Below are 50,850 nucleotides of genomic sequence, written 5' to 3' on the forward strand. Positions count from 1 at the left end.
GGGCCTTGCTACACATATCTATCTGTCTGTCTATCTATCTATCTATCTATCTATCTATCTATCTATCTATCTATCTATCTATCATCTACAAGGAATACAATATAATTGCAATGACTAAGCTTGTCCCTGAAAGGAAAATTTTAAAATCCACCTTTGTCTCTCCTTTGCAGAGGTAGGGTCTATAGATGGGAAACATATTTAGATTTTCTGGTTATTTTTACAAAACTGATTTCTTTCATTCTTTTTTTATTCTTTGTTACAAGGGATGGCTCATCAGTCAGGGGAGAGAGAAGGGATATATCCTGAAGGGAAGGTGATAATAAAACAAAAGATAGATAGATATGAAAAATGGGGAGAAGGGAGGAGAAGGAGATGGGTAATTCCTAGCAGGCTGGCAGTCACCTCGATGTGTTTTATTGGGTGGGTAGAACAGTGCCAGGAGAATTATCATGGGACAGTAAGTGGGGACCCAGGCAGGCTGGCAGCTGGTGGGAAGCATGGGAAAGGGAAGTTTGGTCCTAGTCCACAAGCAGAGCAAGAGGTCAGGGAGTGGATGCTGATCGCAGACAAAGCAGATACTTGGGACGAGACACAACCACTATTACTAGGATAGGGATAGGAGGGCAGGGTTGGCAGTTGGTCAAGAGAACTGCAGGCTAATTCTGAGATTTCTCTAATTCTTCCTGGTGCAGTCTGGGGATAGGATGGGGTCAGGCTAAAGGTTTTGTAGCTGTGGGGACCAGTGGATTGCCAGAAAAGGAGTCAGCCCAGCCAAGAAGGCAGTAGACCAAATTACTAGGGGAGGAGAGGGAAGGGGGAGAGGCATTTCTCTTTATGGAAACACTCTTACACGTGCACCTTCTTTGATAGAAAGAGTCTCTGTCTATACAAGCTAACCTCTTTTAATGGCGAGCGCTAGTCTTTGCGGTGCGCTCAGAGGTGTACTGGAGCCAGCTCTCACCTTCGAGAGCCTATTGTTCATTTTCCAGGGTGAGCATTTGTACCTCAGAAATAGGCAATCAATACAAACTAGGGCTTGATTTATTGTTTTGTTGATTTCTAGCTTTAAGAAAGTGTTAACAATAGTAATTAAACTCCAAAGTATGTGCGCATACATTTCCCCTGAGGAAAATCCGATTGTTAAACATGGTGCATCACACCTCTGGGTCCACCTTTCCCTTTACAGATAGTTTACCTGTGTACGGGTGCGCTTCCCTTTAAAGAAGTTCTTTCCTGTAGGGGGCTCCGCGTTCTTCTGACTACTGCACTTTGCCCTTAGCTCTCCCACCTGAGGAGCCAGTCAGTCTGTCCCCGCCACCCCCACCCCCAGCCCCTCTCTCCAGCCCGAGCGCTGCTGCCGCCACCGCCCCCTTCTCCGGCTGGGAAGCGAAGCCTCCTCATTAACACCAGCCGCTCTCTTGAGCGAGTATTTCACACTTCTCGGCTCTCGCCCCGTCTGCTGCTGCCGTCAGCGATTGATTCCCTCCCCACCCCCACCCCAACCCCCCCACCCCGTCTTCGCAGGGTGACAGATGGGAAGAAGAAATAGAGAGGAAAAAAGGAGAGAGGTTGGCTGTCTGAGCTGATTGATGGAGCCCGAGTCAAAACTACACGTCCCAGGAAAACAGGAGGAAAACAGGGAACAGGGACAGGATCAGGGCTGGACTATTGATTTCAGGGCCTGAACCTCATCTGGGTCAACCCACCACCACTACGACCCTCCACTGTGGGCGCAAAGGGAGCGACAATGTGCTGCGATAGGAGTAGCCAGTATCCTCCCTCAGCTGCTTACTGTCTCGCACCCCAATTTATCCGGCGTCTTTGTAAAATGGGTCTAACCCTAACCCTGCACAACCTCTCTCGATGGGCAGTTGAAGATTCAGTGGGGTCCACTGAAGCACAGCTCAGATGCCTCCATCTTCTGCAAAACACAAGGCCTCTCCTGATCCCCCATCAGCCTTTCTACTCCTCTTCTGTTCGTTTTATTTTTTTTTTCTTTTTGACTGGACCTGTTATTTTATTCCAGTGAAGAAATTCTCTCTTCTGTTGCAGACCAACATCTGCTCTGCAACTGACAATGTCAGGAAACTGCCAGAGCTTAAATGATTTACCCTTAGTTAAGCAGCCAGTATCTGTCAGAGTCAGGAACTGAAACCAGGTCTTCTTGATTCAGAAGCCATCGCTCTGTCTTCACATGAAACCGAGCCGCCTCTCAATGTTGCGTGTCTTTGTATGGACTTTAATATGGATTTTACGATTAAATTATCTTTTACATATCATATTCATGAGCCACTGCAGTTAGCTTGCTGAGAGTCACCAAAACAAGTCTGTTGAAAAAGAGTTTAATCCCCCCCACCCAAGACTCTCAAAAAAAATAGAGGCTGAAGACCAATTATAAAACAAAACCAACACTACCAACAACAAAGATCAAAATGACTGGGCCAGGAACCCAGGAACCCTTTGAAACCCAAATGGCCAAGTTAGTTGTTGTGGCCCCAGGGCCATAATTTGGAAGAAAGCTGTAAGTCTAACTGGCAAAATAGACACATCACACATGACCTTGACCCTTGACTGTGAACTTGAAGTTGGAATGGACATTTTTCTTCGGAAACTGAGAAGAGCTTTGCTTTTGGAGTAAAGGATAAGTAACTTTCCTTAATTAAAAATGTAAAGTATATAAGAAGGGATGTGTGCATCTATGGCCAACTCCAAAATAACTTCAGTGTTAACAAGTTTATTAAAATGACAGCTGTGGCATTTCTTTGTGTCCTACCTCTCTCTGGGTTCATTCTTTCAGCTCTTCCCCTCACTTGCTTGTCAGGTGTCATAGCTCTCCTCAGTAGGTTTTAGGTGCTGGGTTTTTTTTTTAATTGAGGCAATTGGGAAAAAGTGACGCCCAGGGTCACACAGATAGTAAGTATTAAGTGTCTGAAGTCGCATTTGACTCCAAAGCCTGAGCTCTATCCACTGTGCCATGTAGGTGCCCCAGGGCTGGGGTTTTTAAGACTGTCACTCACAAGGACTCATCCTTTGTGCCGCCCAATATCGGTCAATCAAGTCACCGACATTAGCTTTTACAAAGGGATAATTACTGAGAAGATAGAGAAAAAAAATGTTCTGGCGGGGGGACGGAGGGCCCCGGCTTGCTTTCCTTTTGAATACACAAGGTTCCTGAGGAGAATGGGTTTAAGCCAAAAGGACAAAGGTGGACAGGTCACCTTTATAGGTCAATGTAAAGAACACAGGGAGCAAAGGGGTACTTTAAAACTCTCGGGGAATACTACACTTTCATAAACATTGTAGTCTCCTTAGTTGAATGGTAGGTACAATGCAAACCTTGGGGTGACCAGCAGTGTGGCACGGGTGAGTCAGAGAACCCCTAATTCTGAAGTTAATACCTGGTTGACCATGGCCAAGTCATTTACTTCCCTACAGCTCAGTTTCCTCATGTACAAAATGAGAAAATTAGACTAGCTGGTCTCTGGTCTCTAGAATCTATTATCCTAAGTCTACTAGGATAATATGTCAATTCTAGCCTCTATTATCCAAGGAGGATTCAAATCTTGACTTGGACACTTCATGGAATTACCCTTATGGCCATTGTGACACAGGCAAAATCAATAAGCTTCAGCCTGTCTGTGAAATAGGGACAAATAATAACAGCCCCTACTAAAGTGTGGTTTATAAATGTTGAAGCCTTATGTAAATGTGAGAATTTGTAAGCAACCTCTACCCCGGTAGGACACTTCCATCTCCCTTCAAAGCTCTTCTTAGAGTATCATGTACTACGTAAGGTCTTTTCTGATGCCTTTCTTCATTTAATTAAAATTTTTATCCTGTATGTAGCTTGTTTGCATCTATTGGTTTGCTTGTTGTCTCTCTTTCCCCATTAGACTGTAAGTTCGTTGAGGGCAGGGACTGTCTTTTGCCTCTTTTTGTATCCCCAGCACTTAGCACAATGCCTAGCACATAGTAATAAATGTTTATTAACTGAATGCCTCAGCTACTAGCAACGTCTTCCCCCCCCCGAAATTATTTTGTACTTACTTGTATGTGTGCATACCTCTCCTCCCCTCACCCAAGGAATAAAATGTAAACTCTTTGAAGGCAGGGATTGTTTTGTCTTAGTATTCCCAGAGACACAGCTTGAGGGAGTGGATAGGGAACAGACTCCATAGCCAGGGAGACCTGAGTTCAAAAAATATCTCTGATCCATGCTAGCTGTGGGAAATCCTTCAACTTCTTAGTACTCTGGATAATAACATTTATATAGGACTTATTATGTGCCAGGCACTGTGCTAAGTGCTTTGCAATTATCTCATTTGATTCCTACAACCCTGGGAAGTAGGTGCTATTGTTATCCACATTTCACAGATATAAGTTAGGTGACTTGCCCAGGGTCACACATCTAGTCTGTGTCTGAGATTGGGTTTGAACTCAGATCTTCCTGATTCCAGTCCTGGTGTTCCATCCACTGAGCCACCTAAGGCTATAAATTGCAACTCTCTCTATATACTGTCTATATCGTATACTGCATTGGTAGAGAGAATTTCGCCAACTAGGAATTCCCTAAACTAATGAAATCATTGGTCCAATCTCTATCACCTATTCCTTCCTATCTACATTGCCTGGTACATAAATAGGCATTCTATAAATGCTTATTGATTGATTGACCCTCACCATCCCCCATTGCCCATACACACACATATTTTGGGTCACAGAATTTAGTGCTTGACGGGGGCTTTCAAGATACCTTGTCCAACCCCCTTATTTTATAGAAAAAGAAAAGTGACCTGCCCCAGGTTGCAGAACCAAATAGTAAAGGACCAGGTCAGATCTTCTGACACACTGCTCTGAGCTGCCTGCACCTTCTGAGCAGAAGGCTCTATTTCTGCACAAGACCCAGCTCATTCCTGCCTCATCTAAAGCCCTGCCTATGGCCCAAGTGTCGGTGGGCCCCAGGAGCCTACATGCCTCTCTGGGTCAATGAATAGTTTCATTCAGGCCTCCTCTTCGTCCGGGCCCCCTGACTTTGCAGGGTTTGGCCACTGGTTCTCAGGAGTCTCCAGCTTGCCTCTCCTCCTCCTCCTCCCCCTCTGGGGACTCTGCTCAGGGCAGCCAGCACTTTGCAGAAAGATCAATCCTCTGGCAGTCCAGGCACAACCCTGCCCACCCAATCCACAAAAGCTGGCCAGGTGCTTGAACTGTGCTTATCCAGTCTGTGTGGTTCCCAAGGTATGCAGATTGTAGGCTGGCTCCAGAGATGCTTAAATGCAAGGCCAGGGACTTCAGGGGTAAGGAAGGGTGGGTCACAGAATCAGAAATACACAGAGGCTCAGAGAATTATCAGACAGCCAGGAGAGGAGGACAGACTGCTTTTCAGCTGTGACAGCCCCTTCTGGCATACACTGGCCCAGATGTCTGATAAGAATTTGGGAGCATGAAGGCAGAGGATGGGAGCAGAGATGTTAGATAGAAGCTTGTGCCCAACAGTGTCTTTCATGTCACAAATTCCGACACACAGACAGAGACATCTTAGTTATGTAGGGAGTGTGCTATATGTCAAGGCAGGAGAGACATGGTTTTGAATGTTGTCTTTTGATAGTGGGCCCATGATTCTCTGGTACAGTACATATAGTATTTGGCCTGGAGTCAGGAGACTTGAGTTTAAATACAGCCTCAGACAGTTACTGTGACCTTGAGCAGGTCACTCAAACTCTTCTTATCTGTTTCCTTAAGTGTAAAATGGGGATAATAGAACCTACCTCCCAGGATTGTGAGCATCAAATGAGGTAAATATAAATCACTTAGCTTGATGCCTGGACATATCAGGTGCTTAATAAATGCTTGTTTCTTTCTTTCCTTCCTGCTGTGTAAAATTGTAGTCACTACACTTTACTGAAAGGATAACATGAACTACATATGCAAAGTGCTACATAAATACCAGCTAGTATTAATGTCAACTTATTAATTGCCTAATGTGCCTATTACACTTTTATTTGCAGACGACACCAGGCTGGCGGTATCACGCCCTCAGAATATTTCAAAATCTCCTCTAAGAGCTCAACAACTACTCAAGAGAGAGCAACCTAACAATCCACATGGGGAACACCAAATGGATAAAAACGGTGATAGCTGATCGCGCCATCCACTGAGTTGGGCCACCAATACTCTATTACAGTACCAACTTAGAAAAAGTGAGGCCCAGAATGGAAAAGGAGCAGTATTTGGAAAACTGCATAGTACCCCTTCAATGATCCTTAATTCCTCTTTAAAACGAACAGCCCACCCCACCCCTTAAAAAAAAATCAACATTCTCCTGGGGAGGCCACATGGCTGGGAAACAGAATGTAATCCCTGGACAATCAAAAGGGAAACAGGAAGATGTAAGGTGGATTTAAGTAGGATGCAGAATATTAGGAAGAATGTGATTTGGGCGTAGAATACAGTGTAAAAGGCTATCAACTAGGAAATGAATGATCAGAAAAAATGGTGGACTGGTCACTTATCAAAAGCAAGGGAAAATGGATGGACAGTCTGGGGCTACATGCGTGCTACAAACATACACTGACCAGTCAAGAATGAAATGTCCACCATGGGCTAGACATCCCGGGAGCTTTGCCTTTGGTCAGGATTTGATGAAATGAACAAACTAAGCATTTATGAAACAGTAGGGCCAAAGCATTATGCTAAGTGCCAGGGACAAAATTCGAAAAGAAAGTTCCCTCTCTCAAGTACATATTGTTGCCTGGCCCCTTCCTAACCCCTTCTCTCTAAGCAAGCACTCAACCAGGTCCTGAAGAAGAGGTGATTCTAAAATTGAATCCTTCCCATTTGTGGAAGAGGTAGGGTGGGGAATTTACCTGGATATTCACCATGCCTAATTAATTTGTCTTTACTGAAGATCCTCTGACCTCACCAGTCCCTCCCCAACAACCCCCGGACCAGACCCTACCCTACCTCCTCCACTATTTTATTGTCCTTTTGGCAAAAGATATTAACAGCTTCTAAAAGAACTCCAACTCTTGACGATCATATGAAAGAGAACTCCACACCACTAAGAGAAATGCAAATCAAAATGTTCCTGAGGTTGTGGCTCCTACTCAGAAAACTGGCAGAGATGACAAAAGATGGGAAGCCGATATTGGAGGGGTTACAGAACAACAGGCACGCTAATGTTTTTTGGTTGAGCTCCAAATCAGTCCAACCATTATAGAGAACAATTTGCAACTATGCTAAGAAAATAACTACAATGTTCAGACCTCTTAATCTAAAAATCCCACTGCCTGGCATAGCATTTCAAGATCAAAGATAGAATAAATCTAATACACACCAAAATATTTATAGCAGCACTGTTTACAGTAGCAAAGAACTGGAAACAAAGTAGACAGCCATCGATTAGGGAATGGCAAAATAAATTATGGAGTGTTTGTGTAACGTTCGACTGCACCACTAGAAATATGAAAAATAGAGAAGCAAGGGAAGACATGTGCTATTGCCTGCCTCTTGCTCACCCTAGATTCCAGAACATAAGGGTATTGGAGTGGATTTAACTAAGGTCCTTTCTAACAAATTCTTAGGTGGGCACTTTATCTCTGGGACTCGGCTTTAATATTTGTAACTGTGGGTATTCAATGAGATGGTCTCTGAGGTCTCTTTTAGCAATAAATCCAAGGTAGGTTGATTTTTGCTATCCCACTTAGGATTACCTGTTTGGGTTTTCATATTGTAAGTGATAGGATCCCCAGACACTATTAAGAGAAGAGCAAGGATTAGGATCAGGTGCTAATGCCTTCTTCTGCAAGAAATGCCCTCCTGAACAGCTCATCCCAACCTTATTGTTTTTCCCTGAAAGTTATAAAACTTGGTAGCCATTTTCCCTTGGCCTGTGGGGGATGTTCCGGATTCCCAGGATATACTTCACCACCACCACATAAAAGTAGGATCTACCCAGAGATAGGCTGTCTTCTCCTCGACCAAAAGCTCTGAAATGCTGCCTAAACCAGGGCTCCCAAAGATGTCCAGAACAGCAATTGGGGTATCAGGCCAAGAAAAAAGCAGAATAGAGAAGAAGAGAATGACCTTCAGCACTACATTGGGGCAAGTCAAGGTCCAAACTACTGAGGTAGAGGCTGGGTCCAGCCTGCTGGGGGTGCTGTGTGCACATGTGCTCTTTCTGAGACTGGATAAATCCTGGAGAAGACAGGTATACAAAACACCTTTCCCACAGCCACTCTTAGGAGAAAGCCTACTAGGCAAAGGAATCAGCACTACTTTATTCATGAACGGACGGATGTCAGCTCAGGAGAAGGTATGAAATAGATTCTGGCTCAGGTGGACATGCTCTGGGGTCCAGCCCTACAATGAGGAGGGATGCCCTGGGAAGTAAACCAGGATGAGGAGGTGGAAAGTCTAGGCTTGAATTTTCAGAAGATAAATATGTAGGGGAGTGTTGGGCAGGCGGAGTTCCACATATTTAGGTGTCTGGGTAGTGAAAGGAGATGACAGTCCAAGGCATGGCCCAGGTTGGCTCCAGATACCCAGGGAAGTCGGAGGGGCCCAAGGTCCAGATGCAGGTCTCCAAACAGAGACTGAATGAGCACTACATGAACACATGGGGTAGGGGGATCCAGTTTGTGAGTGGGCAAAGACTAGGTGTCCAGGCGGCACAACGGGCTGTCATACACCATCTGCAGGTTCACTTTGTGTCCCACCAATTCTCGGATATTACTGATGCCATATTTGATCATAGTGGGTCTAGAGGAGAAAAGAGTTAGGGATTAAAGGTGAACCTACTGTGATCCTGGGTTACATACACTCACATATATACATACGTCCCTCAGTCCCTCATAATCACACTGAGTCTCACATCGGTCACACCAGTCCCACAACTATAAATCTTCAGTTACACAATCATAGCTCACACTTAGAGAATCTATAGTCTTTAAATCACATACTTACCTCTCCAGGGAGAGGCCCCAGGCAATGACAGACACGCCCTCAGGCAGCCCCATGGGCAGCAGCATCTCTGGCCGGAAGACCCCTGAGTTCCCCACCTCCACCCACTTCTTCAAACCTGGAGGAAAGAGGAGACAGAAGGTAAGGTTCCAGTGCCAACAGCCTCTCTTCTTCCCACTCCAAGGAATCCACGACACCTAGACAATTCCAGGGCACGTAACAGCTCACCTCACCCATGGGCCTTGAGGTCTACAAGACACCTTCCAGGACAGACAGACTCCCTAGGTCTGGATCAGCTTTATAGGTGGACAGAGCACCTATGTCCCCTTCTCCCCCCAGCTTCCCCAGCACATGTGTGGGGAGAGCTCTGTGCCAGCTCCTGCCCATCTGTCTGTCTGAGCTCCCATCCTCCATGTCTGTCCATCTATTTTCTTGTCTCTGGCTGATCTTGTTCTTCCCCTCATGGCTACTAGATATACAATCCCACTCCCCCTCCAAATCTGCTTACCTTGATGGTAGCTGAAGATCTCCATGCTGGGCTCAGTGTAGGGGTTGTAGGCTGGCTTGAAGCGCACGTTTGTAATGCCTGGGGAGCAGAAGGAAGGGAAAGGATGTGCTAACTAGCCTCTCCCCAAAAGACTGGCCTTTGTGGAAGAGGACTCTCTGTGGCTGCCCATGCCACCTCCCCTCCCACCCTGCTAGAAATGCCCCTTACCAAGTTTGGTAAAGAACTCTTTGAGGATGCCCATAAGGTGGCCCAGGGTGAGGCCATAGTCAGCTACTACACCCTCAATCTGGTGGAACTCAGCCAGATGGGTGGCATCCAACGTCTCATTACGGAAAACCCGGTCAATGGAGAAGTACTTGGCTGGGGAGAAGGGCTTCTGGAGAGATGGGAGGAAGATTCAACTCAATTAGAATGATGAATGAATGGGGGCAGCACTTAAGAAACCAGCTAGCTAGCCAGGGAACGGAACTGGTCAAGACACAGGGAGAGATGGACAGACAGAAAAAACAGAGTCAGAGAGACCACCCACAGGAAAGGACTATACTGGGCATATAAACTAGATGCATTTATAACTCTGGCAAGGATTATTTCACACATTCTGTTCCTGCGGCGCTTACATTCAAATGGTCAATTTGGCTCCTGAAGGAAACACTACCCAGGCATTCCCTCTGGATTCCTCATCTTGACCGGCCAGGCCTGGACAGTCCACAAGCATGGCAGGAACCATGCCAATAAAATGATGAACTGGGTATTGCCAGTTTCTCCAAAACAGGCCATTGAAATAATCCTGCCACTGGTCACTGACTTAGTGGCTTTTGTGGCAGCTGGCCTTGAGAACTACCTGAGATGAAGTCAACTCTCTACAGACAGGAGAGCTGGCATCTTAGACAGATGTCCAAGAAACCACCAGCCTGGATGATGACAGCATCCACCTTGGACCATCATCCAAGAAGTATATCTTTACCGTATCGACAACTTTCCAGTGCCGTTGAGCAATATCTGCTCTGTGAGCATGTGTGAGTGCACATACCTGCATCTGTGCATATGCCCACATGTAGATATAGACACAAAAGTAGGCTCAATTTTGAATTTTTTGAGTCTGTAATAAATGCGACTAGGACTCAAAATCAAGTTTGCTTGTTGCTTTCTATACCAGAAACCTAAGAATCAATGAATTGAGACAAGGATAGCTAAAGAGAAGTGAGCTAACATGGGGAATGGAATACCCCTGCATACCTGCTGGGCAAGGCGATAGAGCGCCCGGGCGCTGGCAGCTGTAGTGTGTGTCCGTAGAAGGTTTTTCCGGGCCTCCTCCAGCTTCCAGTCATATTTGTAGCTGAAGGAAAATGAAAATGAGAGGTGCACCTATTCTCCTGCCTCTCCCCACCTCCACCTCTTCAATTCCCACACCATTTGGGCTCTCACCCCTGAGAGCCGTAGCCACCCTGAGAGTGAGTCAGCTTCACACGCTGCAGATAATCCATGGGAAAATCCAGGGCCTCTGCTGGGTCTAGGGGAGGGAGGGAGAGGATGAAGTAACAAAGAGGCCGCAGGAAGAGGAGATGATAATAAAGACAACAGCCTCCACACAAGGTTCCCAAAGCACTTTATCCATAAGATCTGAATATTATCTCTATTTTATAGATAAGAGAACCAAGGCTCAGAAAGCTTAGTGACTTGGCAGCCAGACAGCGAGTGGCAGAGACAAGGCTGCAGCCTGGGTTTTCTTGACTCCAACCCTAGCTCTGTGCCACGCTGCTTCTCAGAAGGGAAGCTAGAAGATCCAGAGAGGTACCTGCTGCAGAGAATTCCATAAATGGGCCTGAAAGAGGACAACCCAAGGCTGGAAACAAGACAGAGAGAGGGTCTAGAAAGTGCTACCAAGAGGGTCAAGCACTGACCCTTGAGGAAGAAGGTGTCGTGCTGGTCTCGGGCTGGGTGCTGCTGGGGCTGGAAAAGGGCGTCAAAGTTCCAGAAGGAGCTCTCGATGAAGTTGTCAGTTGGCATTTCTGTGAAGCTAGAGGGAGGTCCAAGAGTTATCCATGGTCCCTGTTAGCTTCAGCTAACCCACCAGACAGACCTGAGATCCCCTCCTTCCCCTGCTCACCCCATCTCCAGGAAGATCTGCCGGAACTGTGTGCGAACTTTCATCAGCGGGTGCAGGTGGCCCCCTTCTGGTATGACACCTTTTGCTGAAAAGTTGTATGCTTTGAATTTCACATCCCGCCAGGAGCCACTGAAAGCAAAAGAACAGTTGACTATGGGCCACTGATTTCCACCAGCTAGCATGGCCGCTCCCTAGCCCAATGCACACACCTGGAGATCATCTCAGGGCTGAGTTCAGCCTCCTGCTTGGAGATGCTGGTGCTAAAGGCGCTCCCCTTGCTCACCCAGTAGGTCTTCAGGGTCCTGAAGCCAGAGAGGGGAGGGTTTGGTGGGATGACCTGGTTAACGCACACAGCTGCCCCCTGGTGGGGAAACAATGCCAACTCCATGCAAGTATGGGAAGGCATGGGAAGAAAGCTAGGCAAGGGGGACAGTCTCAGACAGGAAGACAGCTGCTGGGATGGGGGAAGTTCCTGAAGGACAGCTGAGGGAGGACTCACACTTCGGACAGCAGCTTTCTCTTCTTCAGTTCGTTCCTCTCCTTTTCACTCAGACGCTCGGCTTCCCCATCCTGCACCAGCTGCAGTTTTGCCTGCACCAAGTCCTCCACACTGTCCACCTATGCCGGTGTATTATAGTGTGTTTGGGGGCGTATCCACCTACTAGACGGCAAACTCTATAAGAACAGGGACCGGATCTTATCTAAGCTTGGTATCACCTCAGATGCCCAGCACAGGGCTCAGTACACAGTAGGCACTTAACGTTTGTTAAATGGTTAGATAAATGAGGCAGCAAGGGCTCCAAGATTAGGTAGGGGGTAGGAAAAACTAGGGCAGGAGGAGCCACAGCACGATAGGAAGAAGCCCTGAGCTCCAGAAAGGCAGATTTCAAAGAGAATCCAGTTCTTATCTTACCCAAACCACAAGGGGCCAGACTTAGAGAGGGTTCTTCCTCTGCCTTATCCCCAACCCCACCAAGAAAGGAAGGCGCCACATTTCCTTCATCGTCCCAGTTATTTCTTTTTTCACCTCCTCCCTATATAAAGAGACAAGCCTCTGCTCCCCACAGGAAGTCACATAACCCGCCTCACTCCTCACAGCCATTAGGGCTCCAGCCCCACTTACAGCACGGAACACCCGGGGCCCACCAGGCACATTTTTGTCTACACGGATCCACTTGTTGGACATGGCCTTGCTGAAGCCCACCTTCCCACTGGGCAGTTTCTAGGAGAAGACAGACAGAGGATGATATTCCATAAGCTTTTATTAAGGGACTACAATGAGTTTTACTATGCACTTTTGCTAGCACTATGCTAGGTGCTGAGGAGTACAAGGATGAAAAGGATCCCTGTCTCCACTAAACTTACATTGGGATATAGCATGTAAACAGATAGCTAAATATGAGGTAGTCTAAGAGGAGAGAAAGCAATAACTAACGGGAATAAGAGAGGCTGAAGGAGGCGGAATCTGAGCTAAGGCACGAAAATGATATGGGAAAAGAGATCTGTGGGATCACAGGGGCTCACGTACTGGCCTAGAGGTGCCTTGAATGTAAGGCACTCTCCCCCCAGAGTGGAGAAGTCAGCCTTCGCCCTCCAACACACAACTGGCAGCCACATCTTGCCGCTCCTCCCTCTAAGAAATTTCTTGAATTCAAAGAACCATAGATCTAGAGCTGGGGGTGGGGAGCGGAGATGGGGGAAGGGTGGAGGGGGGTGGGGGCTGAGGGGTGTACTGTAGCGATAACCAAGCCCAACCCCTTCATTTTACAGATGAGGAAACTGAGGACCAAAAAGGCAAGGTAAGCAAAGGTCACACAGCTCTGAAGTGTCTCTAACAGAATTCAAACTCAGGCCTAAGTCCAGCACTCTAACCAGTCCACTTCTCCCCACTCATAATGGCAGATGCCCAGCTCAGACCCTTGCCACCTTGGCTAGCACTCAAGTCTCCTCCTTTCTCCCTTTTTTCTTCACTCAATCCCCAAAATCATCTTCCAAAATAATCACGTCATTTTTCTGCTCCAAAGCTATTAGTGAGTCCCTAACACCACCAGGATAAAACACTAACCTCATACAAGCCTAACATTTAAGGGTCCTCAAGATCTGGCTACAACTTACCCTTCCAGTACTACAGAATCAATTTGTTTCAAGCACTATGACTCCCTATTTCCGAACTTACTATCACATCTCTTCCCTCATTACATTGTTACGAAGAGTTCAATTCCTCCTCACATTTTCCTAGAACACTATGTTTGGATCCATTAGATTGTGAGCTCCTTGAGGTCAGGGGCTGCCTTTTGTCTCTCTTTGCATGCCCAACACCTAGTTCAGTGCCTAGCACATAATAAGTATTTAATGAATGTTTACCGATCGATTGATTTCTCCTTTGCTCCCATCACTTTGTACCCCATATTATTTGTGTGCACAAGTCCACCTCCCATCCTTCACTCCGTTACAACAACTTTTTAGGGGCAGGAACTCTATCTTTTAATCTTTATAACTGTCCTTAACCTATTATCATTTCTAGACTAGACAATGAATGAATATCTATTGAACCAAAGCAACACCCAGAACTAGCCTCCCCTAGGCTCTCTGAGTCAGTTAGTACCATGAGTTCACTCTGCACCAGACCCTCAGGAGGCAGGCTGTGAAAGACTCTGGCCTCATGGCTGCCATCCTGGGCTGTTTCCTGGCCCTCAGGTGTAAGCTCCCATCGTTGGGTAGAACGGAGTTCAGCTTCAATGACCTAGGCCCAGAAAAGAATACAGTTGTCAGGTCCAAGTCTTCCTCCTTAGGTCCATTTCCCCAATCTTTTCATTCTGCATCTTCTAATCCAGGTCACCTCCTCCCACCCAATTTCTAAGACATCATTACTAACTCTCCCCATCTCCTTCTCTCCCATGCCTCGATGACCCTTGATCCTGCCCCCATCCCTAGTCTTCCATTTCTGAGAGATGATTTCCCCCTCACACAGACACACCTCCATCCAGCTTCATCCCTCGCCCTCCATGCCCAGATGCGGCCTCTCCTCCTGCCCCATCCCTGGCCCTCCATGCCCAGATGCGGTCTCTCCTCCTGCCCCATCCCTGGTCGTCCGTGCCCAGATGTGGCCTCTCCTCCTGCCCCATCCCTGGCCCTCCACCCCCGGGACGCGGTCCTCCATCTCCAGGATGCGGCTGCTCCTCCTGCCTGGTCCCAGTCCCCACCTGGGCGCTCTCCAGCTCCACATGTGGCCGCCCCGTTCATCCCGCCGGCCCCTGCCCGGTTGCATCAGCCGGCCCTAGTCCGCAGCCCGTGCATCGCCTTACCTCCCCCAGCGCCTGCAGGCTTTTGACGGCGCCCACTACGACCTGGTGCTCCAGGCCCAGCGCGCTTGCCAGCTCCAGGCTGTCCAGGCCTCCATCGCCGCCCTCCAGCCGCTGCAAAAGCAACTGAGCAACCGGCCCGTCAGCCATGTCTGCGCCGTGAGGTAAAGAAGAGATACACCGGAACCGGAAGCGCCACAGACCGGAAGAGCGGGACCCGCCACCTTGGGTGTGGCGTGACAGGAGTACTAGCCTCGGGCTGCCATTTTGAGTGAGTCAGATGCGCCAACACTGGGCTAGGACGAAGAAGGGGAAAAGAGAAAGGCAGCGTCAGAGGGGCAGTTGAGGCAAAGTGGAAGACAGGCGGAGAGGGGAAGGGCAGCCTCTCCTCGTTGGGTCTCTTCGTGCTGTGTCCCCTAGCACCGACCTCACGGGTCCAGGCCCCCCCGCCCCCCCCCGTCTTCACCCCCACCCGCGGCCAGCCAAAGCCCACGTTGACCTTTGACCTGGGAGCTCCATATGGTAGCTCACGAAGTCCAAGGAGCCAGACCCCAGAGCCAGAGTACGCAGGTACAGAGCTTCAGGGCTAATGCCTGGAGGGAACCCAGCCTGTGCAAGCCGCCCGGGACCCTGGTGCCACAAGGAAACAAGCCAGAATACTGGAGCAGAGAGACCACCAGCCCCAGCCCCAGCTCCACACTGGTTCCTGCCTGGCCTAGGGTGGGGCTGGAGGCCAGAGATGTGGCTGCCTATCTTGGCTCCCTCCCTGTGACCTCTGAATACCTTGGGACCCGCAGGTTCTTCCCCCATCGTTAGTAAAATAATTCCTTTCCTACCCTTGTCACAGAGTCCTTTGTGCTTTGTAAACTGTGAAGCACTACAAAAATGAGGGTTGTTGTTTTCATTAAAGTTCTCTGGGTTCTGATGCTCTGAGGGTTTTTTAGTCATTACAGACAGTTCTTGCTTTATGTATATTAACATGGGAAATTCGACTTCAGTAAAGAATTTTAAAAGAAATTTGAATGAGGATCTGATTGAGCTGCTAGCTGCACAGATTGCAGAAGAAGAAAGGGAAGTTTTGGAACTTGAGGTTGAGCCAAAAAGGTGTGAGATGGAATAGTTAGCAGAAGCCTCTCATCATTTGAGTGTTTTTTTTTTCTTGTATTGAAAAGATGGATCCAACTATTTCGAGATTTTTAACAATTCAAAGACTAGTTGAGGATATTACTACTTGCTATGATCAGATATATGAGGGAGTAAAAAGGGAGCACTGCCCAAACATTTCTCCATAGTTTCATAAAAATAGTTGCTCAGATAACCACCAGTGATAAAGGCTAAGTGCAGTGGATGGGAAAGGAGCCATATATTGCACACCTATGTTAACTTGACTGTATAGTACTGTGCATACTTTATCATTAACGTTAACTTTCATTTTATGATTCTGTTTATTATCATGGTGCAGTATTTGATATATCTGCATTTCAGTATATTTTATGACATGTAAAGGTATTATTTTTGTGTATACTTTTGTTATATAGACTAACTGAAATGGGTAGGGGCAAATTGGTATTATGTAAAAATCGATATACATAGAAGTCTTCCAAAGAGTCCACTTACCTAAAGCAAGAACTGTCTGTTCTGGCTACCTGCTGTGTGCCTGGCCCTGTCTTTGGTGCCTGGTGGGTCGAGGAGAGGAGAGAATTATGGCTGTTAAGGCATTTTGTAATTTCCAAAGTACTTTTCCACAAAGATCATAGAGCTAGAGCTGAAAGTGACCTCAGAGGCCATGAAGTCCAACCTTGTTGTATAGGTGAGAAACTAAGGTTGTTGTAATTTCACTTAAAAACCACAGCAGTGATGTTGGGTTAGCAGGGTTCAAGGATTATTTATGGTCAGTGCCTTGCACGTTGTAAGCATTTGTATAATGTTTGTTGAATTGTGGAATTGAATTTGACAGGTGGAGAAATAGGCCCAGAGAGAAAGGAGTCAATTAACAAGGTCACACAGCAGAGCTAGGACTAGAACTGAGGTTTGCTCATGCTCAAACTGGGCTTTCTATTATTCCCCCCCCCCATTTATCCCCCATATTGCTGGGGAGACAGGATCTATGCCCATAAAAGGTTAACAAGTCTATCTAGTCCTTATTATCTTAATATTTACAATAATGACAACTTACATTTCCATAATACTTTAAGGTCTACAAAGCACTTTCCTTCGAACCACCCTGGGATGTAGTTAGTGCAGTTATTAATCATCTGGATGAGGAATGCTCAATTATGACCAATGAGGAAATAGAGACCCAGACTAAAGGTGACTGACCAAAAATAGCAAATGGTAGTACCAGTATTTGAGCTCTGCTCTTCTGACAACACTGCTTGGGTAGACACAGCTTGAGTCTCTGAGAAGGTCTAAGGAAGAATTCTCCTTGCTTTGAACCTCCACCAGAGTGGGGAACATTTGGCCTGGAGGCCAATGTGGCCTTTGACATAGAACAGATCCTTTTATTAAGGGGATTTGTTCTGTGAAGTTTGGATTCAGTCAAAGGGCCACACTTGAGGTCCTAGAGGGCCACATGTGGCCTCGAGGCCACAGGTTCCCCACCCCTGCTCTAGACTCAGCCTCTCACACCTGTTTTGCAGAACCAGCTGGTTGTGTTGGAATACAGTTGGAATGAAGAAGCCCTTAGGCCCTGAGGCCATCCCTCCCCCAACCTAATGACCTTTTTTTTGGCTTTTATCTGAGAGATCCTGCCACTCACTAGTCTAAACTACTCTTTTCTCTTTTCCTTGTCTTTAAGAATTCCCTTCTGTTCTCTGGACCTAAATCCTGGTCTGGAGCTGACTCTTGGACCTACCTGATCACCTGCTCTCTTGTCTCATGGCCACTGTTCCTCTTGCACTAATGAGGTTTTTTTTTTCTCCTGAGTTCCCTCTCCTGTAATTTACTGTAAGTTATTGTAATTTGTTCTGGCACAGCCTTTTAATGCTGAGTGTGAATTTCTCCACCCCACCCCCAGCTTCCAACCCCAGGCTGAATTCTCAAGAGATACCAGGGGTGCACTAGAACCTGGCATTTGAATTCAGAAGACCTAGCTACTAGACACAAATCCTGGACCTATTACCTGTGTAACCTAGGACAGTTCATTTGCCCTTGTCAGCCTTAATTTCCTTATTTATAAAATGGTAAAGTGGACTAAGGGGCCTTCCAGTATTAAATCCTAATAAGACTGGACCACCATACTGAACCCTTTAATCCAGGAAGGCACACTCTGTCACTGTCTTATTGTCTGGGCTGAGCCCAGTCTTAGGTTCTGACAAGCTTCCAAGAAACCATATGTCTTAGAGGAACAGGTATGTTTGGCACTGCACTGGGCCTCTTTTCTTCTTATTTACCAGGTGTAGGGATTGTTTCATTCTGTCTGTTTCCCCAGTGCCTACCAAACAGCAGACAATTAATAAATGTTGATTGGTTGATTCCAGAGGGCTCAGCCCAGAACTTGAAGAAAGGAATTACAGATGTTGCCAGAAGGGGTCCTTCATGGCCGTTGAGTCTCTTTCGTTCTTCCCTTCCCAAACCTTATCTTGCCAACACACTATGTCTCTTTTTCCTTCTCTGGCTCCCCAGCCCCCAACTCAACCAGGCCAAGCCGTTTGGGTTACAAAACCTCAGCAGTTTGTGGAAGACCACAGTGCCCATTTGCCCCTATCCCCTCAAGTACAAAGGCCTCTTGCCTAATGGTAGAGGAGCCACACAGAGTGTGAGGATTAAAAAGGTACCCTTGGTCAGTCCCACTGGCAGGCTTCTGGTCTCTGAAGAAGCCAAGATGTAAAAGTATTGCATTAAAACTTGGGATGGGGAGGAGGGGGCTTCAACTTGCGATTAGGTGATCCTTAGTCAAAAATAATGTCCAGAGTATTCTTGTTCAAATATGGATTAGATTAGGTCACCTCTGAACTCTAATCCTACTCTAGGAGTCAGGGAGAGCAGCTAATCCAAACCTTCATTTTACATATGAGGAAATTAAACTTCAAAGAGGGTAGGGAGTTGCCCAAGGTCACAAGGCTCTAAGTACACCTGGGACAGAACTAGCATGGTCATAGAAAGAGTCAGGGATTTTTCAGTCCAGACAATCTGTGTTTGAATTTCACTTTTGTTATTTTCTGTATGGTGGTTTTGAAACAAGTGTTTTGCTTTCTGTAGCTGTTTCCTTATATGAAAAATTAGGTTCCCTTCACTTGAACCGAGGTCATCTGACTCTAAATTCAAAATTCTATGCACCCAACTAAGTTTTGCCCTGTCCTGCCAGTCACATATGACGATCACTCCCCACATTCTTCCCAAGAATCCCCCAGAATTAACCTTCTGAGACCCTGGTATAAGTCCTGGTTAAGCCTGAGTCTGAAAGCTAAATGACAAGACTGTGGGGCTTAGCCCCAGACCTCTGAGCAGCACCCATTTAGTCACTTATGGTGGTACTGCTCCTTTGTCCACCCAGGGTCTGACCTGGCACCATTCATGCCTGTGAGTGGATGAAGCCTTTGGAGCTGAAGCAGGGCTGGGGAAAGTGGCTGTGGCTGAGCACGGGAACCTCCCGTTCCTGGGGTTTCCAGGTTGGGAGGCCGAGATGAGGAGATAAGACCCCAGGGGTCGTGTGGATGGTCAATACTGCTGGCCAGAAGGCCTGAAGATTGAGGTTGGGACCCCATGGGGGTGGGTCTGGTACAAGGAGGGCCCCTTTCCTGAGCTGAAGGATTCCAAGAAGCTCTGGAGAAGGGCCTGGGGGTTGGCAAGGGGGTCAAGAGTTTACCACTTCTCCCGCCCAGCTCACCTCGACTTTTAAGAAACCGGTGAATAAGTAGGGTAAACTGGAATCGGGAGATTCGGGGAGAAGGGGGGAGGGGCTGGCCAGCTTGTCACGTGACTCGAACCGGGTCCTGGCTTCCCTCCCCCTTCAAGAGGAGCTGTAGGCGTCCCCCCCACAACGCGTGGTCATTCCTCATTGGCTCGTGGCTGTGGCCAATAGAAAGCGGCCATCTGGGAACCCAGCGTTCCGAGGCGCAGCCTAAAGTGCTGCGCCGGCTCGGGGCCAATCGGGAGGGGCCTTGCGCGTCCCGGAGCCAATGGGCGGGCTTAGGGGGCGGACCCAGGGCCGAGCGGCGTTGGTTTGAGGGGGGGCCGGGTATAAAGGCGGTCGGTGGTCGGCCGCGGCTGTCCCTACTGCAGAGCCGGAGTGCTCCTGTCGCCTGCATATCCTGTGTCCGGACCCGGTCCCAGCCGCCCCTACCTGACTTTTCCTGTCATGCTGCCGCTCCTGCTGCTGGGCCTGCTAGGCCTGGCCGAGGCCGCCGAGCCCGTGGTCTATTTCAAGGAGCAGTTCCTCGACGGAGGTAAACTAGGGGCGACCGGGCCCGCGGCCCCGCCCCCGTTCGGGGCGTCCCGGGCCCTCCCGAGTGCCTCGCCGGCATTGCCGGGCCCTGCCCGCCCCAGCGGGGCTTGCTGGCTAGGGTACCTCCTGCCGGGGTGGGAGGACGTTAGAGGGCCCGCGCGCACTCGCGCTGCCGCTGTCACGGGGGGAGGGGACGGGGTCGCGCCCCGGCCGCTCTTGTCATCCCAGGAGCGTGGGAGGCTCTGCGGCCGGCGGAGTCCCGCTCCCCTTGGGACGGCGCCGCATCCCCGCGCCGCATCCCCACCCCGCCCGGTGTGGTGGCTACTGCCCTCCCCGGGGGCCCATCTTCCTCCATAAGCCCCGAGGGTGGCCTACATTGGGTCCCTCGGGCCATCCCTCCTGCAGCCACCTGCCGCCGGCCACGGCCTTTATTTCCCTCGACACCTTCTCCAGCCTGTGCTGAGCCTGATGCTTGGGGGTGGGGGGGAAATGAGTGGCAGGGAGGGTCCAAGGACAGAGCCCCTGGGCCCAGCCTGAAGCTCGGAGCATTAGACTTGGAACCCCTCTTTACTTCTGATCCTGTCTGTGCCCATGGAAACCTGGGGTGGGGGTCAGGGTTGGTTCCTGGAGAGTTAAAACATGCCCTTATGAACATGCATAAATTGAGGCACCAGGCAAGTCACTTCATCTCCGAGGCTCTGCTTTTTTATTCACTGTAAAATGAAGAGGCTGGTGGCATTTCAGCCCTAAATCCTGCCTCAGTGCCTTGTTGACCTTGTGTAAGCCCTTCCTTTTTAGGGCTTAATTTCCCTTTTCACAAGATGAAGGAGTTTAGACTACATGGCCTTTAAAAGGTCTATCCAATTCTGACATTTTGGGGGCCTGAGATTGTATGTCATCTAGCTGGAGATGGTTGTTGGAGGTCTCTAGAATGAGCAGAGTCCCTTGGGAATGCTCAGCTCTCTGAAGCTTCTTTGGAAGGCTAGGTCATGATGGGCAGGGGTAGAAAGATGGTCACAGATTCTTCCCACAACATGAGGACACTAACTTCCTTTTCTCCTCAGATGGTTGGGAGGATCGTTGGGTGGAATCCAAGCACAAGAATGACTACGGCAAGTTTAGGCTCTCTTCTGGGAAGTTCTACGGTGATGAAGAGAAGGACAAAGGTAAGGGGGCTGCCTCTGGTGGACCAACTCCAATTTTGTGTAATATTGGAGAAGTGTCCTTTTCTTAATTTAGGCCTCAATTTCCTCATCTATAAAGTGAGAGGATTAGTATAAAGGGTTAGGTTTAGCTTTCTTAAGGTCCCTACGAACTCTGAAAGTTCCTCTGATTTCATTGAGGCTGAGCCCATGCAAGGGGATGGGAGTCAGGATTGGACCTGGGACAGAAAACTAAGACCCTCACTTACCCTGGGGTAACTTTCTCACCATGCCTGTAGGGCTACAGACAAGTCAGGATGCCCGATTCTATGCCCTGTCCTCACGCATGGAGCCCTTCAGCAACAAGGGTCAGACGCTGGTGGTTCAGTTCACTGTGAAGCACGAGCAGAACATTGACTGTGGCGGTGGTTACGTGAAGCTGTTCCCTGCTGGCCTAGACCAGGCCAGCATGCATGGAGACTCAGAGTACAACATCATGTTTGGTAAGTGTCCGTAGGATTGTTTCCCCCTCCTGCTATGATTCTGGGCATAGAGGTGCCTAAGATGAGAGGCTGAGGTTGGCTGTCTCATCAGTGGGAAGGAAAGGGACTTGACCCCAGGGTCTCTCTCTCTCTCTCACTTGCCCTTCATAGTGACTGGGAAACTGGGAGAGAGGAGCCCTGGGTTCTTTGATCACTTCCGCCATTCTCCCTTCTTCAGGCCCTGACATCTGTGGCCCAGGGACCAAGAAGGTTCATGTTATCTTTAACTACAAAGGCAAAAACATGCTGATCAATAAGGACATTCGTTGCAAGGTGAGCAACCTAACAGATGGTGAGGCAGAGGGAAGGGCCCAAGTCCTGTGAGACTGTTCCTTCATAACTACTGTCCTCCCACTGCTTATAGGATGATGAGTTCACTCACCTGTACACCCTGATTGTTCGGCCAGACAACACATATGAAGTAAAGATAGACAATGTTCAAGTAGAATCAGGCTCAATGGAAGATGACTGGGATTTCCTGCCTCCCAAGAAGATCAAGGATCCTGAGGCCAAGAAGCCTGAGGACTGGGACGAGCGAGCCAAGATTGACGACCCCACAGACACAAAGCCAGATGTAGGTTGCTTGTCGTTGGGAACTCTTCCTGGCTAATCTCTGTCCAGTAACCATCCATCCCTTCCCATTCCCTTTTCCTTCTACCCCCCAACTGGGAGAAAAAGGGTTTCCAGAGGCCTCATGACTGACATTTACTTATTGATCCCAAGGACTGGGAGAAACCTGAACACATTCCTGACCCTGATGCTCAGAAGCCTGAGGATTGGGATGAAGAGATGGATGGGGAGTGGGAGCCACCAGTGATCCAGAACCCTGAGTACAAGGTAAGGCTGGGAGGTTGCCTGACGGGGCCTGGAGAGTGGGAGGACAATGGGCGGAGTGGCAGCCCATGCCCGACACTTTCCATTTTTCCCAATCCCCTCTTTAGGGTGAATGGAAGCCCCGACAGATTGACAATCCTGACTACAAGGGCAAGTGGTTACATCCTGAGATTGACAATCCTGAGTACACACCTGACCCCAACCTTTATGCATATGACAGCTTTGGAGTGTTGGGCCTAGACCTGTGGCAGGTGAGGAGAACGTCACTAAATCTGGGATACTGCTTTGCACTCTGCCAAGGGTGAAGTGGAGAGTTCAGGCCCCATCTCTCTGACCCTTTTCTCTCTTTGTAGGTGAAATCTGGTACCATCTTTGATAACTTCCTTGTCACCAATGATGAGTCCTATGCAGAAGAGTTTGGTGAAGAGACCTGGGGGGCCACAAAGGTAACTTTTTCTTCCTTAAGGGAAGGATGCAGTGCAAGGGTCATCTCCATTTGGGGTGAAGGAAGGCCAGACTTCTCTGGGAGGACTTTTCTGTGCCCCCCGCCTCCCATTCCAGGCCCAGTACTACTTTCAGATACCATAGAGTCTAGGGGCAGGAGGGATTGGGATAGGGGTGGGGTGGGGAGAACAGGCTGTGAGGTGGAGGTGGTGTGTACTTCTGGTAGGAGGCTGAAAAGAAGATGAAGGAACAGCAGGATGAGGCTGAACGGCAGCGTGAGGAAGAAGAGGAAAAAAAGCTGAAGGAGGAAGAAGAGGCTGGAGAGGACAAGGATGATGAGGACAGGGATGAAGAGGACAAAGAGGACGAAGAAGAGGATGATAAGGAGGATGAGGAAGATGAGGATGGTGCCCAGCCCAAGGATGAGCTGTAGGGGGCTGCTGCCTACCTGGCGAGGGCCAGGACTGAGGCTGGGAGCACCCCGGAGGGCCAGGCCGGGAGCCAACTAATGTCTCTATGAGACTGGAGAACTGTTTCCAATGGGTGGGATTGTTTGTTTGGGGTTGGGTGTGGTTTTTTTGGGGGGGTTTTTTGTTGTTTTTTAAACTGATGTCTGTCTTCATCCATTCTCCCTCAGGTCCCTCTGTCCCTGTCAGCCTCTTGGGGATGGCAGATAGCGTGGGGCACCTTCAGCCATGGGCTCGGGAGCATGGGGATCCAGGGCGTCACTGCATGGATGCTCAGCCTCCCTATTGACTACCCAGGGCTAGAGATTTCTAAGCTGCCTCCTTTCCCCAATTGGCTTCAAGTCCCGGCTCCTTCGGTTTTTTTTCCCCATCCTCAGGAGCCAGAGAGAAGGGAAGGGGTCTGTCAGCCTGGCCCTGCCCTTAGGTATCCCATAGCACTGAGGGGGGCTAGGGTTTGGCCAATAGTGCCTAAGCCAAACTCTTTGCTCCCTTTTTTCCCTCTGCCAGGGCTGAGGGCAGGGGTGGGGGCAGAGCCCCTGTTGGTGGGGGGGTAGGGAGGGAGTGTCAGTTCTTGCTTGGTCACATTGAGAATGTAAGAACAACAAAAAAGAAATTTCTATTAAATTAAGTTTTGTGTCTCCCTCATGTGTTTGATTTCTTAGAGGGGGGAGCAGCGTAAGCTTCCCAGTTCTCTGAACTGCTGCCCAGCTCTGAGCTGGTGAGGTGGAACAGATAGATCCCTGGGGTTGTTCTGGTCAGCATGAAGCATCTGTCTGGTGCCTGCTCTGGCCAGAGAAGATGGAACAATTTCGTTCTCTCTGGCCTCTGCCTCTGGTCTATTTCCTTTCCCCACCTGTGTCATAGGGCTCAGAGTTCTGAACAACTGGAGAGACCTTGGTCCATGGCCTCACTCCAGGAGCCCAAAGACTGGATTACGAAGGAAAGCTTTTTTGGAGGACCTGTTAACAAAACATGAGCCTAACAAACTTGACTTTTAATATATAAAACAGAAGGTATATAAAAGTTAACTATTGAGTTTATAAGTAAGATTTAATGTGATGATAACACTGTGTCCATTTATCTTCTGGAAAACTTATTTTTTATTGATACTCTATTCTAAATTTTTTTTTTCCATCAGTGTCACTAGCTACCACTTCCCAACACCAAACTCCATCTACCCTGGTAGTAACATAGTCAAGGGAAAAAATTCACATAATAGCAATGTCTGAAAATGTGTATTCGTTCTACACTACGGTCTGTTGTCCACTCTGCCTAGGGAGGCCTGCCCCCAAGTTTTCTACAGTTATCACTGGTCATTTAGTTGATAAAGTGCTTTGTCTTTCAGAATTATTTTTCTTTATTGTCAGCATATAAATTCTGGCTCTATGCTACTCTGCATTACTATGTACAAGTTTCTAGGTTTTTTTCCTCAATCAGTCATTGGCAGAAACAGTCATCCCCAAATAATGGGCACCCATTTCCAGCTTTTTGTCACAATAAAAAGTGCTGCTATGAATTTTTTTTTAACATATGGGTCCTTTTCCCTCTTAACCACTTAGTGGGGTGGGTAGGTGGTGGGGCATACATTCCAGTGATTGCTATGTCAAAGGGTATATTGTATACATACACAGTTTGGTGACTTGGAATAATTATAATTTCTTTCCAGAATGATGGGACAAGGATTATTTTTTATCTTGTGTTATGACCAAGATATTTATAATGTGTTAGATTATGAAGTTGAGAGCCTGTGATTGTAGCTGTTTCTATCCCCAAGGCTCAGCATAGACTGATTTGTGCACGGCAGGTATTAAGTTGCTTGAATGGAGGAAATGAAAGTGAAAACAATACTCAGGGCTGAGTTCCAGAATAAGGATCCTAAAGAGGGTGTGGCTATTGTCAAGATTGGGAGGTTGAGAGAATTTGGTACTAGGCTTGGGTTTGAAGGGAGTAGTGGGCCTCAAGCTGTGTAGACTGCTAGCGAATACTAGAGAGGAGGGAGTGAAGGGGACTGAACAAGTCCAGAGAGAGACCTAGAAATGACGGTTGATCTGGCAGATGAGGTCTCCAAAGGAGAACCTGCAAAGAGTGTTTTACGATGATATCATTTGATCCTCACAACAGCCCTGGGAGGTGCTATTATCCTCATTTTACAGATGGGGTAACTGATACAAACAGATTAAGTGACTTGCTGGACAGAGTCTGAAACTGGGATTTGAACTCGAGGCTTTCTGATTCCAATCCCAGCTCTCTGTATCCACTGTGCCACCCAGCTGGCCCGAAGAAGTGCCTCATTTTAGCAAAGGAAGGTGAGCTGGACTGCATCCAGATGAAGTCAACAAACAGGATAATGAGGATCCGCATGAGGGAAGGAGACAGGTAAGGTGGGGCATATGTGGCCTTCAAGAAGACGAGGGCTTGTTAAGCTTGGCGCCTGGGCCCAGAACTAAGATCTCCGGATGGAAGTTACTGCCTAAAAAAGTAGAGTTGTCCCAAAGCTGTGGTGGGCTTCTCTTCACTAGGGGCCTTTGAGCCACGTGTTAGTGATATTATAGGGATCTCTGAGCAGGGATAGATGAGATGGCCTCTGAACCTTCTGTTATTGTAGTGTCCTTCAAGGTCATTGGGTCCTACTCCCCGCCTTCATTTTGTAGATGAGCAAACAAACCATGTCCCAGAGATGAGAAGGGTCATCAAAATTCACCCAGGGGGCAGGCAGAATCCAGATTCAAGTCCCTTAATTTTATCTTCACTGCTCTTTTTTGCTACAACTATCTATTGTATTGTGTGCCTACTTTTAAGCTGTATCCTCCCTGAGGTCAGGAACTCTCATTTGTGTGTTTGAGAAAGTTAGTAGTGGTCACAATTGATGAGCTAAATATTGCTATACTTTGTAGAACCAAGTGTCCCTCCCTGGCCACAAAGTCCCCTTGTCTGTTGTCTCCTCTTACTAGAATTTAGCTGGACTGTATTTGTACCCTTGGTACTTAATACTTAACACAATGCTTGTTGAGTAGCATGTGCTTAATAAAATGCTTGTTCATTCATTCATTAATATGTTTACTCAGTGAACTTAGCAAGCTGGTGGATGAGAAAGAGATGAACTAGAATGGAATTTGACAAATATATTTATTAAGGCTGACAAGGTGGCACAATGGATAGAATGGCCTGAAGTTAGGAAGACTCATCTTCCTGAGTTAAAATCTGGCCTCACATACTTACTAAACCCTAGGCAAATCATTTCACCCTATTTGCCTCAGTTTCCTCATCTGCAAAATGAGTTGGAGAAGGAAACGGCAGACTACTCCAGTGTCTTTGCCAAGAAAATCCCAAATGGGGTCACAAAGAGTAGGACAAGACAACTCCTTAACAACAACATCAGCAGCAACGATGTATTGTTCTAGATGCTAGAAACTCTCAAAAAGCTTACACTCTATTGGAGATACATGTTCATTTATAAGCAGGGATGTACTGCAGCTATTGAGCCAATCAAACTGATCGTGTGCATCAAAATTATCATCAAAAATTAGCAGGCGCAATTTATTGTTTTGCTGATAATACTCTAGACCAGACGTATCAAACACTAAACCTGTAGCCCATGACACTCCTGAATGTGGCCTAAACCAGATTAAAATGTAATTGGGAAATACTTTGCAAAATAAATAAAGATACAATAAAATGTAGATAATATATGGTTTTCCTGCAGGGATTCATATGTAGTTCAGTGACTACCATTTCTGTTGAGTTTGATATCACTGCCTAAACTTAAGAAAGTGATGAAGAAAATGTTAACAATGCAAATTAAACATAAAAGTGTATTGTGCTACATTTTTTTTTCCAGAGTATGCTGTTAAAAATTTACTAGCACATCCCTGGATAAGTAAATACAAGAAATTTCTAGAGAGAGAACTAACAAATGGGAACAAAAAAGGCCTCCCGGGGAGGTGGCATGCCTGAGCTTTGAAGGAAGCTAGGACTTCTACCAGTTGAGGTGAGAAGAGATATTCCATCACATTTCCCCCCAACTAGATTCTTTGATATTAAGGCTGTCAATGGAATTCAACAAACATTAAGTTACTACAATGTAAAAATGCTCAACTAGGCCCTGGATAGACAAAAATCTAGAGGCATCACAGAGGTGGGAGAGTCCTTAAAAAGTGTAGTGTCACCTGAAGCCAAGCTAGGTGTATTGACAGCTCAGGCCCTGAAGCCATTATGTAGGGAGTCAGTCCTTGTGGGAGATCTGAACAGGCAAGTGCTTCATGCTAAGACACCTGTGCCTCCTGTCTCCCCAGCAGTTGAAGACTTACAGGTGAAAATTCCTGCCACCAAAGTCTTTGGCATTACCAAATGGTTCAACATTACCCATGAAAATTATATTAAACAATCGGATGCTTTGCTGCTGCACCCTGAACTCGGCCATCCCTCTATCTGTTGTCTCTCTCTGGTAGGATGTGAACTCCAAGACAGCTCGGAGAGTCTTTATCTCTGGTGCTTTGCAGAATGAGCACTTGATAGATGCTTCATTCATTCAAGGTTCATTCATTCAAGGACAGAATGGTCAGTGAAAGCCTTAGTATTAAGGGATGCAAAGTAGAGGGGTGATGCAAGCTAGGTGGTTTTGCTGAAATAACTTAAATTTTCTTGAAAGCATAGGCTTTGCTGGGAGGGGAAGGACTTGATGGTGTAGGGGATAGGTAAGTATGGAGATGAGGCACTGGAGAAGAGCTGGAACATGCAACAGCCTGGCTCCACCCACCCTTACAACCCATTACAAATGAGGCTGAAAGGTGACAGTACCAGGTTTGAACACCTGTTCTTCTATTTGCTACCTGTGTGACCTTGGACAAGTCACTGAAACATCTCTGGGCCTCAATTTCCTCATCTGTAAAAAGAAAGGTTTGGACTTGTAAAGTCCCTTGCAGCCCTAAATCTATCACACTGATCTCTTGGGCCATTTTGTGACAACATAACGCTACCCCAAACAATGACGTCACCATAAGAGAAGCCTCTAGCACGCAAGCTCCAAGGGACAAGGTGAGGCGGGGAAGCTGTGCTGCCCCTGCGACAACGACAAGGTGGTTCCTCTGTACGCATGACCGGGAGAGAAAGGTCTTTTTTTTTCCCGTTCATCGACCCCTGTCACGTGATCAGGGTCGCTGCGCTCGCGCCTCTCCGTCCTTCGTCTCGTCACGAGGCGCGCATGACCGGGAAGCAGTTCCCGGCGTGGCTCAGGGCGCTAAGATGGCGGCGGCGTGAGTTGCATGTTCCCGTGTGTCTACTGTCCCGGGGCCGCCGCGTCGGACGGAGCGAGGGACGGACCGGACGGACGGAAGCTATCGCTGCCGCCGCCCGCCCGGCCCAGCCATGGCCGTCACCGTCACCTTGAAGACGCTGCAGCAACAAACGTTTAAGATCCGCATGGAGCCGGGGGAGACGGTGAGGCCGGGGCCGGGGACGGATGCCGGGACGGGACAGCACAAGTCCGACTCGCCTTCGCCCTTCTCCTCGCGGGGCGGGCCAGACGCAGCCCCTGCCCACCTGCTTCCCCTCGCTCTCATTCCAGGCTTCTCAACCCCATTCCCTCTTCCCTGAACCCTGTCCCCCGTCCTTGTCTCCCCCTTTCTCTCCTGTCCCTTGCCCCCTAATTCCTCCTCTCCATTACCACTACATTCTCTTTTCTCCCTCAGCGGTCAGCTGCTCTTCCACCTCTCTGTTTTAATGGGCCTTTTGGGGAGCCACCCCCAGAGCTGCTTTTTGGGCAAGGGAGAGGTTGCTGGCAGAGCTATGGTCCCCTTTGGGAGGGGAGGAACGAAGATGATGACGACAGTAGTAGTTTACATTTTGATAACTGAGCTGTGGCTTCCCCCCTCAACCACCTGAAAAGTGGGTGGGGGAATTGTCCCTATAACTAAAGGAGCACGGGGGGGAGAGCCTAGGGTGACACAGGGTAGACAAAGAATTATTGCCCCACATATCCTGGGCACTTGCTTCAGCTGTTGTGACTCTGGGCTGAGGCAGGGAAGGGATTATCTCTCCTTTTACAGACCCTGTTGAACTAAATGGACTCTAAGGTCCCTTCTAAATCCCCTGATCTCTAAATCCTCTGCTTATATGAAAGATGAGGAAATTGAAGCCCAGAAAAAAAAGAAGGGGACCTGCTTAGGTTCACACAATAAGAGCTGGGATGAGAAATCAAAGCTTCTCACTTCTAGCCTGGGCTACTTTCCATGTTGGCATGTTCCCCTTTCCTCCTTTGGTCCCCAAAGTGCTGAGGGCCCAATCCAAAAAGCTCTACCCTTCTCTCTACTCCCTGATCTCCTGACTCTCACTATGTAACCCATGGGCAAATCTTTCTGTTTTGGACCTCAGTTTCCCTCTCTATTAATAGAAGGGGTTGGGTTCTTTTCCTAAATTCCGACCTAAATTCTGTGATTTCTTCCTCAGGTGAAGGTGCTCAAGGAGAAGATTGAGGCTGAGAAGGGTCGTGATGCCTTCCCTGTGTCTGGACAGAAGCTTATCTATGCGGGAAAGATTCTCAGTGACGATGTCCCCATCAGAGACTATAAGATTGATGAGAAAAACTTTGTGGTTGTCATGGTGACTAAGGTAAGGACAAGTAGGATCCTGGGGTAGTGGGAAGGAGACTAGAAGACATTCCAACTATGGGGTGTCCTAGATAGATCAGGCCTAGCCAGGGTGGAGTCTGTTCCCCAGCTATGTTGGGGCTGATAAAAACAAGGCTCTGACATATCTTCTCTTTGGCCTTCTCAGGCCAAAGCTGGGCTTGCCACTTCGGCGCCTTCGGAGCCCTCTGCCCCTGCTGCTGCCAACACCCCGGAGCCCTCCACACCTGCCCCACCAGCTCCCACCATTGTTGCCATGCCCCTACCCCCTCCAGCCCCCAGTGAGGAGAAGAAGCCCACAGAGGAGTCAGCTGCTGGGACACCTCCAGAGGCTGGGCCTGGGTAAGGTCTTCCCAGGGTGGGGTTGGGGGACTCCTGACTCTGGGCTTTTCATGCTTTCGGATCTCTGTATTGGAAAGGGACCTCTGAGGGCATCAATTCCAATTCCTTCCTTTATAAACAAGGCAGCCAAGGCCTAAAGGAGTTAAATGACTTATTCCTTCTATGTCATTCCTGATCACTTTGTCATCCAGCCTCTGTTTTAAGACTTCCAATAATAGGGAACTGACTGCTGAGGCAGCCCATTTCATTCTTGGATAGCTCTAATTTTTTAGAAGTTTTTCCTTAAATTGAGTCAAAATCTGCCTGTTTGCAACTTGAACCCATTCCACTCAGTGCACTGTACAGTGTACTCCAAGGTACTGGCTCTGGTGTCTGAGGATCTGGGTTCAAGTCCCAGGGCTGACACTTTATGTTGTGTGAACTTGCATATGTCCTGTAACGCTCCCTGGGGCTCAGTTTCCTCATCTATAAAATGAGAGCGTTGACTAAATGGCTTCCAAAGTCCGTCCCTGCTCAAATTATATGATTCTGTGATCCAAGTTTTACCCTTTGGAACTCTGCAGAATGAATCTGATCCAAGGCTCACATTTATGAGACTGCTCCCATGCTTCCCCAAGTCTTTTGTCCCCCTTCTCAGAGAGACCTAGGGCCCCTAGGATGGTGGAGAGATTCAAGGTGAGAGGGAGGTGAGGAGCCCGAATCAGAGGGCACAGAGTCTGAATGCTGGAACGCAATCTCAGAGGCCAACTGAGAGCAACCTGTTCCTAATCAAGAATCCTTTCTAACAACACCTCCAACCCATGGTTGTTGGGCATCTACTGAAAACTCCTAGTGAGGGAGCTCATGGCCTCCCAAGGCAGCCTCAAGCTACTTTGGGACAGCTGTCCTTGTTAGGAAGTTTTTTCTTACATTAAGCCTCAGTCAGTTTCTCAGCAGCTTCCCATTGCTCTTATTTCGAGCAGTAGTCTTCCACGTGATAGCCCTTCAGATCCTAAATGGCTCTCCTGTAGCCTCAGATATGCTCTTTCCTACCCTAAACTTCTTCAGTTCTTTCAGTTGATCCTTATGGGACCCATTCTCCCATCCTCTTACCATCTTGCTCACCTGTAGTGCCCAGAACTGAAGTGTCCGCCTCTCATGTGGTTTGATCAGGGCAGAATAGAGCAGAACTTTTGCTTTCCTTGCTTTGAACAGCGTGACTCTCTGAGAAGCCTTGGATTGTTCTAACTTTCCTTTTTTGGCTGCTTTGTCACATTGCAGAATTGTATTGAGTTTGTAGTCTGTGACAACTCCCAGATCATCACCACGGGCACTGTGCTGTCTAACCAGCTGAATTTTTGAACCCAAGTATACAATTTAACATCAATCCCTATTAAACTTGACCTTATTCAATTTGGTCCTCGATTCTAGCCAAGCTCTTTTTAGATTCTGACTCTATTATCCAGCATTTTAGCTCCCTCTCTCTCCCAACTTGGCATCTTCCACAAATTTGACAAGCTTGCCTTCAGTGGTTTCATCCAAGTCATTGATAAAAATGTTTCTGTCAACTCTACAGCTCTCTTCCCTCTTCAGGGAGCAGCGGGCAGGAGGATGACGCAGCCTCTACACTAGGTGGGTGGCTGGGTGGTGGGGCACCAGAACGAGGGCCTTGGGGCAGGGGGGTGGGTAAAAGGAGGAAAGGGGGCTGGAACCAGGCCCAGTCACCCCAGAGCCTTCCTTCTGTATCTTTAGTGACAGGCTCCGAGTATGAGACGATGCTGACAGAAATCATGTCCATGGGCTACGAGCGGGAGCGTGTGGTGGCTGCCCTGAGAGCCAGTTACAACAACCCCCATAGGGCTGTGGAGTACTTGCTGACGGTGAGCTGGTTCCCTAATCTTCCCTGGGCATAGAGGAGGTGGGGCTTCATCTTGACTTTAAAGGAAAAGCAAGCAGCCCTGGGTTGTGGAAAGAGCACTGGATTTGACTGCTACCCTGCTCATTTTTGCCTATATGACCTTGACCCTCATTTTCTCCATTTGTGGCATGAAGAGTTTCTAAGGTTTTGGTTGGTTTTTTTTTTCCAGATCCAGTTTGGGAATAATGGATCTTTCCGGGGGTTCTCTTTTCCCCAACATCCCTTTCTCAAAAAAAAAAGTGGTGGGGTTGTTGTGATAATGTTTAGGCTGTGCTGTCCTGGGCCAGCTCCTTGATATCTTGTGTTATATGCATAATCCTTTTCTTCTGCCCCCTATCTGGCAGAGGGCTAGGTATGTGGGAAAGAGGGCCCAGCTCATGCTAATAGGATAGAATGGGCATCTTATATCCCCTTTGGTCTTACAGGGGATCCCAGGGAGTCCAGAACCTGAGACTGGCCCTGTACAGGAAAGCCAAGCCCCTGAGCAGCCTGTCCCAGAGGGAGGTAAGTAGTGGGCACCAGGCCAGGAAGGAGAAGACTCTTTGCCTAGGTCTAAAGGGGTCTCCTTTCCATATCTACCTTGACAGGTGAGAACCCCCTGGAATTTCTGCGTGACCAGCCTCAGTTCCAGAACATGCGACAAGTGATTCAGCAGAACCCAGCCTTGTTGCCAGCCCTGCTACAGCAGCTAGGCCAGGAAAACCCTCAATTACTGCAGGTAGGTAGAGGGTCTTTGGTTTGGACTGGGCTTCCTGACTGCCATTGAGGGCAAGCTCATGACCCTGTTGGTGACCTGGCTTCCTCCACTTTGGTCCTCAGCAAATCAGCAGGCACCAGGAACAGTTCATCCAGATGTTGAATGAGCCCACAGGGGAGTTGGCAGACATGTCGGATGTGGAGGGGGAGGTTGGGGCCATTGGTGAGGAATCCCCTCAGATGAACTACATCCAGGTCACACCACAGGAAAAAGAAGCCATAGAGAGGGTAAGGGACCAGCAAGGGCAGGAGGTGGGGCATGAGAGCTGGTTTTTGTGCTGCTCAGAGCAGGGATTTGGAGTGAAGACCTGGGCTTGCTCTATTACTTACTCAGCGGGTGGCTACAGGCTAGTCATATTGCCTTTCTGGGCGGTTTTGGGATTGGAATGGATGATATTTTCTTCCAGTTGTAACTAGTGTGATCCCTGTGACTTCCGCCCCTCACTCCCATCTTTTTTGGTCCATCTCCTGCAGTTGAAGGCCCTGGGGTTTCCTGAGAGCCTGGTAATTCAGGCCTATTTCGCTTGTGAGAAGAATGAGAACCTGGCAGCGAATTTTCTCCTGAGTCAGAACTTTGATGACGAGTGATGCAGGGAGAGAGGGAGGGAAACTGAGCTCGTCCCCACCCTTACCCCCCACTGCTGGCAAAAAAGTTTTATAGAAGAAAACAAATATATATATAGAGATATATATATATATATATATTCATGTTTATTTAAGTGGAAAAAAAAACACAAAAAGACTACCCGAGTGCCCTTTTAACTCCCCTCTCCCCCAAGGAAGTTGGGGCCATACACAGCTGTAATAAGGCTGTCCTCCTTAACCCAGCGTTCCCCCCATTTCTGAGTGTGCACGTGTGCATGTGTGTGAGAGAAAGTGTGTGTGTATGAGCTGGAGCTGGCGGCCTGGCCAGGGGATTTGGAGACAGATGGGCCCCTCCTGGCCTGTGGCCCAGCTTGCTGCTGAGACAGATGGAGCCTTGGCCCCAGCTCCCAGCAAGCAGGTCTCTCCTCCCTCCTCCTGAAACTGCTGATGTCCCCACCCCCTCTTAAGGGGACTCTGAGGTGGCCCAGCTCCACCCCTTCTGCCCCCATTCTGACTTGGGCTAGGGGTGGGAGGAACTTGATCTTCCTTCCCTTGTAACAAAACTGTCCAAATTCTTCCATCTGGCTTTTTTTTTCTTTTTGAGGAAAGTCAGATGAAGGATAGCTAAGGCTAATCGCTTATCACCAGCCTGTGTGCTGGGGAGAGAGAAATGGGGGTGTTGGGTTAGAGTAAATAGGCAACTGAGGGCATAAAGCACCTCTGCTCCTTCCTGTTGCCTAGTGAAGAGCAAACTGGCCATTTGAATCCCTCTTGCTTTGCCCTACAAAGAGCTGCATTATAACAGGGCAGGAGGAGCAGGAGTTCTGGGTAGGGTGTTCACTAGATAGAATGTCTGGGCAGAAACTAAACCCAGAGCCAGGCTGTCCTGACTCCTTCCCTCTTGCCTTCATCCTGCCCTCCCCCCAGAAATGTGTCTCTGATACAGGTTTTGAAGTGAATAAAGTTTTAGAAACAAGCTAGGGGCAGCTGGTTTAGTTCCTGTGTTCTGTCCTGGGAAGGTGTGTAACCAGGCCCTGTTCACCAAGGGATGTGGATGGGATGAGGGCTATGCAGACAGGCTCCTGAGCCATGGGGAATTGGAGACACTTTTTCTCATTGGGCCTGGGAAGGATGGGCTACCCCTTACCAGGGCAAACTGGCCCTTCACTTGCCCCAGCTGCTCAGGCTTGGCCTTCCTTAGAGTCAGCTGCTTTGGTGAGCTTTGCAGAGCCAAACCCTGGGATGCTCTGGCCCTGGAGGGAGTCCTCCCCTGCCCCCCCAAGCTAGGAGAGAGATTGGATGGGTGAAGCCCTCCCTCCAACACACATACTGCTGTCTGTTTTGGCTACTTTCCCCCTTGGTAATTGGCTAATTACTGGAGATTAATGTTGGTAAACAGAAGCCTTCTCCCCCTCCACCATCTGCTCCTCCATTATTTCCCCATCGTCTCCCCCCTGCCCCTTCCCCCAGTGGTTGGCAAAGCTGAGAGCCCCCTGTGTGGGCAGGGAGCTGGCAGCTGAGAAACTGGGGGTGGGGTGGAATGGGACCTGGGGATTCCCCTTCCTGCAGACAGTGACCCCAGGTACTGGCAGGGATCAAGCCATCCTACCTATGGGCTTAGAACTGGAAAGGACCCCTCATTTTACAGGTGAAGAAAGGAAGGGGTTTGTTCAAGAGACAGATTCAAAATGACTCCAAACACAGTGTTCCTTCAACTCCACACTAGGTAGGATATCTCTAGCTCCTAGAGCAGAGGAAGAGAAGTCTGCACAGACAAATCTACTCGGCACTAAGCTTTATTGGAAGGGTTTTCAGCATGCTTGCTGCCTGGGCTTCCCTGCTCCAGGTCACCATGCCCCTCTAGGCAGGGGCTCACAGGGCTCTTGGTGGCCTCTGCAGCTGTTTTCAGGGCCGCCATTCTTGCCGCCTCCTTCTGTTGTTTCTTCTGCTGCTTGAGACGCTTCCGGTCCTGCTTCTCCAGCTCCTGCAGCAGCTCCTGGAAGCGGGAGCTTCTTGGGTCCACATCATACCCCAGCTTCTCCTGCGCCTGTGCCTGCAGCCGAGCCCTCCGGGCCTTCTCTGCCTGTGCCTTCTCCCAGCGTTCTCGCTGTTGCTGCCTCCAGGCCATGATCATTTGTGGCATCTGGGCCATTTTGGCCTCAATGAGCTGCTCCCTGGAGGGCAGGGAAGCAGGGTGAGTGGGGACTGGCAAAGCTACTTCAGGGCTCCAGGCCTGTTTCCTCTTGTGGCTCACTTGATTTGGCCCTGCTTGGTAAATCTCTGCTTTTCAGAATGCTAAGGGCCCTGAAAGGCCCAAGTTATTAATGATAATAACTCCCATCGTGCTGGTGTTTTATAACTTAGAAATCACCTTCCCCACGTGAGTGCTGTGAAAGGAATATAGTCCCTACTTCATGGCTGAGGAAACAGGCTTGGGGAGGTCACATGGCTAATGTCAGAACTCAGATTGAAACCCATATTTTTTGGCTCTACATTCACTACAAAGAAGCACAGGTATGGAGCTGGGAGAGACTACAGTGGTCTCCTAGGACAGCCCCTTCATTTTAGGGAATCGGATTTGAGGCCCAAAGGAATTAGGTGATTTGCCCAAGGTGCTCTATAGAAATGGCACAGGCAGATCTGAATCTAGCTCCTCTGACTCCAATTCCATTGCTCTGGATCACACTGCCTCTGGTCCCGTTTCCCCCAGGAAGCTTCCTAAGGCCACCTGGATTCTCCCCACATCAGTTAACACAGGGATGGCCTGTTTTATTTTGTGTTTCCTTCGGGTGCTGCCTTGGGCCTGTCCTGCCAAATGGATGACAGAAGAAAATGAAGCCACTGGCTGTGTGAGCCCTCCTCTCATCTCTCAGGTGCTTCTGCCATCTTCTCCGTTACTCATGTATCATGTGGTGACCCTCTACTTGCTCAAGTCAAGCCAAGCCATCCTTTCCCATCTCCTCCAGTAGAATGCCCCTCTGTCATCCCCACTGTTACTTAGCTTCGGTCTCTACTGCCTCCAAGCATGCCCATGCTTCCCCCACCCTCAAAATCCCTCACTTGATCCTTCTACACCTGATAACTACTGTCCAATAGCTCTTCTGACCTTTGTGGCCAAATGCTTTGGGAAAGTCATCTATGATAAGTGCCTCTACCTTCTCTCCTCTCACTGTCTTCTTAGTCTTGGCTTCTGACTCCATCATTCCACTAAAACACTGCTCTCACCAAAATTAATAATGATCTTAATCGCCAAATCCACTACTAACCATAGTTCACAGGGCTTTGTCCTGGGCCCTCTTCTCCTTCTATACTACTTGCTGATCTCATCAGCTTCCATGGATTTAATTATCAGCTCTATAACGATGATTATTCAGTGGCAACCTCTCTGCTGACCTCCACTATCACACATATCAACTAGATGTCCGACAGACACGTCAAACTCAACATGTCCAAAACAGAACTCATCTTTCCCTCTAAGCCTTCCCCCACCTCCTAAGATCTCTCAGTACCCCAGGCTTATAACCTAGGTATTGTTTTCCATTCCTTACTACTTCTCATCTCCTCCCCCACATCCAATCTGTTGCCAAAGCCTGTCGATTTCATCTTTGTAACATTTCTTGAATATGCCCTCTTCTCTGACACTGCTGCCACCCTGGTGTAGATCCTCACCACCTCATGCCTGGACCACTACAATAACTACTGGTGGGTCTGCCTGTCTCTCCCCACTCCAAATGACGCTCCATTCAGCAACATTGCCTCCAGGTTTAAACACAAACCCCTCTGTTCGGCATTCAAAGCCCTTCATAATCCACCCCCCTCCTACCTTTCCAGTTTATACCTTACTTCCCAATACACGCTCTTTGATCTGAGACACTGGCCTCTCGGCTGTTCCGTGAACAAGACTTGTCATCTCTCAGCTCAGGGCATTTCTCTGGCTGTGGCCCATACCTGAAACACTCTCCCTCCTCACCTGCTCCCACTGGCTTTCTTCAAATCCCAACTCAAACTCCATCTTCTTCTATAGGAAACCTTCCCCAATCCGTCTTGATTCTAGTAACTCCCCTCTGTAGGTTATTTCCAGTTTATTATCCTCCATAGAGCTTGTTTGTTTGTACATTTCTGTTATTAGACTGTGAGCTCCTTGAGGCAGGGACTGTCTTTTGCTTTTCTTTGTATCTCTACCTCTTAGTCCAGTGCCTGACACACAGCAGACCTTAAAAATGTTTACTGATTGACGGACAAGGGAAGGGGAGACTGGGTTCCAGACCCCAGCTCCATTTCTCTATTTCTACAGTGACCTCCAAGATCCATCTAGCTCTCGGTTTGAGTTAATAGTCTGCCAGAGCTGGAAGGGATTTTAATTATTAGAGATCATGTCATCCCTCATTTTACAGATAAGGAAACAGGAACAAGGAACTTTAATTGTTGTTCAATTGTTTCCGTTGTGCCCGACTCTTCTGACTCCAGCTGGGGTTTTCTTGGCAATGATACTGAAGTGGTTTGTCATTTCCTTCTCCAGCTCATCTTACAGATGAGGAAATAGAGGCAAACAGGGTTAAGTGGCTTGCCCCTACTAAGTGTCTGAGGCCAAATCTGAACTCAAGTCTTCCTGACTCCAGGCCTGGCACTCTTATCTGCTGTGCCACCTAGTGCCTACTATATACACAGCATTATAGTGAGCACTGGGGATGCAAAACCAAATCACTTAAGCTTTGCATTCTAGGGAGAGAACAGAAAATGGACAAAGATAAGGAAAAAGAGAAAATACTAAAAATAGGGCATAGGATGAGGCTGCCCAGGGAAGTCACCTGACCTGGGCCCTGAAGGAAGATTCCACTGTACAATGTTTCTTCCCTATACCTAGCAAGGAAAATCAAGGCCTTCCACTGTGGCACAACTTTTCAGGCCTTCTCTCGTGTTACTCATCTGTGTGCCATGTAAACCAGAGCAGGTTCTGCCTCCAGAACATGCCTATACATCCCTACCTATGTCTTTGTTCCTCATTCTGTTCCCTAGGCTTGGAATGCCCTCCCTTTCTCTCTTGGACTGTTTCATTCCTACCTGCTTTTTAAAACAAACAAGAAACAAAATGTCAGTATTACGAAAGCTACCAGGTGATGAATCTGTGATCTGAACCCATGTCTTCTGCCTCCAAATCTAGTGTCCAAGCTGTCTCATTTTGCAGAACAGCTCAATGATGACACTGGGAGTTGAACTAGATAACAATAACTAACATTTATATAGCGCTTACCATGTGCTGGGCCCTGTGCTAAGAGCTTTATGATTTACTCATAACAAGCCTGGGAGGTAGGTGCCATCATTTTCACCCCCATTTTACAGATGAGGAAACTGAGGTCAAGTGACTTGCCCAGGATCACAAAACTATAAGTGTCTGAGGCTGGATTTGAATAAGTCTTCCTGACTCCAGCCTCCACACTCTATCCACTGAACTACCTAGCTCACTCTGTGTTCTTTCCGTTCTCTGGGCATTAGTTTTCTCTATTCTGAAAAATTAGGTGGATAGATGAAAATAACTCAACAGGCTTTTCCAGCTATAAATCTTATAAAACCATGGTTCTGTACTTCACAGCTGGCCTCTTTGGCACTACTATTCAGGCTCTCAGCTCCTTCCATAGGGGCAGGACTCAGGGCACCACGATCTCCAAGCCCCTAGTTTCTAAATGTTGTAGAACACCAGGGACAGGACGATTCTGGAGATCACCTAATCCAGAGGTGCAAAGTAGAAATAGAAACAGAGGCCACTAAACCGCGCATAAAGATCCCTGCAAGCCACACACTGACTTAGAAAACCACATGTTAATGTCATCTATGTTTCACTGTATTTTGTCAAATATTTCCCCAATTACATTTTAATGTCTGGATCAGATAGATTAGACTCGATTCTAATCCAACTCCTTACTTTATAGATGAACCATTCTGCAGCGATGCTGTTTAGAGTAGTGGGAAGGGCATTGGATTTGGAAGCAGAAGCCCAGGGTTCTAATCCTGGCTTTGCCACTTACTAGTTACATGGCTAGTGGGTCAAATGATCCTTCCCTCCTTCTGAGTCTGGGTTTCTTCCTCTGTAAAAGGAGGCTGGCCTACTCTGTATAATTTCTGAAGTCCCTTTCGACTCTAAATGTGGGATCGTGAGGTCCAGACAAAGGTAAGGGCTTGCCCAGAGTGCCGGAAGGGCCCACGTTACCGAATGCTAGAGCCTAAGCCACCCGCAGACCCAGCCAAGGGAACAGGCCCGAGGAAGGAATGAGCCCGTCCCCCCGCCCCGCGCGTGGGGACCTCCCTCCCCCCCGCAGCCCCGTGCGCGCGCCCACCTCTCCCGGCGCTCTCGCTCCTGGGCCTCGGCGCGGGCCCGCAGCGCCTCCTGCATGGCGCCCAGGCTCGGCTGCCACTCGCGCTCCTCAGCCTCCAGCTCCCGGAGCTGCGGGATCGTGGGCCACAGCGAGCCCGGGGCCACCCCGGACGCGGCCCCGAACCGCCCGAACTGCTTGGCGGCGAAGCGGGGATGCAGCTGCCAGCGCGGGGTCAGCGGGTCCGCCGGGTCCGGGGTGAAGGGCTTGGACGGGCGGAGCGGGGGTGGCCGGGCCCGGTAGGCTCGGGAGGCCGGTGCCCCCGGGGGACCCCGCAGAGCCCGCGCGCCGCACGCCCACAACACGGGGGCCGCCATCTTGGCTGCCGGCCGGGGTCCTAAGCCGACCGGTTCCGAGGTGTCTGTCGCGCTGCCTGCGTCAGAGCGCGAGCTAGCGGGAGGGGAGGGCCTGGGAGGGACGTGCCGAGCCTTTGTTAATTGGCCGGAGCCTCTGACTCTGTCTGATCGCTTATCCGGGCTTCACACCCATACCCCTCTCGCTCTCGTTCACGTAACTCAACTGGCAGATTTCCTTCCCTATCCGAATGTGTTCCCAAAGCCTGTGCGAGTGATTCCAAGAGAGTGCAAGCTCCTCAAGGGCAAGCGCTTTTTTAAAAAAAAAAAAATATTTGTATGCCGGCATAGAGCCTGGCGCGCAGTAGGCACTTGCGGTTTGGATTAAATGAAGCTATTAAATCCATTGCACTGCCCACTATCCTTTCACCCTGATAATGCAAGCTTGAATATCAGTTTAATTTAGTGGAAAGAGCTCTGGGGTTTCAGTGCCCAGAGTCCTGGCTTCTTTTGGCTTTGCAGTTTACTAGCTGTAGATATGACCTCATGGACAAGTCACTTTCTTTGGATTGTCTACCGCTTCTCTGGGGAGTAAAATGGGTTGAGCAAGATGAAGTCCCTTCCTGCCTTAAATCCTATGATCTTACTAGCACTGTGATTTTTGAGAAAGGTCTCTTGGTCTCAGTTTCCCTATTTGCAAAGGGAGGGTATTGGACTAGAGGATCATGAAGATCTCGTCTAGGTTTAAATTCAGTGCTCCTTTGAGCCATTTAAGAATTTAGCAAGTATTTAAGTCCTCACCATGTGCCAAGTGCAGGTACTGCACTCAAAAAGTTTACGTTCTACTGGGATGTAAGAAACCCCTCCTCATATTGTTATATTTTGATGATGCTTAAAGGTTTGTAAAGCAAAGAACTTTCCCGTTACAGTGAGCACCGGTCTTCTACCTTTGGAGTAAAGGGAGAAAATGCCATTCCATCGGCACAGGTCTCCTACCAGATCTCCCTCCTCCAGTTGGAAGAGGGAAAACACCGTTCCACTGAGCAGGATTTTCTCCCTTGGGGAAGGGGAGAAAGGCCATTCTATCAAGGCTTCTGCCTGCTAGTATGTTTTAAGGGGAAGAGGAGCAACACTGTTCCTTCAGTTTTCAGTACAAACATCTAGGTGGTTCAAATTCAATCTTAAACACTTATTACCCTGGGCAGGTCATTTAGTTAAAAAAAAAGTTGGCTTCAATTTCCTCATCTGTAAAACGAGCATTATAATAGCACCTACGATAAAACGAGATCATGTTTGTAAAGTACCTGGCACATAGTAGGAGCTTAATAATTGCTTCTTTTCTTCCTACTTTTCTAGCACTTGTCTCCTCTCTTGAACTTTTATGTTCTAAGGTGTGAACTAGGTAAGGCAAGATGGAGTTCCACCCTGAAGTCAGACTCCTGTGGACAATGAAAACCTATCTGAATTCATTCCTCAATGATGAACAAACTCTCTCTGGGTCATACCCTCTCCATCCCATGGATTCTGAACTGTGCCCTCTGGAATGCCAGCTCCACAAATAACAAACTTGCTTTCATCTTAAAACTTTTCCTTTCCTGTTCCTTCCATCTTCTGGCTTTGACTGATGCCTGGTTCTCTCCTTCCAGGCTTCCCTTTTGAGCACTGGCTGAACTCCTTCTCCCCATTCATTTGTCAAGACAGAGTACTTGGAATAGTCCTGGTTCCCTCCACACTCCCAGATTCTCCCACTACCACCAGCACTCAATAACCTCTCCTCGGCAGCAGGGGTGGGGTGCTGGTCTTAAGAGTCAGGAAGACCCAACTTCAAATCCAGCCTCAGACATTCACTAGCTGTATGACCCTGGGCGAGTCAATTAACCATTGTTTGCCACAGTTTCCTTCCACTGTAAAATGGGGATAATAATATCACCTACCTTGCAGGAGTGTTGTGCTGATCAGTTGAGAGAGTATTTGTAAAGTGCTTGGCACATAGTAGGTGCTTAATAAATGCTTCTTCTTCTTTGAGGGCCACTTAATCCATCTCTACCACCTAATCCAAATTCTGTCTACTAGACTTTTGTCTACTAAATGCTTCCCTTCTTTCCTCAGTGAGTTTAATACCTGGGTCACAGTCTTTCTCTCCTTCAGCATTTATGTAGGTATTCCCTCAAATACCCTAACCTCACAGTTCTTCAACTAATTATTTCATATGACCTCAGGACAAGGCTGGTGACTTTGCACAGCCCTGCCTCACTTAAAGCCAATTAACTTGCAAGTCATGGCATCACCTTCCTGATGTCAAGGTCCTCTTTGAGAACAAAGGAAAAACAACAGTCAGCAATCTGTGAGTAGTAGAAGCTGCCCTACTGGGGTCCCAACTGACCACTTCTAGTTGAGCAACACTGCTCCCTTCCTTCCTTCCTTCCTTCCTTCCTTCCTTCCTTCCTTCCTTCCTTCCTTCCTTCCTTCCTTCCTTCCTTCCCTCCTTCCTTCCTCCTTCCTTCTTTCCCTCCTTCCTTCTTTCCCTCCTTCCTTCTTTCCCTCCTTCCTTCTTTCCCTCCTTCCTTCTTTCCCTCCTTCCTTCTTTCCTTCCTTCCCTCCCTCCTTCCTCCCTCCTTCCCTCCTTCCTTCCCTCCTTCCTTCCCTCCTTCCTTCCTTCCTTCCTTCCTTCCTTCCTTCCTTCCTTCCTTCCTTCCTTCCTTCCTTCTTTCCTTCCTTCCCTCTTCTCCCTCCCTCCTTTCCCTCTCTCCACATTGGGAATCATACTCTTACCTGCAGGTTCTCTGCTCAAAGGAATATAAATTTTGATTGCTGAAACCTTGAAAGATATCCTGGAGTTTATGGGCTAGATTTCTTTTTAAGAACCATGCCTTAAACCCAAGTCACTTTGGCTCTCATTGATTGGCCAACAATAGGTCCCACCCCGAGTCTCATTTGGTCATTTGGGCTCTGATGGATCAGAGTGCCAGTTAATAGCAATTGTCTCTGTTTTGGCCAGAAGCCCTGAGGGTCTTCTCCTCCCACATTGATTTTTTTTTTGGACTAGGTAAACGAGGCCATTCTTTGCCTCATTTTTACCTAGCCTTGATCACTGAATGGGCATTGCTTCAGACAAACTGACACCTGTTAAAGACCTTAGCTTAAAAAGGCCAAGGTCTCCCACTGCATCCAGAGCCATCTTCAGTGGTCCTGATCTATGTCTTGCCACTGGACCCAGATAGGTCCCGAGGAGAAAGTGAGGCTGGTGACTTTGCACAGTCCTCCCTCACTTAAATCCAATTCACTTGCAAGTCATGACATCACCTTCCCGATGTCTTGGTCCTCTTTCAGAATGAAGGAGAAACAACAATTTCATATGACCCAGTTCCCCATCCTACCTCAGCTACCCACAAAGATGGTTATACCAATTGATCTTGCTTTCATCCGCAAATGAACCATTTCCACATTCATGAATTCTGAAATTCCCTTATTGTAATCTGTTGTTATTTCACCTCTCACTCTTCACTCGCCTTGTAACCCAGACCCTGTTCTTCTTCCACTATTTAATCCTCCCATCAATTCTCTCTTTCTCTCTCTCTTTTTTTGGCAATCAGGGTTAAGTGACTTGTCCAAGGTCATACTGCTAGCAAGTGTCTGAGATGGGATTTGAACGGAGGTCTTCCTGACTTCAGGGCCAGTGCTCCACCTGGCTGCCTCCCCCCACCGAGTTCTTTACCAGGCCATCATCCTGAATTAGCTACTCTTTCTTCCCTTCACCATCTTGACACCTTAGTGAACCAGTTCACCTTTATACCATCCTCTTCTGCTAAGTTCCTTGCCTCCTTGCCATATCACCATTTTGCCCTTCCAAGGCTTAGTCTTGGATCCCTTTCACCAATCCAGTGCCTTCACTCCTATGCATGTGCTGCTGAACAAAGCTAGAGAAAGTCACAAAACCAAGCTGACTGGGTCCACTACAAATTTATGGTATATAACCTCAACTGGGTCTTCACTATGACAAGCCTTACCATAGTGACCCCCCCAATTAACTCACATACCAGGGGCAGCTAGGTGGCACAGTGGATAGAGCACTGGCCCTGGATTCGGGAGGACCTGAGTTCAAATTCAGCCTCAGACACATAACACTTACTAGCTATGTGACCCTGGGCAAGTCACTTAACCCCATTGCCTAGCCCCCCCCAAATTAACTCACCTACTTACTCCTCAAATATCTCATGGCTCCCCTTCCCCACACCCTCACAGCTAAGAATCTTGCCTTATTTATTATGGAAAAAATTAAGGCCGTTTACCAAGATGGACAACACAGCAACTGGACTCTTGCAGGGGGTTCCTTGGGAGATCAGCACTTGGGCCATGGAATGGGGGCAACAGTTTCTTTTGGGGGGAGTAGGGAGTGTCTGAGCTCATGCTCATCCCTTAATCATGGAGGTTTCCTGATGTTAGAGCTTGGGGAGTCGTTTTATAGATGGGAAGCCTGAGGCCTAGAAAAATGAAGGGATTTACTCAAATTATAGGTAATTAATAGAGAGGAGAGGAGAAAAGGAGGAGGGAGACTGGAAGGAGAAGTAGAGGAAAGGAGGAAAGGAGGTAGGATAGAAGGGGACAGAGGGAGGGACAGGCAATTGGAGGAGGAGAGATCCTCAGGGAGGAAGGCTGGAGGGAAAATAGAGGGGAAGGACAGTTGGGAGCCTCAGCACCCTGTGATGTGGGACAAAGCTCTAGCAGTAGGACCCCAGGGAAGAAGAGAGGGAAGACTGAGACAGTGCTACAGTTGGCCCTTCATCTGCCCCTTGACTGAGGCAGCCAGTGATGGACTTTGGAGCCATTTTTGGGAGACCTTCCTTTTCCTACCTCTTCTGTGCAGAACTCATATTCAAATCTCGCAGCTAGGTTAGAGAATAGGCAGGGAATTATTTCCCCAAAAAGGGAAATCTTGGGCTTGAGATTTCAACTGCTCTCTGAGGGGATCTCCCAGCCTCCCCAGATGTCTCACAATCCTGAAACCCTGGTCTCCTCAGACCTTGGACTTCCTTACATCTCAGGCCACTTCAGATTCAGGTTTTTTCTAGATCCCAGATCTTCCCAAATCTTAGGTCCTGCTGGATCTGACCTCCAAAGTTCCTGGGGCTCCTTACCTCCAGCATTGGCTAATCTGTCAAGGGGAAAAGAATTAGCAGATCTGATCCCAGCCTCGAGGCTCAGGGAGCCCAGGGGAAGGCTTGGTGTGATGGTCATTAAAATCCCACTGGGAGTTAATCCTCCTTCCCCTTTGGTCACCATGAACTCAGAGCCAAATTCAGACTTGGGCAGGTAGGCAGCACTCCTAAGATTATGTTTAATTTTTTTTTTCCCGAGTGGGGCAATTGGGGTTAAGTGACTTGCCCAGAATCACACAGCTAGTGAGTGTTATGTATCAGCCTGAATTTGAACTCAGGTCCTCCTGACTTCAGGGCTAGTGCTCTATCCACTGCACCACCTAGCTGCCCCTCACTCCTAGGATTATGCAAACAACCTCCAGGGGTGAGTAGCTAGGGCCAGCTCCTTCATAGGTTGGTTTCAGTGGCTGGGCTATAGAGTCCATAGGAGTAATCTTGAGGTGTCCATCTTCCAGACTTCTCTGTCCCAATCCTATTACATATATCCCCAAGAGGTAGTGAGCTCCCTGTCAGTGGAAGTCTCAGTCATTGACCCTTAGTCAATAAACATTTCCTTAAAGCTGGAAGCAGCTTTATAGATAGATCTTTTGTCTAGTGCTGCTTCCTATTTTATAGGTGAAGGACCTGAAACTCAGAGGGTGTTCTGATAAAGGTTAGAGGACCCTGAGATGAGGGGTTATGGATGGGATTATTGAACAGGGTGGGAGGTTGGATTCAACACCTAATCCAGTGCTGAGATTCTGTCTTTTCTCCAAAGGCCTCGTGATGGAAAATGCTATCCACATCCAAAGAAAGAACTATGGAGTTTGAATGCAGATTGAAGCATACTATTTGCTATTTTTTTCTTCTGTTGAGTTTTGTTTCCTTTTTCTGCTGGTTCCTCCTATGGGTTCTAATTCTTCCTTGCAACATCACTAATGTGAAAATAGGTTTAATAGGAACGTATATGTATAGCCTATATCAGATTGTGTGTTGTCTTGGGGAGGGTGGTGGGGAGGAAGGGGGAGAAAAATTTTAAACTCAAAAGCATATGGAAGTGATTGTTGATAAATCAAAGTAAATCAATAAAAATTTTTTTAAAAAAAGAGAGATTCTGTCTTTTTTGGAAGCTTCCCCTGCCCTGAGTCCATCCACAACACAAGTCCCAACCCCTAAAGGCTGAGAGGGAGTCTAACAAATCACCTAATGTCTCAAGACCTCTAGAGATGGGGTCTTACCTTATGAAGGAACCTATTCACCTTTGAGGCAGCTCTAATGAGAACCCATCACACACCTGTTCTCTGTTCTTTGCTTACATTTACTGAGGACACACCGGACTTGGAAGCACTTGTGGGGAGGTGGGGGAGGTGCCTCTGGTTCCTTGGTGTTCACAACCTGGGAGTCTGACTCTGTCCTGAGCGTTTATACTCTAGTGAATTTCTATGGATTGATAAGGATGTAGGGAGGATTTACGAGAGCCAGACGTAGAGGAGGCTATACTCCCTGTGGAAGAAAGAGACCACCAGAGGGCAGCCTTCACCGTTCCTGTCTGCACAGCTGGGAACAGACTGCTGGGAACAGGGGCCAGGGAGTTTGGGGAAATGGGGAAGGCTGGGAGCCTTGGGATAGCGCTGTTCTCACGGCCTCTGGTCTCCTCACCTGAGTGTGAGATGGGGGAGGGAGGGTACTGGGTCAAGCCCAATACCCCAGGATCTCCCCCAGCCTTCAGCCTACCTTCAGGACTTCCTGCCTTTGCCTACCACCCACTGGCCAGAGTCTTGGCTGGCTTGCCCAGGGTCTCACCAGTAGTGAGAACCTGGCAGAACCCAGGATTGAACCCAGAATATTGGACTCCAAATCCAGAGCTCTTTCCACCACGCCTTACTATCTCCAAGCCTTTCAGGCAGGTCTCCCATGTCCTACAGCTTTAGACCACACACCTAGACTTGGGTCTGGGAATGTGACCCAAGGAGGAGTTGAGAGAACTCTGTGGGGAACAAGGTGTGGGAGTGGGCACAGGCAAATTTGTTCTTCTCCCCTCCTGTGGGGCTTCCCATGGAGAGAGGTCTATTTAGAGTAGGTTTCCAGCTCACCCCAGGCTCCATACAACAGATGCACATAGACAGCAGGGTCAGTTACTTTGAACCCTGAGCCCAGGTCCAGCCCAAGTCATAGCAGCAGAACCCATCAACAGAAGCCCAGAGGGACTGATGATTGGGAAGATGTTAGTTAGACAACTCACAGCTTTCCTCGGCTTGATAACTGGGGTTTGGTCCATCCCCTCAACATCCAAGATGTCAGCTCCAGTGCTCAGGCCCTGGCCTTCCAAGGTTTCCCAAGGGTCCAGCATTTACTTCCCACCTCCAGGGTTCAGCTCTGGAGATGGACCAGAGATGCTGGTGGAAAACGCCCAGATCTCCCCCTCACCTGCCACCATCTCTCACAGCTGGAAGACCTTTCAGGGCCTGAAAGTGGGAGGAGAATCGTGGGAGCCACTCCGTCCTGGCAAGTGGGAGCTTCAAGACGCTTCAAGATGGAGCCCCCAGGTGGGGAGGCCAGAGGAAGAGGAAGAGATGCCTGCTGTGTCCCTTCCCCTTAGTCCCAAGGATGTGGTTCGGGAGACGTGCAAAGCTGTGCCCTTCACCCAGGTAAGCCTTCAGGTGGCGAGGCAGCAAGGGGCAGGAGAGTGGAGAGAGGAGACAGCTGAGCCTGGGGTTTGGCCTCATGGCGCCTCCTGGCCATCTGGGATCTGACTGTCTCTATCTCTGTGTGTCTCTGTGTACCTCTTGCTCACTCTCCGCATCCCTCTCTGTCTCTATATCTCTGCCTCCACCTCTTGGCCATTTCTCCTGCTGTATCTCTCTTTTACTGTGTTTGTCTCTCCCTCTCTGGCTCTCTGCTGTCTGGATGTCTCTCCCTTTGTTCCTGCCCATTAGGTGGTCTCCCGGCCTGGCTGTACCTCCATCCGCCTCCAAAACAAGTTTTGCTTTGGCCACTGCAGCTCCTTCTACATACCCAGTGCAGGCCTCACCAGGCCCCACCTCTGCAACAGCTGCCTGCCCTCCCGACATCGCCGAGTGCCCGTGGTCCTTTGGTGCCAGGCAGTTGGCAAACCCACCTCCCGAAGGCGGCTGAAGGTGTCCATCTCACTAGTGGAGGTCTGTCAGTGCCACACACATGTGTGAACAGGAGCACATCAAGGCCAGAGTGCTGCCTACTGGATACTCCCATTAGCAGACATGCTTCCCAGATGGCCCCTGGTAGGCCTCTCTGGCCTATGTTGACCCTCCTGGGCTTCCTCTTCTCCCATTCTCCTTACGATGGCTCCTGGCCTGATACAATCCAGACCAGTAGGCCCGATGGTTCTTGGAACCTTGGGCCCAGAGAGTTGATATTTGTTGAGATTTAGGTTGCCTGTAAAAACATAAAGCATCTGCCTGCTTCAAACTCTCCTTGCCTGTTTCTGCTCATTCTCCAGCCTGGGCACAATGAGGGAGAGAGGGGAGGCTGGGCTGAGCTGTGGATGAAAATCCTTTGGGGAAAATTCCAGGCCTCCATAGGGGTCTTGGGGAGGGGGTGTTGGGGTCAAACTGACCTGGAGACCTGGGCTGTGGGCCAAGAGGTGGTGGGTGGGTAGGCATAGTGCTCCTTTACCAACACTCCTTGTCTGAAACTCTGGAGGGAGCTGCTGGGACCTGGAAACTTATGGTTTTCATTGGGGGAGGTGGGAGGAGAAGTGGGGATGTTGCCCTTGAGGCAGTCCCCCCCTGTCTGGGGCTCTAGGCCACCCCCGCCCACCCATCAGTGTGGGGGAGAAGGTGGAGGGAGCCGGGAGCTGTGCAGGAGCTGGAACAGGGCCCCCAAGCAGATGGCGGACGTCTGGCACAGGCGCGGGGACATGTGGTGACTCTGCCTCCTCACTCCCCTCCCCTGGCGGCCCCGCCTCCTCACCCCCCCCGGAGTGCGGGTGGGGGGCTGTTCTCTACCCCCCTTAGCTTTCTCCTTTCCTCAGGAAGGGAGCCTCCCAGGTGAGGGAAGCAGGATGGGGGTGGGGGCAGCACTACCTGAGGAAACAGATGGATAGACTGGGGCCAGACTGAGGACCTGGGAGCTGCCTGGAGGCCCCCTAATCCTCAGCTTTCTCATCCCCCATTTCTCACTCTTCCACTTTTCAGTTACCCCCACCCCAGCCTTTATTACCAGCCTCCCCTCTTTCAGCTTCCCATGGAGGTGAAGGTTTCCAACCTTGCTCCCAGGCAAGTAAGGGCTGATGGACTTTGGCACCAACTCCTCCTGGCTTGGTGGGGATAGCCTGAAAGGCCAGGGGGCCAAGCAGCAGGCAGAGGTGGGGTGGGAATAGGGTTTGCTGGAAGCTCACAGTGGTTGGGGGTGGGGAGCCTCGGTCAGTTCCCAGGGTTGATGTGTTGATGGAGGTGAGAGGTTGGGTATCCAGAAGCTGGACACCAGGAACACTGCCTCATGATGAACCATAGGCCTAAAGCCAGTGACCAATCCTTTCCATCTCTTTGGCCCTTAGGCTTCTGGGGTTCAGCTGTCCTTGGCCCTCAACCCCTCTTTGCTTCCTGGCTTAATGTAAAGAAAAACTTCCCGACAATTAGAGCTGTCCAAAAACAACTGCCCCAGGAGATAGTGAGGTTTCCAAACAGAGACTGAATGACCACTTGTTGGGATGCTGCTTAGATACAACTTGCAGATTTTTCCAGCTCTGACAGTTTGTGATTCTGGGGGCTAGGGTCACAGGCCACATTTTCTTTCCATGGCAGGGAGAACCAGGATGTTCATGAACTCAGCCAGTGGCAGGTATGCAGGGAATATTCTTGACCTGCTATCACCTCCCTCCCTTCTGCTCAGTCCATGCCTCTTGTTGGTGACAGAAACTGCCCCTATCCCTGAACCCTGCATGTACGCCCATATGTAGGACAGTGGCCTGGTGGCTTCCTCCCAGCTACCTGGGCCGGCACTGTCTACTGCCCCTCCTCCAGAGTTGGGAAGGACATTGCTTGCTGTGCCCACCCTCTGTACCAGCTGGAAAACGTGTCTGGGGGCATAAGGGCATCAGCACCCCTTCCCTGGGTGCTGCCAGCATGGGAGGCCCCTAGTTCCGGGGCCTAGGAATAATGGGTTTGTAATGGCTGCTTGG

General features: G+C 48.9%; 5 protein-coding genes across 6 annotated transcripts; 3 read left to right on the forward strand and 2 right to left on the reverse strand.

The window, feature by feature from the left end:
- Positions 1-8,236: 8,236 nt before the first annotated feature.
- On the reverse strand, positions 8,237-15,059 carry FARSA (phenylalanyl-tRNA synthetase subunit alpha). The gene is made up of 13 exons (XM_020995315.2): positions 14,879-15,059; positions 14,179-14,316; positions 12,697-12,795; positions 12,073-12,191; positions 11,783-11,875; positions 11,574-11,702; positions 11,368-11,483; positions 10,892-10,976; positions 10,703-10,802; positions 9,674-9,842; positions 9,467-9,544; positions 8,962-9,076; positions 8,237-8,757 (listed from the first exon to the last, which is right to left on the reverse strand). Exons 1-13 carry the CDS (start codon positions 15,023-15,025, stop codon positions 8,652-8,654), a joined length of 1,494 nt encoding a protein of 497 aa, XP_020850974.1. The 5' UTR covers positions 15,026-15,059; the 3' UTR covers positions 8,237-8,651.
- A 5,010-nt stretch (positions 15,060-20,069) lies between these two features.
- On the forward strand, positions 20,070-24,330 carry CALR (calreticulin). Its single transcript, XM_020995316.2, has 9 exons — positions 20,070-20,262; positions 21,326-21,427; positions 21,703-21,906; positions 22,124-22,218; positions 22,310-22,519; positions 22,669-22,782; positions 22,887-23,030; positions 23,133-23,225; positions 23,450-24,330. The coding sequence occupies exons 1-9, from the start codon at positions 20,175-20,177 to the stop codon at positions 23,654-23,656; spliced, it is 1,257 nt and encodes a 418-aa protein (XP_020850975.1). The 5' UTR covers positions 20,070-20,174; the 3' UTR covers positions 23,657-24,330.
- Positions 24,331-28,888: 4,558 nt separating this feature from the next.
- RAD23A (RAD23 nucleotide excision repair protein A) lies at positions 28,889-34,869 on the forward strand. 2 transcript variants are annotated; one of them, XM_020995310.2, is made up of 9 exons: positions 28,890-29,126; positions 30,135-30,296; positions 30,462-30,655; positions 32,211-32,266; positions 32,387-32,514; positions 32,978-33,056; positions 33,140-33,270; positions 33,372-33,536; positions 33,783-34,869. In XM_020995310.2, exons 1-9 carry the CDS (start codon positions 29,055-29,057, stop codon positions 33,894-33,896), a joined length of 1,101 nt encoding a protein of 366 aa, XP_020850969.1. In that variant the 5' UTR covers positions 28,890-29,054; the 3' UTR covers positions 33,897-34,869. The 2 variants fall into 2 exon arrangements, with proteins under 2 accessions (XP_020850970.1, XP_020850969.1); XM_020995311.2 differs by lacking the exon at positions 33,372-33,536 and having other exon boundaries at positions 28,889-29,126.
- Positions 34,870-35,673: 804 nt separating this feature from the next.
- On the reverse strand, positions 35,674-40,613 carry GADD45GIP1 (GADD45G interacting protein 1). The gene is made up of 2 exons (XM_020995312.2): positions 40,226-40,613; positions 35,674-36,067 (listed from the first exon to the last, which is right to left on the reverse strand). Exons 1-2 carry the CDS (start codon positions 40,576-40,578, stop codon positions 35,683-35,685), a joined length of 738 nt encoding a protein of 245 aa, XP_020850971.1. The 5' UTR covers positions 40,579-40,613; the 3' UTR covers positions 35,674-35,682.
- Positions 40,614-47,305: 6,692 nt separating this feature from the next.
- DAND5 (DAN domain BMP antagonist family member 5) lies at positions 47,306-49,136 on the forward strand. The gene is made up of 2 exons (XM_020994858.2): positions 47,306-48,337; positions 48,626-49,136. The coding sequence occupies exons 1-2, from the start codon at positions 47,900-47,902 to the stop codon at positions 48,872-48,874; spliced, it is 687 nt and encodes a 228-aa protein (XP_020850517.2). The 5' UTR covers positions 47,306-47,899; the 3' UTR covers positions 48,875-49,136.
- Positions 49,137-50,850: the final 1,714 nt, after the last annotated feature.

The sequence above is a fragment of the Phascolarctos cinereus genome, unplaced genomic scaffold (assembly GCF_003287225.1).
Source record: "Phascolarctos cinereus isolate Bilbo 61053 unplaced genomic scaffold, phaCin_HiC Scaffold_4;HRSCAF=312, whole genome shotgun sequence".
NCBI classification, from domain to species: domain Eukaryota; kingdom Metazoa; phylum Chordata; class Mammalia; order Diprotodontia; family Phascolarctidae; genus Phascolarctos; species Phascolarctos cinereus.

What these genes read in the sequence shown, in the direction of transcription:
- FARSA (XM_020995315.2), bottom strand. Translation starts at nt 15,025, where the DNA reads ATGGCTGACGGGCCGGTTGCTCAGTTGCTTTTGCAGCGGCTGGAGGGC. An exon ending in GGCCCCGGGTGTTCCGTGCT is followed by an intron (nt 12,192 to 12,696) that starts GTAAGTGGGGCT and finishes ACACCGGCATAG; the next exon opens with GTGGACAGTGTGGAGGACTT. An exon ending in AGAGTTCTTTACCAAACTTG is followed by an intron (nt 9,545 to 9,673) that starts GTAAGGGGCATT and finishes TCTGCTCCCCAG; the next exon opens with GCATTACAAACGTGCGCTTC.
- CALR (XM_020995316.2), top strand. Translation starts at nt 20,175, where the DNA reads ATGCTGCCGCTCCTGCTGCTGGGCCTGCTAGGCCTGGCCGAGGCCGCC. An exon ending in TGATGAAGAGAAGGACAAAG is followed by an intron (nt 21,428 to 21,702) that starts GTAAGGGGGCTG and finishes CCATGCCTGTAG; the next exon opens with GGCTACAGACAAGTCAGGAT. An exon ending in TGGGCCTAGACCTGTGGCAG is followed by an intron (nt 23,031 to 23,132) that starts GTGAGGAGAACG and finishes CTCTCTTTGTAG; the next exon opens with GTGAAATCTGGTACCATCTT.
- RAD23A (XM_020995310.2), top strand. Translation starts at nt 29,055, where the DNA reads ATGGCCGTCACCGTCACCTTGAAGACGCTGCAGCAACAAACGTTTAAG. An exon ending in TGGTTGTCATGGTGACTAAG is followed by an intron (nt 30,297 to 30,461) that starts GTAAGGACAAGT and finishes TGGCCTTCTCAG; the next exon opens with GCCAAAGCTGGGCTTGCCAC. An exon ending in CCTCCAGAGGCTGGGCCTGG is followed by an intron (nt 30,656 to 32,210) that starts GTAAGGTCTTCC and finishes TCAACTCTACAG; the next exon opens with CTCTCTTCCCTCTTCAGGGA.
- GADD45GIP1 (XM_020995312.2), bottom strand. Translation starts at nt 40,578, where the DNA reads ATGGCGGCCCCCGTGTTGTGGGCGTGCGGCGCGCGGGCTCTGCGGGGT. An exon ending in GAGCGAGAGCGCCGGGAGAG is followed by an intron (nt 36,068 to 40,225) that starts GTGGGCGCGCGC and finishes CCTGCCCTCCAG; the next exon opens with GGAGCAGCTCATTGAGGCCA.
- DAND5 (XM_020994858.2), top strand. Translation starts at nt 47,900, where the DNA reads ATGATTGGGAAGATGTTAGTTAGACAACTCACAGCTTTCCTCGGCTTG. An exon ending in AAGCTGTGCCCTTCACCCAG is followed by an intron (nt 48,338 to 48,625) that starts GTAAGCCTTCAG and finishes CCTGCCCATTAG; the next exon opens with GTGGTCTCCCGGCCTGGCTG.